This window comes from Alligator mississippiensis, chromosome 9 (assembly GCF_030867095.1).
Source record: "Alligator mississippiensis isolate rAllMis1 chromosome 9, rAllMis1, whole genome shotgun sequence".
Taxonomy (NCBI): Eukaryota; Metazoa; Chordata; order Crocodylia; family Alligatoridae; genus Alligator; species Alligator mississippiensis.
In genome coordinates, this window is record NC_081832.1 from 34,706,216 (window position 1) to 34,771,654 (window position 65,439).

Genomic DNA, 65,439 nt, shown 5'->3' on the forward strand with positions numbered 1-65,439 from the left:
GTTCTTGTAGTAGTAGTAGTAGTAGTAGTAGTAGTAGTAATAGTAGTGATTGTTCTTGTATTAGTATTAGTGGTTGTTCTTGTAGTAGTAGTAGTAGTACTAGTAGTAGTGGTTGTTCATGTAGTAGTTTTAATGGCTCTACTTGTAGTAATAGTAGTGGTTGTCCTTGTAATAGTAGTATTAGTATTAGTAGTAGTGGTTGTTCTTGTATTAGTATTAGTGGTTGTTCTTGTAGCAGTAGTAGTAGTAGTAGTAGTAGTAGTAGTGGTTGTTCTAGTATTAGTAGTAGTGTTTGTTCTTGTAGTAGTAGTAGCACTAGTAGTAGTGGTTGTTCTTGTAGTAGTAGTAGTAGTAGTATTGGTTGTTCATGTAGTAGTCGTAGTAGTAGTAGTAGTAGTAGTGGTAGTAGTAGTGGTTTTTGATCTTGTAGTAGTAGTAGTGGTTGTTCTTGTAATAGTAGTAGTAGGAGAATCAGTGGTTGTTCTTGTAGTAGTAGTAGTTGGTTGTTCTTGTAGTTGTAGTAGTAGTAGTAGTAGTAGTGGTTGTATTTGTATTAGTAGTATTGGTTGTTCTTGTAGTAGTAGTAGTAGTAGTGGTTGTTCTTGTATTAGTAGTAGTAGTAGTACTAGTAGTGGTTGTTCTTGTAGTAGTAGTAGTGGTTGTTCTTGTAGTAGTAGTAGTAGTAGTAGTAGAAGTAGTGGTTGTTCTTGTAGAAGTAGTAGTAGTTGTTTTTGTAGTAGCAGTAGTAGTAGTGGTGGTTGTTATTGTAGTAGTAGTGGTTGTTCTGGTAGTTGTAGTAGTGGTAGTTGTAGTGGTTGTTCATGTAGAAGTAGTAGTGGTTGTTCTTGTAGTCGTAGTAGTGGCTTTTCTTGTAATACTTGTAGTAGTAGTAGTGGTTGTTCTTGTAATAGTAGTAGTGGTTGTTCTTGTAATACTAGTACAAGTAGTAGTGGTTGTTCTTGTCGAAGTGGTAGTGGTTGATCTTGTAGTAGTAGTAGTATTAGTAGTAGTGGTGGTGGTTGTTCTTGTAGTAGTAGAAGTAGTGGTTGTTCTTGTAGTAGTAGTAGTAGGAGAAGCAGTGGTTGTTCTTGTAGTAGTAGTAGGGGTTGTTCTTGTAGTAGTAGTGGTGTTTGTACTTGTAGTATTAGAAGTGGTTGTTCTTGTAATACTACTAGTAGTAGTAGTGGTTGTTCTTGTAATAGTAGTAGTGGGTCTACTGGTAGTAGCAGTAGTAGTAGTGGTCGTTCTTGTATTAGTAGTAGTGTTTGTTCTTGTAGTAGCAGTAGTAGTAGAAGTGGTGGTTGCCCGTGTATTAATAGTAGAGGTTTTTCTTGTAGTAGTAGTAGTAGTAGTGGTGGTTGTTCTTGTAGTAGTAATAGTGGTTATTCTCGTAGTAGTAGTATTAGGAGAAGCCGTGGTTGTTCTTTAAGTAGTAGCTGTGGTTGTTCTTGTAGTAGTAGTGGTTGTTCTTGTAGTAGTAGTAGTAGTAGTAGAAGTGGTTTCTCTTGTAGTAGTAGTATTTGTTGTTGTAGTGGTGGTTGTTCTTGTAGTTGTAGTAGTGGTAGTTGTAGCAGTTGTTCTTGTAGTAGTAGTAGTGGTTTTTCTTGTAATACTACTAGTAGTAGTGTTTGTTCTTGTAGTATAAGGAGTAGTAGGAGAAGCAGTGGTTGTTCTTGTAGCAGTAGTAGGGGTTATTCTTGTAGTAGTAGTTGTGGCTGTACTTTTAGAAGTAGTAGTGGTTGTTCTTGTAGTAGTAGTAGTAGTAGTAGTAGTACTAGTAGTAGTAGTGGTTGTTCTTGTAGTAGTAGTAGTGGTTGTTCTTTTAGTAGTAGTAGTAGTAGTGGTTGTTCTTGTAGTAGTAGTAGTAGTAGTAGGAGAAGTAGTGGTTGTTCTTGTAGAAGTAGTAGTGGTTGTTCTTGTTGTAGTAGTAGTATTAGTAGCAGTTGTTCTTGTAGTAGTAGTAGTGGTTTTTCTTGTAATACTACTAGTAGTAGTGTTTGTTCTTGTAGTATAAGGAGTAGTAGGAGAAGCAGTGGTTGTTCTTGTAGCAGTAGTAGGGGTTATTCTTGTAGTAGTAGTTGTGGCTGTACTTTTAGAAGTAGTAGTGGTTGTTCTTGTAGTAGTAGTAGTAGTAGCAGTAGTAGTAGTAGTAGTAGTAGTACTAATAGTAGTGGTTGTTCTTGTATTAGTATTAGTGGTTGTTCTTGTAGTAGTAGTAGTAGTACTAGTAGTAGTGGTTGTTCATGTAGTAGTTGTAATGGCTCTACTTGTAGTAATAGTAGTGGTTGTCCTTGTAATAGTAGTATTAGTATTAGTAGTAGTGGTTGTTCTTGTATTAGTATTAGTGGTTGTTCTTGTAGCAGTAGTAGTAGTAGTAGTAGTGGTTGTTCTAGTATTAGTAGTAGTGTTTGTTCTTGTAGTAGTAGTAGCAGTAGTAGTAGTGGTTGTTCTTGTAGTAGTAGTAGTAGTAGTATTGGTTGTTCATGTAGTAGTCGTAGTAGTAGTAGTAGTAGTAGTGGTAGTAGTAGTGGTTGTTCTTGTAATAGTAGTAGTAGGAGAATCAGTGGTTGTTCTTGTAGTAGTAGTAGTTGGTTGTTCTTGTAGTTGTAGTAGTAGTAGTAGTAGTAGTGGTTGTATTTGTATTAGTAGTATTGGTTGTTCTTGTAGTAGTAGTAGTAGTAGTGGTTGTTCTTGTATTAGTAGTAGTAGTAGTACTAGTAGTGGTTGTTCTTGTAGTAGTAGTAGTGGTTGTTCTTGTAGTAGTAGTAGTAGTAGTAGTAGAAGTAGTGGTTGTTCTTGTAGAAGTAGTAGTAGTTGTTTTTGTAGTAGCAGTAGTAGTAGTGGTGGTTGTTATGGTAGTAGTAGTGGTTGTTCTGGTAGTTGTAGTAGTGGTAGTTGTAGTGGTTGTTCATGTAGAAGTAGTAGTGGTTGTTCTTGTAATAGTAGTAGTGGTTGTTCTTGTAATACTAGTACAAGTAGTAGTGGTTGTTCTTGTCGAAGTGGTAGTGGTTGATCTTGTAGTAGTAGTAGTATTACTAGTAGTGGTGGTGGTTGTTCTTGTAGTAGTAGAAGTAGTGGTTGTTCTTGTAGTAGTAGTAGTAGGAGAAGCAGTGGTTGTTCTTGTAGTAGTAGTAGGGGTTGTTCTTGTAGTAGTAGTGGTGTTTGTACTTGTAGTATTAGAAGTGGTTGTTCTTGTAATACTAGTAGTAGTAGTAGTGGTTGTTCTTGTAATAGTAGTAGTGGGTCTACTGGTAGTAGCAGTAGTAGTAGTGGTCGTTCTTGTATTAGTAGTAGTGTTTGTTCTTGTAGTAGCAGTAGTAGTAGAAGTGGTGGTTGCCCGTGTATTAATAGTAGAGGTTTTTCTTGTAGTAGTAGTAGTAGTAGTGGTGGTTGTTCTTGTAGTAGTAATAGTGGTTATTCTCGTAGTAGTAGTATTAGGAGAAGCCGTGGTTGTTCTTTAAGTAGTAGCTGTGGTTGTTCTTGTAGTAGTAGTGGTTGTTCTTGTAGTAGTAGTAGTAGTAGTAGAAGTGGTTTCTCTTGTAGTAGTAGTATTTGTTGTTGTAGTGGTGGTTGTTCTTGTAGTTGTAGTAGTGGTAGTTGTAGTGGTTGTTCTTGTAGTAGTAGTAGTGGTTGTTGTTGTAGTAGTAGTAGTGGTGCTGGTTGTTCTTGTAGTAACAGTAGTAGTAGTGGTTTTACTTCTGGAAATAGTAGTGTTTGTTCTTGTAATGGTAGTACTGGTTGTTGTTGTAATACTAGTAATAGTAGTAGTGGTTGTTCCTGTAGTAGTAGTAGTGGTTTCTCTTGTAGTAGTAGTAGTGGTTGTTCTGGTAGTAGTAGTGGTTGTACTTGTAATAGTATTAGTAGCAGTTGTTCTTGTAGTAGTAGTAGTGGTTTTTCTTGTAATACTACTAGTAGTAGTGTTTGTTCTTGTAGTATAAGGAGTAGTAGGAGAAGCAGTGGTTGTTCTTGTAGCAGTAGTAGGGGTTATTCTTGTAGTAGTAGTTGTGGCTGTACTTTTAGAAGTAGTAGTGGTTGTTCTTGTAGTAGTAGTAGTAGTAGTACTAGTAGTAGTAGTGGTTGTTCTTGTAGTAGTAGTAGTGGTTGTTCTTTTAGTAGTAGTAGTAGTAGTGGTTGTTCTTGTAGTAGTAGTAGTAGTAGTAGGAGAAGTAGTGGTTGTTCTTGTAGAAGTAGTAGTGGTTGTTCTTGTAGTAGTAGTAGTAGTAGTAGCGGTTGTTCTTGTAGTAGCAGTAGTAGTAGTGGTGGTTGTTCTTGTAGTAGTAGTGGTTGTTCTTGTAGTTGTAGTAATCGTAGTTGTAGTGGTTGTTCTTGTAGAAGTAGTAGTGGTTGTTCTTGTAGTAGTAGTAGTGGTTTTTCTTGTAATACTTGTAGTAGTAGTAGTGGTTGTTCTTGTAGTAGTAGTAGTGGTTGTTGTTTTAGTAGTAGTAGTGGTTCTACTTGTAGTAGTAGTAGTAGTAGTAGTGGTTGTTCTTGTAGTAGTAGTAGTAGTCGTGGTTGTACTTGTAGTAGTAGTAGTGGTTGTTCTTGTAGTAGTAGTAGTAGTAGTAGTAGTAGTACTAGTAGTAGTAGTGGTTGTTCTTGTAGTAGTAGTGGTGGTTGTTCTTTTAGTAGTAGTAGTATTAGTGGTTGTTCTTGTAGTAGTAGTAGTAGTAGGAGAAGTAGTGGTTGTTCTTGTAGAAGTAGTAGTGGTTGTTCTTGTAGTAGTAGTAGTAGTAGTAGCGGTTGTTCTTGTAGTAGCAGTAGTAGTAGTGGTGGTTGTTCTTGTAGTAGTAGTGGTTGTTCTTGTAGTTGTAGTAGTGGTAGTTCTAGTGGTTGTTCTTGTAGAAGTAGTAGTGGTTGTTCTTGTAATAGTAGTAGTGGGTCTACTGGTAGTAGCAGTAGTAGTAGTGGTCGTTCTTGTATTAGTAGTAGTGTTTGTTCTTGTAGTAGCAGTAGTAGTAGAAGTGGTGGTTGCCCGTGTATTAATAGTAGAGGTTTTTCTTGTAGTAGTAGTAGTAGTAGTGGTGGTTGTTCTTGTAGTAGTAATAGTGGTTATTCTCGTAGTAGTAGTATTAGGAGAAGCCGTGGTTGTTCTTTAAGTAGTAGCTGTGGTTGTTCTTGTAGTAGTAGTAATGGTTGTTCTTGCCGTAGTAGTAGTAGTGGTGGTCGTTCTTGTAGTAGTAGTAGTGGTTGTTCTTGTAGTAGTAGTAGTAGGAGATGGAGTGGTTGATCTTGTAGAAGTAGTAGTGGTTGTTCTTGAAGTAGTAGTAGTAGGAGAAGCAGTGGTTGTTCTTGTAGTAGTAGTAGTGGTAGTTCTTGTAGTAGTAGTGGTAGTGCTTGTTGTTGAAGTAGTAGAAGTAGTGGTTGTTCTTGTATTAGTATTAGTGGTTGTTCTTGTAGTAGTAGTAGTAGTAGTAGTAGTAGTGGTTGTTCTTGTAGTAGTTGTAGTGGTTCTAGTTGTAGTAATCGTAGTGGTTGTCCTTGTAATAGTAGTATTAGTATTAGTAGTAGTGGTTGTTCTTGTAGTAGGAGTAGTAGAAGTAGTAGTAGTAGAAGTAGTAGTAGTAGTAGTAGTAGTAGTAGTGGTTGTTCTAGTATTAGTAGTGGAGGTTGTTCTTGTAGTAGTAGTAGTGGTTGTTCTTGTAATAGTAGTAGTAGGAGAAGCAGTGGTTTTTCTTGTAGTAGTAGTAGTGGTTGTTCTTGTAGTAGTAGTAGTAGATGTAGTGGTTTCTCTTGTAGTAGTAGTATTTGTTGTTGTTGTAGTAGTAGTGGTTGTACGTGTGGTAGTATTATTAGTAGTAGCTGTTGTTCTTGTAGTAGTAGTAGGGGTTGTTCTTGTAATACTAGTAGAAGTAGTGGTGGTTGTTCTTGTAGTAGTAGTAGTGGTTGTTCTTGTAGTAGTAGTCGTAGTAGTGGTGGTGGTTGTTCTTGTAGTAGTAGTAGTAGTGGTTTCACTTCTGGATGTAGTAGTGTTTGTTCTTGTAGTGGTAGTACTGGTTGTTGTTGTAATACTAGTAGTAGTAGTAGTGGTTGTTCTTGTAGTAGTAGTAGTGGTTGTTCTTGTAGTAGTAGTAGTGGTGCTGGTTGTTCTTGTAGTAGCAGTAGTAGTAGTGGTTTTACTTCTGGAAATAGTAGTGTTTGTTCTTGTAATGGTAGTACTGGTTGTTGTTGTAATACTAGTAATAGTAATAGTGGTTGTTCGTGTAGTAGTAGTAGTAGTGGTTTCTCTTGTAGTAGTAGTAGTGGTTGTTCTGGTAGTAGTAGTGGTTGTACTTGTAATAGTATTAGTAGCAGTTGTTCTTGTAGTAGTAGTAGCGGTTTTTCTTGTAATACTACTAGTAGTAGTGGTTGTTCTTGTTGTAGAAGTAGTAGGAGGAGAAGCAGTGGTTGTTCTTGTAGCAGTAGTAGGGGTTATTCTTGTAGTAGTAGTTGAGGCTGTACTTTTAGAAGTAGTAGTGGTTGTTCTTGTAGTAGTAGTAGTAGTAGTAGTAGTACTAGTAGTAGTAGTGGTTGTTCTTGTAGTAGTAGTAGTGGTTGTTCTTTTAGTAGTAGTAGTAGTAGTGGTTGTTCTTGTAGTAGTAGTAGTAGTAGTAGGAGAAGTAGTGGTTGTTCTTGTAGAAGTAGTAGTGGTTGTTCTTGTAGTAGTAGTAGTAGTAGTAGCGGTTGTTCTTGTAGTAGCAGTAGTAGTAGTGGTGGTTGTTCTTGTAGTAGTAGTGGTTGTTCTTGTAGTTGTAGTAGTGGTAGTTGTAGTGGTTGTGCTTGTAGAAGTAGTAGTGGTTGTTCTTGTAGTAGTAGTAGTGGTTTTTTTGTAGTACTTGTAGTAGTAGTAGTGGTTGTTCTTGTAGTAGTAGTAGTGGTTGTTGTTTTAGTAGTAGTAGTGGTTCTACTTGTAGTAGTAGTAGTAGTAGTAGTGGTTGATCTTGTAGTAGTAGTAGTAGTAGTAGCGGTTGTTCTTGTAGTAGTAGTAGTGGTTGTTCTTGTAGAAGTAGTAGTAGTGGTGGTTGTTCTTGTAGTTGTAGTGGTTGTTCTTGTAGTAGTAGTAGTGGTTGTTCTTGTAGTAGTAGTAGTAGTAGTAGTAGAAGTGGTTTCTCTTGTAGTAGTAGTATTTGTTGTTGTAGTGGTGGTTGTTCTTGTAGTTGTAGTAGTGGTAGTTGTAGTGGTTGTTCTTGTAGTAGTAGTAGTGGTTGTTCTTGTAGTAGTAGTAGTGGTGCTGGTTGTTCTTGTAGTAACAGTAGTAGTAGTGGTTTTACTTCTGGAAATAGTAGTGTTTGTTCTTGTAATGGTAGTACTGGTTGTTGTTGTAATACTAGTAATAGTAGTAGTGGTTGTTCCTGTAGTAGTAGTAGTGGTTTCTCTTGTAGTAGTAGTAGTGGTTGTTCTGGTAGTAGTAGTGGTTGTACTTGTAATAGTATTAGTAGCAGTTGTTCTTGTAGTAGTAGTCGTGGTTTTTCTTGTAATACTACTAGTAGTAGTGTTTGTTCTTGTAGTATAAGGAGTAGTAGGAGAAGCAGTGGTTGTTCTTGTAGCAGTAGTAGGGGTTATACTTGTAGTAGTAGTTGTGGCTGTACTTTTAGAAGTAGTAGTGGTTGTTCTTGTAGTAGTAGTAGTAGTAGTAGTAGTACTAGTAGTAGTAGTGGTTGTTCTTGTAGTAGTAGTAGTGGTTGTTCTTTTAGTAGTAGTAGTAGTAGTGGTTGTTCTTGTAGTAGTAGTAGTAGTAGTAGTAGTAGTAGTAGGAGAAGTAGTGGTTGTTCTTGTAGAAGTAGTAGTGGTTGTTCTTGTAGTAGTAGTAGTAGTAGTAGCGGTTGTTCTTGTAGTAGCAGTAGTAGTAGTGTTGGTTGTTCTTGTAGTAGTAGTGGTTGTTCTTGTAGTTGTAGTAATGGTAATTGTAGTGGTTGTTCTTGTAAAAGTAGTAGTGGTTGTTCTTGTAGTAGTAGTAGTGGTTTTTCTTGTAATACTTGTAGTAGTAGTAGTGGTTGTTCTTGTAGTAGTAGTAGTGGTTGTTGTTTTAGTAGTAGTAGTGGTTCTACCTGTAGTAGTAGTAGTAGTAGTAGTGGTTGTTCCTGTAGTAGTATTAGTAGTCGTGGTTGTACTTGTAGTAGTAGTAGTGGTTGTTCTTGTAGTAGTAGTAGTAGTAGTAGTAGTACTAGTAGTATTAGTGGTTGTTCTTGTAGTAGTAGTAGTGGTTGTTCTTTTAGTAGTAGTAGTATTAGTGGTTGTTCTTGTAGTAGTAGTAGTAGTAGTAGTAGGAGACGTAGTGGTTGTTCTTGTAGAAGTAGTAGTGGTTGTTCTTGTAGTAGTAGTAGTAGTAGTAGTAGTAGTAGTAGCGGTTGTTCTTGTAGTAGCAGTAATAGTAGTGGTGGTTGTTCTTGTAGTAGTAGTGGTTGTTCTTGTAGTTGTAGTAGTGGTAGTTGTAGTGGTTGTTCTTGTAGAAGTAGTAGTGGTTGTTCTTGTAGTAGCAGTAGTGGTTTTTCTTGTAATACTTGTAGTAGTAGTAGTGGTTGTTCTTGTAGTAGTAGTAGTGGTTGTTGTTTTAGTAGTAGTAGAGGTTCTACTTGTAGAAGTAGTAGTAGTAGTAGTAGTGGTTGATCTTGTAGTAGTAGTAGTAGTAGTGGCGGTTGTTCTTGTAGTAGTAGTAGTGGTTGTTCTTGTAGAAGTAGTAGTAGTGGTGGTTGTTCTTGTAGTAGTAGTGGTTGTTCTTGTAGTTGTAGTAGTGGTAGTTGTAGTGGTTGTTCTTGTAGTAGTAGTAGTGGTTGTTCTGGTAGTAGTAGTGGTTGTACTTGTAATAGTATTAGTAGCAGTTGTTCTTGTAGTAGTAGTAGTGGTTTTTCTTGTAATACTACTAGTAGTAGTGTTTGTTCTTGTAGTATAAGGAGTAGTAGGAGAAGCAGTGGTTGTTCTTGTAGCAGTAGTAGGGGTTATTCTTGTAGTAGTAGTTGTGGCTGTACTTTTAGAAGTAGTAGTGGTTGTTCTTGTAGTAGTAGTAGTAGTAGTAGTAGTACTAGTAGTAGTAGTGGTTGTTCTTGTAGTAGTAGTAGTGGTTGTTCTTTTAGTAGTAGTAGTAGTAGTGGTTGTTCTTGTAGTAGTAGTAGTAGTAGTAGTAGTAGGAGAAGTAGTGGTTGTTCTTGTAGAAGTAGTAGTGGTTGTTCTTGTAGTAGTAGTAGTAGTAGTAGCGGTTGTTCTTGTAGTAGCAGTAGTAGTAGTGTTGGTTGTTCTTGTAGTAGTAGTGGTTGTTCTTGTAGTTGTAGTAATGGTAGTTGTAGTGGTTGTTCTTGTAAAAGTAGTAGTGGTTGTTCTTGTAGTAGTAGTAGTGGTTTTTCTTGTAATACTTGTAGTAGTAGTAGTGGTTGTTCTTGTAGTAGTAGTAGTGGTTGTTGTTTTAGTAGTAGTAGTGGTTCTACTTGTAGTAGTAGTAGTAGTAGTAGTGGTTGTTCCTGTAGTAGTATTAGTAGTCGTGGTTGTACTTGTAGTAGTAGTAGTGGTTGTTCTTGTAGTAGTAGTAGTAGTAGTAGTAGTAGTAGTAGTAGTACTAGTAGTAGTAGTGGTTGTTCTTGTAGTAGTAGTAGTGGTTGTTCTTTTAGTAGTAGTAGTATTAGTGGTTGTTCTTGTATTAGTAGTAGTAGTAGTAGTAGGAGACGTAGTGGTTGTTCTTGTAGAAGTAGTAGTGGTTGTTCTTGTAGTAGTAGTAGTAGTAGTAGCGGTTGTTCTTGTAGTAGCAGTAATAGTAGTGGTGGTTGTTCTTGTAGTAGTAGTGGTTGTTCTTGTAGTTGTAGTAGTGGTAGTTGTAGTGGTTGTTCTTGTAGAAGTAGTAGTGGTTGTTCTTGTAGTAGTAGTAGTGGTTTTTCTTGTAATACTTGTAGTAGTAGTAGTGGTTGTTCTTGTAGTAGTAGTAGTGGTTGTTGTTTTAGTAGTAGTAGTGGTTCTACTTGTAGAAGTAGTAGTAGTAGTAGTAGTGGTTGATCTTGTAGTAGTAGTAGTAGTAGTAGTGGCGGTTGTTCTTGTAGTAGTATTAGTGGTTGTTCTTGTAGAAGTAGTAGTAGTGGTGGTTGTTCTTGTAGTAGTAGTGGTTGTTCTTGTAGTTGTAGTAGTGGTAGTTGTAGTGGTTGTTCTTGTAGTAGTAGTAGTGGTTGTTCTGGTAGTAGTAGTGGTTGTACTTGTAATAGTATTAGTAGCAGTTGTTCTTGTAGTAGTAGTAGTGGTTTTTCTTGTAATACTACTAGTAGTAGTGTTTGTTCTTGTAGTATAAGGAGTAGTAGGAGAAGCAGTGGTTGTTCTTGTAGCAGTAGTAGGGGTTATTCTTGTAGTAGTAGTTGTGGCTGTACTTTTAGAAGTACAAGTGGTTGTTCTTGTAGTAGTAGTAGTAGTAGTAGTAGTACTAGTAGTAGTAGTGGTTGTTCTTGTAGTAGTAGTAGTGGTTGTTCTTGTAGTAGTAGTAGTAGTAGTGGTTGTTCTTGTAGTAGTAGTAGTAGTAGTAGGAGAAGTAGTGGTTGTTCTTGTAGAAGTAGTAGTGGTTGTTCTTGTAGTAGTAGTAGTAGTAGTAGCGGTTGTTCTTGTAGTAGCAGTAGTAGTAGTGTTGGTTGTTCTTGTAGTAGTAGTGGTTGTTCTTGTAGTTGTAGTAATGGTAGTTGTAGTGGTTGTTCTTGTACAAGTAGTAGTGGTTGTTCTTGTAGTAGTGGTTTTTCTTGTAATACTTGTAGTAGTAGTAGTGGTTGTTCTTGTAGTAGTAGTAGTGGTTGTTGTTTTAGTAGTAGTAGTGGTTCTACTTGTAGTAGTAGTAGTAGTAGTGGTTGTTCTTGTAGTAGTAGTAGTAGTCGTGGTTGTACTTGTAGTAGTAGTAGTGGTTGTTCTTGTAGTAGTAGTAGTAGGAGTAGTAGTACTAGTAGTAGTAGTGGTTGTTCTTGTAGTAGTAGTAGTGGTTGTTCTTTTAGTAGTAGTAGTATTAGTGGTTGTTCTTGTAGTAGTAGTAGTAGTAGTAGGAGAAGTAGTGGTTGTTCTTGTAGAAGTAGTAGTGGTTGATCTTGTAGTAGTAGTAGTCGTAGTAGCGGTTGTTCTTGTAGTAGCAGTAGTAGCAGTGGTGGTTGTTCTTGTAGTAGTAGTGGTTGTTCTTGTAGTTGTAGTAGTGGTAGTTGTAGTGGTTGTTCTTGTAGAAGTAGTAGTGGTTGTTCTTGTAGTAGTAGTAGTGGTTTTTCTTGTAATACTTGTTGTAGTAGTAGTGGTTGTTCTTGTAGTAGTAGTAGTGGTTGTTGTTTTAGTAGTAGTAGTGGTTCTACTTGTAGAAGTAGTAGTAGTAGTAGTAGTGGTTGATCTTGTAGTAGTAGTAGTAGTAGTAGTGGCGGTTGTTCTTGTAGTAGTAGTAGTGGTTGTTCTTTTAGTAGTAGTAGTAGTGGTTGTTCTTGTAGTAGTAGTAGTAGTAGTAGGAGAAGTAGTGGTTGTTCTTGTAGAAGTAGTAGTGGTTGTTCTTGTAGTAGTAGTAGTAGTAGTAGCGGTTGTTCTTGTAGTAGCAGTAGTAGTAGTGGTGGTTGTTCTTGTAGTAGTAGTGGTTGTTCTTGTAGTTGTAGTAGTGGTAGTTGTAGTGGTTGTGCTTGTAGAAGTAGTAGTGGTTGTTCTTGTAGTAGTAGTAGTTGTTTTTTTGTAGTACTTGTAGTAGTAGTAGTGGTTGTTCTTGTAGTAGTAGGAGTGGTTGTTGTTTTAGTAGTAGTAGTGGTTCTACTTGTAGTAGTAGTAGTAGTAGTAGTAGTGGTTGATCTTGTAGTAGTAGTAGTAGTAGTAGCAGTTGTTCTTGTAGTAGTAGTAGTGGTTGTTCTTGTAGAAGTAGTAGTAGTGGTGGTTGTTCTTGTAGTAGTAGTGGTTGTTCTTGTAGTTGTAGTAGTGGTAGTTGTAGTGGTTGTTCTTGTAGTAGTAGTAGTGGTTGTTTTTGTAGTAGTAGTAGTAGTAGTAGAAGTGGTTTCTCTTGTAGTAGTAGTATTTGTTGTTGTAGTGGTGGTTGTTCTTGTAGTTGTAGTAGTGGTAGTTGTAGTGGTTGTTCTTGTAGTAATAGTAGTGGTTGTTCTTGTAGTAGTAGTAGTGGTGCTGGTTGTTCTTGTAGTAACAGTAGTAGTAGTGGTTTTACTTCTGGAAATAGTAGTGTTTGTTCTTGTAATGGTAGTACTGGTTGTTGTTGTAATACTAGTAATAGTAGTAGTGGTTGTTCCTGTAGTAGTAGTAGTGGTTTCTCTTGTAGTAGTAGTAGTGGTTGTTCTGGTAGTAGTAGTGGTTGTACTTGTAATAGTATTAGTAGCAGTTGTTCTTGTAGTAGTAGTAGTGGTTTTTCTTGTAATACTACTAGTAGTAGTGTTTGTTCTTGTAGTATAAGGAGTAGTAGGAGAAGCAGTGGTTGTTCTTGTAGCAGTAGTAGGGGTTATTCTTGTAGTAGTAGTTGTGGCTGTACTTTTAGAAGTAGTAGTGGTTGTTCTTGTAGTAGTAGTAGTAGTAGTAGTAGTACTAGTAGTAGTAGTGGTTGTTCTTGTAGTAGTAGTAGTGTTTGTTCTTTTAGTAGTAGTAGTAGTAGTGGTTGTTCTTGTAGTAGTAGTAGTAGTAGTAGTAGGAGAAGTAGTGGTTGTTCTTGTAGAAGTAGTAGTGGTTGTTCTTGTAGTAGTAGTAGTAGTAGTAGCGGTTGTTCTTGTAGTAGCAGTAGTAGTAGTGTTGGTTGTTCTTGTAGTAGTAGTGGTTGTTCTTGTAGTTGTAGTAATGGTAGTTGTAGTGGTTGTTCTTGTAAAAGTAGTAGTGGTTGTTCTTGTAGTAGTAGTAGTGGTTTTTCTTGTAATACTTGTAGTAGTAGTAGTGGTTGTTCTTGTAGTAGTAGTAGTGGTTGTTGTTTTAGTAGTAGTAGTGGTTCTACTTGTAGTAGTAGTAGTAGTAGTAGTGGTTGTTCTTGTAGTAGTATTAGTAGTCGTGGTTGTACTTGTAGTAGTAGTAGTGGTTGTTCTTGTAGTAGTAGTAGTAGTAGTAGTAGTAGTACTAGTAGTAGTAGTGGTTGTTCTTGTAGTAGTAGTAGTGGTTGTTCTTTTAGTAGTAGTAGTATTAGTGGTTGTTCTTGTAGTAGTAGTAGTAGTAGTAGTAGTAGGAGAAGTAGTGGTTGTTCTTGTAGAAGTAGTAGTGGTTGTTCTTGTAGTAGTAGTAGTAGTAGTAGCGGTTGTTCTTGTAGTAGCAGTAGTAGTAGTGGTGGTTGTTCTTGTAGTAGTAGTGGTTGTTCTTGTAGTTGTAGTAGTGGTAGTTGTAGTGGTTGTTCTTGTAGAAGTAGTAGTGGTTGTTCTTGTAGTAGTAGTAGTGGTTTTTCTTGTAATACTTGTAGTAGTAGTAGTGGTTGTTCTTGTAGTAGTAGTAGTGGTTGTTGTTTTAGTAGTAGTAGTGGTTCTACTTGTAGAAGTAGTAGTAGTAGTAGTAGTGGTTGATCTTGTAGTAGTAGTAGTAGTAGTAGTGGCGGTTGTTCTTGTAGTAGTAGTAGTGGTTGTTCTTGTAGAAGTAGTAGTAGTGGTGGTTGTTCTTGTAGTAGTAGTGGTTGTTCTTGTAGTTGTAGTAGTGGTAGTTGTAGTGGTTGTTCTTGTAGTAGTAGTAGTGGTTGTTCTGGTAGTAGTAGTGGTTGTACTTGTAATAGTATTAGTAGCAGTTGTTCTTGTAGTAGTAGTAGTGGTTTTTCTTGTAATACTACTAGTAGTAGTGTTTGTTCTTGTAGTATAAGGAGTAGTAGGAGAAGCAGTGGTTGTTCTTGTAGCAGTAGTAGGGGTTATTCTTGTAGTAGTAGTTGTGGCTGTACTTTTAGAAGTAGTAGTGGTTGTTCTTGTAGTAGTAGTAGTAGTAGTAGTAGTACTAGTAGTAGTAGTGGTTGTTCTTGTAGTAGTAGTAGTGGTTGTTCTTTTAGTAGTAGTAGTAGTAGTGGTTGTTCTTGTAGTAGTAGTAGTAGTAGGAGAAGTAGTGGTTGTTCTTGTAGAAGTAGTAGTGGTTGTTCTTGTAGAAGTAGTAGTAGTAGTAGCGGTTGTTCTTGTAGTAGCAGTAGTAGTAGTGTTGGTTGTTCTTGTAGTAGTAGTGGTTGTTCTTGTAGTTGTAGTAATGGTAGTTGTAGTGGTTGTTCTTGTAGAAGTAGTAGTGGTTGTTCTTGTAGTAGTGGTTTTTCTTGTAATACTTGTAGTAGTAGTAGTGGTTGTTCTTGTAGTAGTAGTAGTGGTTGTTGTTTTAGTAGTAGTAGTGGTTCTACTTGTAGTAGTAGTAGTAGTAGTAGTGGTTGTTCTTGTAGTAGTAGTAGTAGTCGTGGTTGTACTTGTAGTAGTAGTAGTGGTTGTTCTTGTAGTAGTAGTAGTAGGAGTAGTAGTACTAGTAGTAGTAGTGGTTGTTCTTGTAGTAGTAGTAGTGGTTGTTCTTTTAGTAGTAGTAGTATTAGTGGTTGTTCTTGTAGTAGTAGTAGTAGTAGGAGAAGTAGTGGTTGTTCTTGTAGAAGTAGTAGTGGTTGATCTTGTAGTAGTAGTAGTAGTAGTAGCGGTTGTTCTTGTAGTAGCAGTAGTAGCAGTGGTGGTTGTTCTTGTAGTAGTAGTGGTTGTTCTTGTAGTTGTAGTAGTGGTAGTTGTAGTGGTTGTTCTTGTAGAAGTAGTAGTGGTTGTTCTTGTAGTAGTAGTAGTGGTTTTTCTTGTAATACTTGTAGTAGTAGTAGTGGTTGTTCTTGTAGTAGTAGTAGTGGTTGTTGTTTTAGTAGTAGTAGTGGTTCTACTTGTAGAAGTAGTAGTAGTAGTAGTGGTTGATCTTGTAGTAGTAGTAGTAGTAGTGGCGGTTGTTCTTGTAGTAGTAGTAGTGGTTGTTCTTGTAGAAGTAGTAGTAGTGGTGGTTGTTCTTGTAGTAGTAGTGGTTGTTCTTGTAGTTGTAGTAGTGGTAGTTGTAGTGGTTGTTCTTGTAGTAGTAGTAGTAGTGGTTGTTCTTGTAGTAGTAGTAGTAGTAGTGGTTTCTCTTGTAGTAGTAGTATTTGTTGTTGTAGTGGTGGTTGTTCTTGTAGTAGTAGTGGTTGTTCTTGTAGTTGTAGTAGTGGTAGTTGTAGTGGTTGTTCTTGTAGTAGTAGTAGTGGTTGTTCTTGTAGTAGTAGTAGTGGTGCTGGTTGTTCTTGTAGTAGCAGTAGTAGTAGTGGTTTTACTTCTGGAAATAGTAGTGTTTGTTCTTGTAATGGTAGTACTGGTTGTTGTTGTAATACTAGTAATAGTAGTAGTGGTTGTTCCTGTAGTAGTAGTAGTGGTTTCTCTTGTAGTAGTAGTAGTGGTTGTTCTGGTAGTAGTAGTGGTTGTACTTGTAATAGCATTAGTAGCAGATGTTCTTGTAGTAGTAGTAGTGGTTTTTCTTGTAATACTACTAGTAGTAGTGGTTGTTCTTGTAGTAGAAGTAGTAGTAGGAGAAGCAGTGGTTGTTCTTGTAGCAGTAGTAGGGGTTATTCTTGTAGTAGTAGTTGTGGCTGTACTTTTAGAAGTAGTAGTGGTTGTTCTTGTAGTAGTAGTAGTAGTAGTAGTAGTAGTACTACTACTAATAGTAGTGGTTGTTCTTGTATTAGTATTAGTGGTTGTTCTTGTAGTAGTAGTAGTAGTAGTAGTAGTAGTGGTTGTTCTTGTAGTAGTTGTAATGGCTCTACTTGTAGTAATAGTAGTGGTTGTCCTTGTAATAGTAGTATTAGTATTAGTAGTAGTGGTTGTTCTTATATTAGTATTAGTGGTTGTTCTTGTAGCAGCAGTAGTAGTAGTAATAGTAGTAGTAGTGGTTGTTCTAGTATTAGTAGTAGTGTTTGTTCTTGTAGTAGTAGTAGCAGTAGTAGTAGTGGTTGTTCTTGTAGTAGTAGTAGTAGTAGTATTGGTTGTTCATGTAGTAGTCGTAGTAGTAGTATTAGTAGTGGTAGTAGTAGTGGTTTTTGATCTTGTAGTAGTAGTAGTGGTTGTTCTTGTAATAGTAGTAGTAGGAGAATCAGTGGTTGTTCTTGTAGTAGTAGTAGTTGGTTGTTCTTGTAGTTGTAGTAGTAGTAGTAGTAGTAGTGGTTGTATTTGTATTAGTAGTATTGGTTGTTCTTGTAGTAGTAGTAGTAGTAGTGGTTGTTCTTGTATTAGTAGTAGTAGTAGTACTAGTAGTGGTTGTTCTTGTAGTAGTAGTAGTGGTTGTTCTTGTAGTAGTAGTAGTAGTAGTAGTAGTAGTAGAAGTAGTGGTTGTTCTTGTAGAAGTAGTAGTAATTGTTTTTGTAGTAGCAGTAGTAGTAGTGGTGGTTGTTATTGTAGTAGTAGTCGTTGTTCTGGTAGTTGTAGTAGTGGTAGTTGTAGTGGTTGTTCATGTAGAAGTAGTAGTGGTTGTTCTTGTAGTCGTAGTAGTGGCTTTTCTTGTAATACTTGTAGTAGTAGTAGTGGTTGTTCTTGTAATAGTAGTAGTGGTTGTTCTTGTAATACTAGTACAAGTAGTAGTGGTTGTTCTTGTCGAAGTGGTAGTGGTTGATCTTGTAGTAGTAGTAGTATTAGTAGTAGTGGTGGTGGTTGTTCTTGTAGTAGTAGAAGTAGTGGTTGTTCTTGTAGTAGTAGTAGTAGGAGAAGCAGTGGTTGTTCTTGTAGTAGTAGTAGGGGTTGTTCTTGTAGTAGTAGTGGTGTTTGTACTTGTAGTATTAGAAGTGGTTGTTCTTGTAATACTAGTAGTAGTAGTAGTGGTTGTTCTTGTAATAGTAGTAGTGGGTCTACTGGTAGTAGCAGTAGTAGTAGTGGTCGTTCTTGTATTAGTAGTAGTGTTTGTTCTTGCAGTAGCAGTAGTAGTAGAAGTGGTGGTTGCCCGTGTATTAATAGTAGAGGTTTTTCTTGTAGTAGTAGTAGTAGTAGTGGTGGTTGTTCTTGTAGTAGTAATAGTGGTTATTCTCGTAGTAGTAGTATTAGGAGAAGCCGTGGTTGTTCTTTAAGTAGTAGCTGTGGTTGTTCTTGTAGTAGTAGTAAAGGTTGTTCTTGCAGTAGTAGTAGTAGTGGTGGTCGTTCTTGTAGTAATAGTAGTGGTTGTTCTTGTAGTAGTAGTAGTAGGAGATGGAGTGGTTGATCTTGTAGAAGTAGTAGTGGTTGTTCTTGAAGTAGTAGTAGTAGGAGAAGCAGTGGTTGTTCTTGTAGTAGTAGTAGTGGTAGTTCTTGTAGTAGTAGTGGTAGTGCTTGTTCTTGAAGTAGTAGAAGTAGTGGTTGTTCTTGTATTAGTATTAGTGGTTGTTCTTGTAGTAGTAGTAGTAGTAGTAGTAGTGGTTGTTCTTGTAGTAGTTGTAGTGGTTCTAGTTGTAGTAATCGTAGTGGTTGTCCTTGTAATAGTAGTATTAGTATTAGTAGTAGTGGTTGTTCTTGTAGTAGGAGTAGTAGAAGTAGTAGTAGTAGAAGTAGTAGTAGTAGTAGTAGTAGTGGTTGTTCTAGTATTAGTAGTGGAGGTTGTTCTTGTAGTAGTAGTAGTGGTTGTTCTTGTAATAGTAGTAGTAGGAGAAGCAGTGGTTTTTCTTGTAGTAGTAGTAGTGGTTGTTCTTGTAGTAGTAGTAGTAGATGTAGTGGTTTCTCTTGTAGTAGTAGTATTTGTTGTTGTTGTAGTAGTAGTGGTTGTACGTGTGGTAGTATTATTAGTAGTAGCTGTTGTTCTTGTAGTAGTAGTAGGGGTTGTTCTTGTAATACTAGTAGAAGTAGTGGTGGTTGTTCTTGTAGTAGTAGTAGTGGTTGTTCTTGTAGTAGTAGTCGTAGTAGTGGTGGTGGTTGTTCTTGTAGTAGTAGTAGTAGTGGTTTCACTTCTGGATGTAGTAGTGTTTGTTCTTGTAGTGGTAGTACTGGTTGTTGTTGTAATACTAGTAGTAGTAGTAGTGGTTGTTCTTGTAGTAGTAGTAGTGGTTGTTCTTGTAGTAGTAGTAGTGGTGCTGGTTGTTCTTGTAGTAGCAGTAGTAGTAGTGGTTTTACTTCTGGAAATAGTAGTGTTTGTTCTAGTAATGGTAGTACTGGTTGTTGTTGTAATACTAGTAATAGTAATAGTGGTTGTTCGTGTAGTAGTAGTAGTAGTGGTTTCTCTTGTAGTAGTAGTAGTGGTTGTTCTGGTAGTAGTAGTGGTTGTACTTGTAATAGTATTAGTAGCAGTTGTTCTTGTAGTAGTAGTAGTGGTTTTTCTTGTAATACTACTAATAGTAGTGGTTGTTCTTGTAGTAGAAGTAGGAGGAGGAGAAGCAGTGGTTGTTCTTGTAGCAGTAGTAGGGGTTATTCTTGTAGTAGTAGTTGTGGCTGTACTTTTAGAAGTAGTAGTGGTTGTTCTTGTAGTAGTAGTAGTAGTAGTAGTAGTACTAGTAGTAGTAGTGGTTGTTCTTGTAGTAGTAGTAGTGGTTGTTCTTTTAGTAGTAGTAGTAGTAGTGGTTGTTCTTGTAGTAGTAGTAGTAGGAGAAGTAGTGGTTGTTCTTGTAGAAGTAGTAGTGGTTGTTCTTGTAGTAGTAGTAGTAGTAGTAGCGGTTGTTCTTGTAGTAGCAGTAGTAGTAGTGGTGGTTGTTCTTGTAGTAGTAGTGGTTGTTCTTGTAGTTGTAGTAGTGGTAGTTGTAGTGGTTGTTCTTGTAGAAGTAGTAGTGGTTGTTCTTGTAGTAGTAGTAGTGGTTTTTTTTGTAGTACTTGTAGTAGTAGTAGTGGTTGTTCTTGTAGTAGTAGTAGTGGTTGTTGTTTTAGTAGTAGTAGTGGTTCTACTTGTAGTAGTAGTAGTAGTAGTGGTTGATCTTGTAGTAGTAGTAGTAGTAGTAGCGGTTGTTCTTGTAGTAGTAGTAGTGGTTGTTCTTGTAGAAGTAGTAGTAGTGGTGGTTGTTCTTGTAGTAGTAGTGGTTGTTCTTGTAGTTGTAGTAGTGGTAGTTGTAGTGGTTGTTCTTGTAGTAGTAGTAGTGGTTGTTCTTGTAGTAGTAGTAGTAGTAGTAGAAGTGGTTTCTCTTGTAGTAGTAGTATTTGTTGTTGTAGTGGTGGTTGTTCTTGTAGTTGTATTAGTGGTAGTTGTAGTGGTTGTTCTTGTAGTAGTAGTAGTGGTTGTTCTTGTAGTAGTAGTAGTGGTGCTGGTTGTTCTTGTAGTAACAGTAGTAGTAGTGGTTTTACTTCTGGAAATAGTAGTGTTTGTTCTTGTAATGGTAGTACTGGTTGTTGTTGTAATACTAGTAATAGTAGTAGTGGTTGTTCCTGTAGTAGCAGTAGTGGTTTCTCTTGTAGTAGTAGTAGTGGTTGTTCTGGTAGTAGTAGTGGTTGTACTTGTAATAGTATTAGTAGCAGTTGTTCTTGTAGTAGTAGTAGTGGTTTTTCTTGTAATACTACTAGTAGTAGTGTTTGTTCTTGTAGTATAAGGAGTAGTAGGAGAAGCAGTGGTTGTTCTTGTAGCAGTAGTAGGGGTTATTCTTGTAGTAGTAGTTGTGGCTGTACTTTTAGAAGTAGTAGTGGTTGTTCTTGTAGTAGTAGTAGTAGTAGTAGTAGTAGTACTAGTAGTAGTAGTGGTTGTTCTTGTAGTAGTAGTAGTGGTTGTTCTTTTAGTAGTAGTAGTGGTTGTTCTTGTAGTAGTAGTAGTAGTAGTAGTAGGAGAAGTAGTGGTTGTTCTTGTAGAAGTAGTAGTGGTTGTTCTTGTAGTAGTAGTAGTAGTAGTAGCGGTTGTTCTTGTAGTAGCAGTAGTAGTAGTGGTGGTTGTTCTTGTAGTAGTAGTGGTTGTTCTTGTAGTTGTAGTAATGGTAGTTGTAGTGGTTGTTCTTGTAGAAGTAGTAGTGGTTGTTCTTGTAGTAGTAGTAGTGGTTTTTCTTGTAATACTTGTAGTAGTAGTAGTGGTTGTTCTTGTAGTACTAGTAGTGGTTGTTGTTTTAGTAGTAGTAGTGGTTCTACTTGTAGTAGTAGTAGTAGTAGTAGTGGTTGTTCTTGTAGTAGTAGTAGTAGTCGTGGTTGTACTTGTAGTAGTAGTAGTGGTTGTTCTTGTAGTAGTAGTAGTAGTAGTAGTAGTACTAGTAGTAGTAGTGGTTGTTCTTGTAGTAGTAGTAGTGGTTGTTCTTTTAGTAATAGTAGTATTAGTGGTTGTTCTTGTAGTAGTAGTAGTAGTAGTAGTAGTAGGAGAAGTAGTGGTTGTTCTTGTAGAAGTAGTAGTGGTTGTTCTTGTAGTAGTAGTAGTAGTAGTAGCGGTTGTTCTTGTAGTAGCAGTAGTAGTAGTGGTGGTTGTTCTTGTAGTTGTAGTAGTGGTAGTTGTAGTGGTTGTTCTTGTAGAAGTAGTAGTGGTTGTTCTTGTAGTAGTAGTAGTGGTTTTTCTTGTAATACTTGTAGTAGTAGTAGTGGTTGTTCTTGTAGTAGTAGTAGTGGTTGTTGTTTTAGTAGTAGTAGTGGTTCTACTTGTAGAAGTAGTAGTAGTAGTAGTAGTGGTTGATCTTGTAGTAGTAGTAGTAGTAGTGGCGGTTGTTCTTGTAGTAGTAGTAGTTGTTGTTCTTGTAGAAGTAGTAGTAGTGGTGGTTGTTCTTGTAGTAGTAGTGGTTGTTCTTGTAGTTGTAGTAGTGGTAGTTGTAGTGGTTGTTCTTGTAGTAGTAGTAGTAGTAGTAGAAGTGGTTTCTCTTGTAGTAGTAGTATTTGTTGTTGTAGTGGTGGTTGTTCTTGTAGTTGTAGTAGTGGTAGTTGTAGTGGTTGTTCTTGTAGTAGTAGTAGTGGTTGTTCTTGTAGTAGTAGTAGTGGTGCTGGTTGTTCTTGTAGTAACAGTAGTAGTAGTGGTTTTACTTCTGGAAATAGTAGTGTTTGTTCTTGTAATGGTAGTACTGGTTGTTGTTGTAATACTAGTAATAGTAGTAGTGGTTGTTCCTGTAGTAGCAGTAGTGGTTTCTCTTGTAGTAGTAGTAGTGGTTGTTCTGGTAGTAGTAGTGGTTGTACTTGTAATAGTATTAGTAGCAGTTGTTCTTGTAGTAGTAGTCGTGGTTTTTCTTGTAATGCTACTAGTAGTAGTGTTTGTTCTTGTAGTATAAGGAGTAGTAGGAGAAGCAGTGGTTGTTCTTGTAGCAGTAGTAGGGGTTATTCTTGTAGTAGTAGTTGTGGCTGTACTTTTAGAAGTAGTAGTGGTTGTTCTTGTAGTAGTAGTAGTAGTAGTAGTACTAGTAGTAGTAGTGGTTGTTCTTGTAGTAGTAGTAGTGGTTGTTCTTTTAGTAGAAGTAGTAGTAGTGGTTGTTCTTGTAGTAGTAGTAGTAGTAGTAGTAGGAGAAGTAGTGGTTGTACTTGTAGAAGTAGTAGTGGTTGTTCTTGTAGCAGTAGTAGTAGTAGTAGCGTTTGTTCTTGTAGTAGCAGTAGTAGTAGTGGTGGTTGTTCTTGTAGTAGTAGTGGTTGTTCTTGTAGTTGTAGTAATGGTAGTTGTAGTGGTTGTTCTTGTAGAAGTAGTAGTGGTTGTTCTTGTAGTAGTAGTAGTGGTTTTTCTTGTAATACTTGTAGTAGTAGTAGTGGTTGTTCTTGTAGTAGTAGTAGTGGTTGTTGTTTTAGTAGTAGTAGTGGTTCTACTTGTAGTAGTAGTAGTAGTAGTAGTAGTGGTTGTTCTTGTAGTAGTAGTAGTAGTCGTGGTTGTACTTGTAGTAGTAGTAGTGGTTGTTCTTGTAGTAGTAGTAGTAGTAGTAGTACTAGTAGTAGTAGTGGTTGTTCTTGTAGTAGTAGTAGTGGTTGTTCTTTTAGTAGTAGTAGTATTAGTGGTTGTTCTTGTAGTAGTAGTAGTAGTAGTAGTAGGAGAAGTAGTGGTTGTTCTTGTAGAAGTAGTAGTGGTTGTTCTTGTAGTAGTAGTAGTAGTAGTAGCGGTTGTTCTTGTAGTAGCAGTAGTAGTAGTGGTGGTTGTTCTTGTAGTAGTAGTGGTTGTTCCTGTAGTTGTAGTAGTGGTAGTTGTAGTGGTTGTTCTTGTAGAAGTAGTAGTGGTTGTTCTTGTAGTAGTAGTAGTGGTTTTTCTTGTAATACTTGTAGTAGTAGTAGTGGTTGTTCTTGTAGTAGTAGTAGTGGTTGTTGTTTTAGTAGTAGTAGTGGTTCTACTTGTAGAAGTAGTAGTAGTAGTAGTGGTTGATCTTGTAGTAGTAGTAGTAGTAGTAGTGGCGGTTGTTCTTGTAGTAGTAGTAGTGGTTGTTCTTGTAGAAGTAGTAGTAGTGGTGGTTGTTCTTGTAGTAGTAGTGGTTGTTCTTGTAGTTGTAGTAGTGGTAGTTTTAGTGGTTGTTCTTGTAGTAGTAGTAGTAGTGGTTGTTCTTGTAGTAGTAGTAGTAGTAGTAGTAGTAGTGGTTTCTCTTGTAGTAGTAGTATTTGTTGTTGTAGTGGTGGTTGTTCTTGTAGTTGTAGTAGTGGTAGTTGTAGTGGTTGTTCTTGTAGTAGTAGTGGTTGTACTTGTAATAGTATTAGTAGCAGTTGTTCTTGTAGTAGTAGTAGTGGTTTTTCTTGTAATACTACTAGTAGTAGTGTTTGTTCTTGTAGTATAAGGAGTAGTAGGAGAAGCAGTGGTTGTTCTTGTAGCAGTAGTAGGGGTTATTCTTGTAGTAGTAGTTGTGGCTGTACTTTTAGAAGTAGTAGTGGTTGTTCTTGTAGTAGTAGTAGTAGTAGTAGTACTAGTAGTAGTAGTGGTTGTTCTTGTAGTAGTAGTAGTGGTTGTTCTTTTAGTAGTAGTAGTAGTAGTGGTTGTTCTTGTAGTAGTAGTAGTAGTAGTAGTAGGAGAAGTAGTGGTTGTTCTTGTAGAAGTAGTAGTGGTTGTTCTTGTAGAAGTAGTAGTAGTAGTAGCGGTTGTTCTTGTAGTAGCAGTAGTAGTAGTGTTGGTTGTTCTTGTAGTAGTAGTGGTTGTTCTTGTAGTTGTAGTAATGGTAGTTGTAGTGGTTGTTCTTGTAGAAGTAGTAGTGGTTGTTCTTGTAGTAGTGGTTTTTCTTGTAATACTTGTAGTAGTAGTAGTGGTTGTTCTTGTAGTAGTAGTAGTGGTTGTTGTTTTAGTAGTAGTAGTGGTTCTACTTGTAGTAGTAGTAGTAGTAGTAGTGGTTGTTCTTGTAGTAGTAGTAGTAGTCGTGGTTGTACTTGTAGTAGTAGTAGTGGTTGTTCTTGTAGTAGTAGTAGTAGGAGTAGTAGTACTAGTAGTAGTAGTGGTTGTTCTTGTAGTAGTAGTAGTGGTTGTTCTTTTAGTAGTAGTAGTATTAGTGGTTGTTCTTGTAGTAGTAGTAGTAGTAGGAGAAGTAGTGGTTGTTCTTGTAGAAGTAGTAGTGGTTGATCTTGTAGTAGTAGTAGTAGTAGTAGCGGTTGTTCTTGTAGTAGCAGTAGTAGCAGTGGTGGTTGTTCTTGTAGTAGTAGTGGTTGTTCTTGTAGTTGTAGTAGTGGTAGTTGTAGTGGTTGTTCTTGTAGAAGTAGTAGTGGTTGTTCTTGTAGTAGTAGTAGTGGTTTTTCTTGTAATACTTGTAGTAGTAGTAGTGGTTGTTCTTGTAGTAGTAGTAGTGGTTGTTGTTTTAGTAGTAGTAGTGGTTCTACTTGTAGAAGTAGTAGTAGTAGTAGTGGTTGATCTTGTAGTAGTAGTAGTAGTAGTGGCGGTTGTTCTTGTAGTAGTAGTAGTGGTTGTTCTTGTAGAAGTAGTAGTAGTGGTGGTTGTTCTTGTAGTAGTAGTGGTTGTTCTTGTAGTTGTAGTAGTGGTAGTTGTAGTGGTTGTTCTTGTAGTAGTAGTAGTAGTGGTTGTTCTTGTAGTAGTAGTAGTAGTAGTGGTTTCTCTTGTAGTAGTAGTATTTGTTGTTGTAGTGGTGGTTGTTCTTGTAGTAGTAGTGGTTGTTCTTGTAGTTGTAGTAGTGGTAGTTGTAGTGGTTGTTCTTGTAGTAGTAGTAGTGGTTGTTCTTGTAGTAGTAGTAGTGGTGCTGGTTGTTCTTGTAGTAGCAGTAGTAGTAGTGGTTTTACTTCTGGAAATAGTAGTGTTTGTTCTTGTAATGGTAGTACTGGTTGTTGTTGTAATACTAGTAATAGTAGTAGTGGTTGTTCCTGTAGTAGTAGTAGTGGTTTCTCTTGTAGTAGTAGTAGTGGTTGTTCTGGTAGTAGTAGTGGTTGTACTTGTAATAGCATTAGTAGCAGATGTTCTTGTAGTAGTAGTAGTGGTTTTTCTTGTAATACTACTAGTAGTAGTGGTTGTTCTTGTAGTAGAAGTAGTAGTAGGAGAAGCAGTGGTTGTTCTTGTAGCAGTAGTAGGGGTTATTCTTGTAGTAGTAGTTGTGGCTGTACTTTTAGAAGTAGTAGTGGTTGTTCTTGTAGTAGTAGTAGTAGTAGTAGTAGTAGTACTACTACTAATAGTAGTGGTTGTTCTTGTATTAGTATTAGTGGTTGTTCTTGTAGTAGTAGTAGTAGTAGTAGTAGTAGTGGTTGTTCTTGTAGTAGTTGTAATGGCTCTACTTGTAGTAATAGTAGTGGTTGTCCTTGTAATAGTAGTATTAGTATTAGTAGTAGTGGTTGTTCTTATATTAGTATTAGTGGTTGTTCTTGTAGCAGCAGTAGTAGTAGTAATAGTAGTAGTAGTGGTTGTTCTAGTATTAGTAGTAGTGTTTGTTCTTGTAGTAGTAGTAGCAGTAGTAGTAGTGGTTGTTCTTGTAGTAGTAGTAGTAGTAGTATTGGTTGTTCATGTAGTAGTCGTAGTAGTAGTATTAGTAGTGGTAGTAGTAGTGGTTTTTGATCTTGTAGTAGTAGTAGTGGTTGTTCTTGTAATAGTAGTAGTAGGAGAATCAGTGGTTGTTCTTGTAGTAGTAGTAGTTGGTTGTTCTTGTAGTTGTAGTAGTAGTAGTAGTAGTACTGGTTGTATTTGTATTAGTAGTATTGGTTGTTCTTGTAGTAGTAGTAGTAGTAGTGGTTGTTCTTGTATTAGTAGTAGTAGTAGTACTAGTAGTGGTTGTTCTTGTAGTAGTAGTAGTGGTTGTTCTTGTAGTAGTAGTAGTAGTAGTAGTAGTAGTAGAAGTAGTGGTTGTTCTTGTAGAAGTAGTAGTAATTGTTTTTGTAGTAGCAGTAGTAGTAGTGGTGGTTGTTATTGTAGTAGTAGTCGTTGTTCTGGTAGTTGTAGTAGTGGTAGTTGTAGTGGTTGTTCATGTAGAAGTAGTAGTGGTTGTTCTTGTAGTCGTAGTAGTGGCTTTTCTTGTAATACTTGTAGTAGTAGTAGTGGTTGTTCTTGTAATAGTAGTAGTGGTTGTTCTTGTAATACTAGTACAAGTAGTAGTGGTTGTTCTTGTCGAAGTGGTAGTGGTTGATCTTGTAGTAGTAGTAGTATTAGTAGTAGTGGTGGTGGTTGTTCTTGTAGTAGTAGAAGTAGTGGTTGTTCTTGTAGTAGTAGTAGTAGGAGAAGCAGTGGTTGTTCTTGTAGTAGTAGTAGGGGTTGTTCTTGTAGTAGTAGTGGTGTTTGTACTTGTAGTATTAGAAGTGGTTGTTCTTGTAATACTAGTAGTAGTAGTAGTGGTTGTTCTTGTAATAGTAGTAGTGGGTCTACTGGTAGTAGCAGTAGTAGTAGTGGTCGTTCTTGTATTAGTAGTAGTGTTTGTTCTTGCAGTAGCAGTAGTAGTAGAAGTGGTGGTTGCCCGTGTATTAATAGTAGAGGTTTTTCTTGTAGTAGTAGTAGTAGTAGTGGTGGTTGTTCTTGTAGTAGTAATAGTGGTTATTCTCGTAGTAGTAGTATTAGGAGAAGCCGTGGTTGTTCTTTAAGTAGTAGCTGTGGTTGTTCTTGTAGTAGTAGTAAAGGTTGTTCTTGCAGTAGTAGTAGTAGTGGTGGTCGTTCTTGTAGTAATAGTAGTGGTTGTTCTTGTAGTAGTAGTAGTAGGAGATGGAGTGGTTGATCTTGTAGAAGTAGTAGTGGTTGTTCTTGAAGTAGTAGTAGTAGGAGAAGCAGTGGTTGTTCTTGTAGTAGTAGTAGTGGTAGTTCTTGTAGTAGTAGTGGTAGTGCTTGTTCTTGAAGTAGTAGAAGTAGTGGTTGTTCTTGTATTAGTATTAGTGGTTGTTCTTGTAGTAGTAGTAGTAGTAGTAGTAGTGGTTGTTCTTGTAGTAGTTGTAGTGGTTCTAGTTGTAGTAATCGTAGTGGTTGTCCTTGTAATAGTAGTATTAGTATTAGTAGTAGTGGTTGTTCTTGTAGTAGGAGTAGTAGAAGTAGTAGTAGTAGAAGTAGTAGTAGTAGTAGTAGTAGTGGTTGTTCTAGTATTAGTAGTGGAGGTTGTTCTTGTAGTAGTAGTAGTGGTTGTTCTTGTAATAGTAGTAGTAGGAGAAGCAGTGGTTTTTCTTGTAGTAGTAGTAGTGGTTGTTCTTGTAGTAGTAGTAGTAGATGTAGTGGTTTCTCTTGTAGTAGTAGTATTTGTTGTTGTTGTAGTAGTAGTGGTTGTACGTGTGGTAGTATTATTAGTAGTAGCTGTTGTTCTTGTAGTAGTAGTAGGGGTTGTTCTTGTAATACTAGTAGAAGTAGTGGTGGTTGTTCTTGTAGTAGTAGTAGTGGTTGTTCTTGTAGTAGTAGTCGTAGTAGTGGTGGTGGTTGTTCTTGTAGTAGTAGTAGTAGTGGTTTCACTTCTGGATGTAGTAGTGTTTGTTCTTGTAGTGGTAGTACTGGTTGTTGTTGTAATACTAGTAGTAGTAGTAGTGGTTGTTCTTGTAGTAGTAGTAGTGGTTGTTCTTGTAGTAGTAGTAGTGGTGCTGGTTGTTCTTGTAGTAGCAGTAGTAGTAGTGGTTTTACTTCTGGAAATAGTAGTGTTTGTTCTAGTAATGGTAGTACTGGTTGTTGTTGTAATACTAGTAATAGTAATAGTGGTTGTTCGTGTAGTAGTAGTAGTAGTGGTTTCTCTTGTAGTAGTAGTAGTGGTTGTTCTGGTAGTAGTAGTGGTTGTACTTGTAATAGTATTAGTAGCAGTTGTTCTTGTAGTAGTAGTAGTGGTTTTTCTTGTAATACTACTAATAGTAGTGGTTGTTCTTGTAGTAGAAGTAGGAGGAGGAGAAGCAGTGGTTGTTCTTGTAGCAGTAGTAGGGGTTATTCTTGTAGTAGTAGTTGTGGCTGTACTTTTAGAAGTAGTAGTGGTTGTTCTTGTAGTAGTAGTAGTAGTAGTAGTAGTAGTACTAGTAGTAGTAGTGGTTGTTCTTGTAGTAGTAGTAGTGGTTGTTCTTTTAGTAGTAGTAGTAGTAGTGGTTGTTCTTGTAGTAGTAGTAGTAGGAGAAGTAGTGGTTGTTCTTGTAGAAGTAGTAGTGGTTGTTCTTGTAGTAGTAGTAGTAGTAGTAGCGGTTGTTCTTGTAGTAGCAGTAGTAGTAGTGGTGGTTGTTCTTGTAGTAGTAGTGGTTGTTCTTGTAGTTGTAGTAGTGGTAGTTGTAGTGGTTGTTCTTGTAGAAGTAGTAGTGGTTGTTCTTGTAGTAGTAGTAGTGGTTTTTTTTGTAGTACTTGTAGTAGTAGTAGTGGTTGTTCTTGTAGTAGTAGTAGTGGTTGTTGTTTTAGTAGTAGTAGTGGTTCTACTTGTAGTAGTAGTAGTAGTAGTGGTTGATCTTGTAGTAGTAGTAGTAGTAGTAGCGGTTGTTCTTGTAGTAGTAGTAGTGGTTGTTCTTGTAGAAGTAGTAGTAGTGGTGGTTGTTCTTGTAGTAGTAGTGGTTGTTCTTGTAGTTGTAGTAGTGGTAGTTGTAGTGGTTGTTCTTGTAGTAGTAGTAGTGGTTGTTCTTGTAGTAGTAGTAGTAGTAGTAGAAGTGGTTTCTCTTGTAGTAGTAGTATTTGTTGTTGTAGTGGTGGTTGTTCTTGTAGTTGTATTAGTGGTAGTTGTAGTGGTTGTTCTTGTAGTAGTAGTAGTGGTTGTTCTTGTAGTAGTAGTAGTGGTGCTGGTTGTTCTTGTAGTAACAGTAGTAGTAGTGGTTTTACTTCTGGAAATAGTAGTGTTTGTTCTTGTAATGGTAGTACTGGTTGTTGTTGTAATACTAGTAATAGTAGTAGTGGTTGTTCCTGTAGTAGCAGTAGTGGTTTCTCTTGTAGTAGTAGTAGTGGTTGTTCTGGTAGTAGTAGTGGTTGTACTTGTAATAGTATTAGTAGCAGTTGTTCTTGTAGTAGTAGTAGTGGTTTTTCTTGTAATACTACTAGTAGTAGTGTTTGTTCTTGTAGTATAAGGAGTAGTAGGAGAAGCAGTGGTTGTTCTTGTAGCAGTAGTAGGGGTTATTCTTGTAGTAGTAGTTGTGGCTGTACTTTTAGAAGTAGTAGTGGTTGTTCTTGTAGTAGTAGTAGTAGTAGTAGTAGTAGTACTAGTAGTAGTAGTGGTTGTTCTTGTAGTAGTAGTAGTGGTTGTTCTTTTAGTAGTAGTAGTGGTTGTTCTTGTAGTAGTAGTAGTAGTAGTAGTAGGAGAAGTAGTGGTTGTTCTTGTAGAAGTAGTAGTGGTTGTTCTTGTAGTAGTAGTAGTAGTAGTAGCGGTTGTTCTTGTAGTAGCAGTAGTAGTAGTGGTGGTTGTTCTTGTAGTAGTAGTGGTTGTTCTTGTAGTTGTAGTAATGGTAGTTGTAGTGGTTGTTCTTGTAGAAGTAGTAGTGGTTGTTCTTGTAGTAGTAGTAGTGGTTTTTCTTGTAATACTTGTAGTAGTAGTAGTGGTTGTTCTTGTAGTACTAGTAGTGGTTGTTGTTTTAGTAGTAGTAGTGGTTCTACTTGTAGTAGTAGTAGTAGTAGTAGTGGTTGTTCTTGTAGTAGTAGTAGTAGTCGTGGTTGTACTTGTAGTAGTAGTAGTGGTTGTTCTTGTAGTAGTAGTAGTAGTAGTAGTACTAGTAGTAGTAGTGGTTGTTCTTGTAGTAGTAGTAGTGGTTGTTCTTTTAGTAATAGTAGTATTAGTGGTTGTTCTTGTAGTAGTAGTAGTAGTAGTAGTAGGAGAAGTAGTGGTTGTTCTTGTAGAAGTAGTAGTGGTTGTTCTTGTAGTAGTAGTAGTAGTAGTAGCGGTTGTTCTTGTAGTAGCAGTAGTAGTAGTGGTGGTTGTTCTTGTAGTTGTAGTAGTGGTAGTTGTAGTGGTTGTTCTTGTAGAAGTAGTAGTGGTTGTTCTTGTAGTAGTAGTAGTGGTTTTTCTTGTAATACTTGTAGTAGTAGTAGTGGTTGTTCTTGTAGTAGTAGTAGTGGTTGTTGTTTTAGTAGTAGTAGTGGTTCTACTTGTAGAAGTAGTAGTAGTAGTAGTAGTGGTTGATCTTGTAGTAGTAGTAGTAGTAGTGGCGGTTGTTCTTGTAGTAGTAGTAGTTGTTGTTCTTGTAGAAGTAGTAGTAGTGGTGGTTGTTCTTGTAGTAGTAGTGGTTGTTCTTGTAGTTGTAGTAGTGGTAGTTGTAGTGGTTGTTCTTGTAGTAGTAGTAGTAGTAGTAGAAGTGGTTTCTCTTGTAGTAGTAGTATTTGTTGTTGTAGTGGTGGTTGTTCTTGTAGTTGTAGTAGTGGTAGTTGTAGTGGTTGTTCTTGTAGTAGTAGTAGTGGTTGTTCTTGTAGTAGTAGTAGTGGTGCTGGTTGTTCTTGTAGTAACAGTAGTAGTAGTGGTTTTACTTCTGGAAATAGTAGTGTTTGTTCTTGTAATGGTAGTACTGGTTGTTGTTGTAATACTAGTAATAGTAGTAGTGGTTGTTCCTGTAGTAGCAGTAGTGGTTTCTCTTGTAGTAGTAGTAGTGGTTGTTCTGGTAGTAGTAGTGGTTGTACTTGTAATAGTATTAGTAGCAGTTGTTCTTGTAGTAGTAGTCGTGGTTTTTCTTGTAATGCTACTAGTAGTAGTGTTTGTTCTTGTAGTATAAGGAGTAGTAGGAGAAGCAGTGGTTGTTCTTGTAGCAGTAGTAGGGGTTATTCTTGTAGTAGTAGTTGTGGCTGTACTTTTAGAAGTAGTAGTGGTTGTTCTTGTAGTAGTAGTAGTAGTAGTAGTACTAGTAGTAGTAGTGGTTGTTCTTGTAGTAGTAGTAGTGGTTGTTCTTTTAGTAGAAGTAGTAGTAGTGGTTGTTCTTGTAGTAGTAGTAGTAGTAGTAGTAGGAGAAGTAGTGGTTGTACTTGTAGAAGTAGTAGTGGTTGTTCTTGTAGCAGTAGTAGTAGTAGTAGCGTTTGTTCTTGTAGTAGCAGTAGTAGTAGTGGTGGTTGTTCTTGTAGTAGTAGTGGTTGTTCTTGTAGTTGTAGTAATGGTAGTTGTAGTGGTTGTTCTTGTAGAAGTAGTAGTGGTTGTTCTTGTAGTAGTAGTAGTGGTTTTTCTTGTAATACTTGTAGTAGTAGTAGTGGTTGTTCTTGTAGTAGTAGTAGTGGTTGTTGTTTTAGTAGTAGTAGTGGTTCTACTTGTAGTAGTAGTAGTAGTAGTAGTAGTGGTTGTTCTTGTAGTAGTAGTAGTAGTCGTGGTTGTACTTGTAGTAGTAGTAGTGGTTGTTCTTGTAGTAGTAGTAGTAGTAGTAGTACTAGTAGTAGTAGTGGTTGTTCTTGTAGTAGTAGTAGTGGTTGTTCTTTTAGTAGTAGTAGTATTAGTGGTTGTTCTTGTAGTAGTAGTAGTAGTAGTAGTAGGAGAAGTAGTGGTTGTTCTTGTAGAAGTAGTAGTGGTTGTTCTTGTAGTAGTAGTAGTAGTAGTAGCGGTTGTTCTTGTAGTAGCAGTAGTAGTAGTGGTGGTTGTTCTTGTAGTAGTAGTGGTTGTTCCTGTAGTTGTAGTAGTGGTAGTTGTAGTGGTTGTTCTTGTAGAAGTAGTAGTGGTTGTTCTTGTAGTAGTAGTAGTGGTTTTTCTTGTAATACTTGTAGTAGTAGTAGTGGTTGTTCTTGTAGTAGTAGTAGTGGTTGTTGTTTTAGTAGTAGTAGTGGTTCTACTTGTAGAAGTAGTAGTAGTAGTAGTGGTTGATCTTGTAGTAGTAGTAGTAGTAGTAGTGGCGGTTGTTCTTGTAGTAGTAGTAGTGGTTGTTCTTGTAGAAGTAGTAGTAGTGGTGGTTGTTCTTGTAGTAGTAGTGGTTGTTCTTGTAGTTGTAGTAGTGGTAGTTTTAGTGGTTGTTCTTGTAGTAGTAGTAGTAGTGGTTGTTCTTGTAGTAGTAGTAGTAGTAGTAGTAGTAGTGGTTTCTCTTGTAGTAGTAGTATTTGTTGTTGTAGTGGTGGTTGTTCTTGTAGTTGTAGTAGTGGTAGTTGTAGTGGTTGTTCTTGTAGTAGTAGTAGTGGTTGTTCTTGTAGTAGTAGTAGTGGTGCTGGTTGTTCTTGTAGTAACAGTAGTAGCAGGGGTTTTACTTCTGGAAATAGTAGTGTTTGTTCTTGTAATGGTAGTACTGGTTGTTGTTGTAATACTAGTAATAGTAGTAGTGGTTGTTCCTGTAGTAGCAGTAGTGGTTTCTCTTGTAGTAGTAGTAGTGGTTGTTCTGGTAGTAGTAGTGGTTGTACTTGTAATAGTATTAGTAGCAGTTGTTCTTGTAGTAGTAGTAGTGGTTTTTCTTGTAATACTACTAGTAGTAGTGTTTGTTCTTGTAGTATAAGGAGTAGTAGGAGAAGCAGTGGTTGTTCTTGTAGCAGTAGTAGGGGTTATTCTTGTAGTAGTAGTTGTGGCTGTACTTTTAGAAGTATTAGTGGTTGTTCTTGTAGTAGTAGTAGTAGTAGTAGTACTAGTAGTAGTAGTGGTTGTTCTTGTAGTAGTAGTAGTGGTTGTTCTTTTAGTAGTAGTAGTAGTAGTGGTTGTTCTTGTAGTAGTAGTAGTAGTAGTAGGAGAAGTAGTGGTTGTTCTTGTAGAAGTAGTAGTGGTTGTTCTTGTAGTAGTAGTAGTAGTAGTAGCGGTTGTTCTTGTAGTAGCAGTAGTACTAGTGGTGGTTGTTCTTGTAGTAGTAGTGGTTGTTCTTGTAGTTGTAGTAATGGTAGTTGTAGTGGTTGTTCTTGTAGAAGTAGTAGTGGTTGTTCTTGTAGTAGTAGTAGTGGTTTTTCTTGTAATACTTGTAGTAGTAGTAGTGGTTGTTCTTGTAGTAGTAGTAGTGGTTGTTGTTTTAGTAGTAGTAGTGGTTCTACTTGTAGTAGTAGTAGTAGTAGTAGTGGTTGTTCTTGTAGTAGTAGTAGTAGTCGTGGTTGTACTTGTAGTAGTAGTAGTGGTTGTTCTTGTAGTAGTAGTAGTAGTAGTAGTACTAGTAGTAGTAGTGGTTGTTGTTGTAGTAGTAGTAGTGGTTGTTCTTTTAGTAGTAGTAGTATTAGTGGTTGTTCTTGTAGTAGTAGTAGTAGTAGTAGGAGAAGTAGTGGTTGTTCTTGTAGAAGTAGTAGTGGTTGTTCTTGTAGTAGTAGTAGTAGTAGCGGTTGTTCTTGTAGTAGCAGTAGTAGTAGTGGTGGTTGTTCTTGTAGTAGTAGTGGTTGTTCTTGTAGTTGTAGTAGTGGTAGTTGTAGTGGTTGTTCTTGTAGAAGTAGTAGTGGTTGTTCTTGTAGTAGTAGTAGTGGTTTTTCTTGTAATACTTGTAGTAGTAGTAGTGGTTGTTCTTGTAGTAGTAGTAGTGGTTGTTGTTTTAGTAGTAGTAGTGGTTCTACTTGTAGAAGTAGTAGTAGTAGTAGTAGTGGTTGATCTTGTAGTAGTAGTAGTAGTAGTGGCGGTTGTTCTTGTAGTAGTAGTAGTGGTTGTTCTTGTAGAAGTAGTAGTAGTGGTGGTTGTTCTTGTAGTAGTAGTGGTTGTTCTTGTAGTTGTAGTAGTGGTAGTTGTAGTGGTTGTTCTTGTAGTAGTAGTAGTAGTGGTTGTTCTTGTAGTAGTAGTAGTAGTAGTAGTAGTGGTTTCTCTTGTAGTAGTAGTATTTGTTGTTGTAGTGGTGGTTGTTCTTGTAGTAGTAGTGGTTGTTCTTGTAGTTGTAGTAGTGGCAGTTGTAGTGGTTGTTCTTGTAGTAGTAGTAGTGGTTGTTCTTGTAGTAGTAGTAGTGGTGCTGGTTGTTCTTGTAGTAGCAGTAGTAGTAGTGGTTTTACTTCTGGAAATAGTAGTGTTTGTTCTTGTAATGGTAGTACTGGTTGTTGTTGTAATACTAGTAATAGTAGTAGTGGTTGTTCCTGTAGTAGTAGTAGTGGTTTCTCTTGTAGTAGTAGTAGTGGTTGTTCTGGTAGTAGTAGTGGTTGTACTTGTAATAGCATTAGTAGCAGATGTTCTTGTAGTAGTAGTAGTGGTTTTTCTTGTAATACTACTAGTAGTAGTGGTTGTTCTTGTAGTAGAAGTAGTAGTAGGAGAAGCAGTGGTTGTTCTTGTAGCAGTAGTAGGGGTTATTCTTGTAGTAGTAGTTGTGGCTGTACTTTTAGAAGTAGTAGTGGTTGTTCTTGTAGTAGTAGTAGTAGTAGTAGTAGTAGTACTACTAATAGTAGTGGTTGTTCTTGTATTAGTATTAGTGGTTGTTCTTGTAGTAGTAGTAGTAGTAGTAGTAGTGGTTGTTCTTGTAGTAGTTGTAATGGCTCTACTTGTAGTAATAGTAGTGGTTGTCCTTGTAATAGTAGTATTAGTATTAGTAGTAGTGGTTGTTCTTGTATTAGTATTAGTGGTTGTTCTTGTAGCAGTAGTAGTAGTAGTAGTAGTAGTGGTGGTTGTTCTAGTATTAGTAGTAGTGTTTGTTCTTGTAGTAGTAGTAGCAGTAGTAGTAGTGGTTGTTCTTGTAGTAGTAGTAGTAGTAGTATTGGTTGTTCATGTAGTAGTCGTAGTAGTAGTATTAGTAGTGGTAGTAGTAGTGGTTTTTGATCTTGTAGTAGTAGTAGTGGTTGTTCTTGTAATAGTAGTAGTAGGAGAATCAGTGGTTGTTCTTGTAGTAGTAGTAGTTGGTTGTTCTTGTAGTTGTAGTAGTAGTAGTAGTAGTAGTGGTTGTATTTGTATTAGTAGTATTGGTTGTTCTTGTAGTAGTAGTAGTAGTAGTGGTTGTTCTTGTATTAGTAGTAGTAGTAGTACTAGTAGTGGTTGTTCTTGTAGTAGTAGTAGTGGTTGTTCTTGTAGTAGTAGTAGTAGTAGTAGTAGTAGTAGAAGTAGTGGTTGTTCTTGTAGAAGTAGTAGTAGTTGTTTTTGTAGTAGCAGTAGTAGTAGTGGTGGTTGTTATTGTAGTAGTAGTCGTTGTTCTGGTAGTTGTAGTAGTGGTAGTTGTAGTGGTTGTTCATGTAGAAGTAGTAGTGGTTGTTCTTGTAGTCGTAGTAGTGGCTTTTCTTGTAATACTTGTAGTAGTAGTAGTGGTTGTTCTTGTAATAGTAGTAGTGGTTGTTCTTGTAATACTAGTACAAGTAGTAGTGGTTGTTCTTGTCGAAGTGGTAGTGGTTGATCTTGTAGTAGTAGTAGTATTATTAGTAGTGGTGGTGGTTGTTCTTGTAGTAGTAGAAGTAGTGGTTGTTCTTGTAGTAGTAGTAGTAGGAGAAGCAGTGGTTGTTCTTGTAGTAGTAGTAGGGGTTGTTCTTGTAGTAGTAGTGGTGTTTGTACTTGTAGTATTAGAAGTGGTTGTTCTTGTAATACTAGTAGTAGTAGTAGTGGTTGTTCTTGTAATAGTAGTAGTGGGTCTACTGGTAGTAGCAGTAGTAGTAGTGGTCGTTCTTGTATTAGTAGTAGTGTTTGTTCTTGTAGTAGCAGTAGTAGTAGAAGTGGTGGTTGCCCGTGTATTAATAGTAGAGGTTTTTCTTGTAGTAGTAGTAGTAGTAGTGGTGGTTGTTCTTGTAGTAGTAATAGTGGTTATTCTCGTAGTAGTAGTATTAGGAGAAGCCGTGGTTGTTCTTTAAGTAGTAGCTGTGGTTGTTCTTGTAGTAGTAGTAAAGGTTGTTCTTGCAGTAGTAGTAGTAGTGGTGGTCGTTCTTGTAGTAGTAGTAGTGGTTGTTCTTGTAGTAGTAGTAGTAGGAGATGGAGTGGTTGATCTTGTAGAAGTAGTAGTGGTTGTTCTTGAAGTAGTAGTAGTAGGAGAAGCAGTGGTTGTTCTTGTAGTAGTAGTAGTGGTAGTTCTTGTAGTAGTAGTGGTAGTGCTTGTTCTTGAAGTAGTAGAAGTAGTGGTTGTTCTTGTATTAGTATTAGTGGTTGTTCTTGTAGTAGTAGTAGTAGTAGTAGTAGTAGTGGTTGTTCTTGTAGTAGTTGTAGTGGTTCTAGTTGTAGTAATCGTAGTGGTTGTCCTTGTAATAGTAGTATTAGTATTAGTAGTAGTGGTTGTTCTTGTAGTAGGAGTAGTAGAAGTAGTAGTAGTAGAAGTAGTAGTAGTAGTAGTAGTAGTGGTTGTTCTAGTATTAGTAGTGGAGGTTGTTCTTGTAGTAGTAGTAGTGGTTGTTCTTGTAATAGTAGTAGTAGGAGAAGCAGTGGTTTTTCTTGTAGTAGTAGTAGTGGTTGTTCTTGTAGTAGTAGTAGTAGATGTAGTGGTTTCTCTTGTAGTAGTAGTATTTGTTGTTGTTGTAGTAGTAGTGGTTGTACGTGTGGTAGTATTATTAGTAGTAGCTGTTGTTCTTGTAGTAGTAGTAGGGGTTGTTCTTGTAATACTAGTAGAAGTAGTGGTGGTTGTTCTTGTAGTAGTAGTAGTGGTTGTTCTTGTAGTAGTAGTCGTAGTAGTGGTGGTGGTTGTTCTTGTAGTAGTAGTAGTGGTTTCACTTCTGGATGTAGTAGTGTTTGTTGTTGTAGTGGTAGTACTGGTTGTTGTTGTAATACTAGTAGTAGTAGTAGTGGTTGTTCTTGTAGTAGTAGTAGTGGTTGTTCTTGTAGTAGTAGTAGTGGTGCTGGTTGTTCTTGTAGTAGCAGTAGTAGTAGTGGTTTTACTTCTGGAAATAGTAGTGTTTGTTCTTGTAATGGTAGTACTGGTTGTTGTTGTAATACTAGTAATAGTAATAGTGGTTGTTCGTGTAGTAGTAGTAGTAGTGGTTTCTCTTGTAGTAGTAGTAGTGGTTGTTCTGGTAGTAGTAGTGGTTGTACTTGTAATAGTATTAGTAGCAGTTGTTCTTGTAGTAGTAGTAGTGGTTTTTCTTGTAATACTACTAATAGTAGTGGTTGTTCTTGTAGTAGTAGTAGTAGTAGTAGTAGGAGAAGTAGTGGTTGTTCTTGTAGAAGTAGTAGTGGTTGTTCTTGTAGTAGTAGTAGTAGTAGTAGCGGTTGTTCTTGTAGTAGCAGTAGTAGTAGTGGTGGTTGTTCTTGTAGTAGTAGTGGTTGTTCTTGTAGTTGTAGTAATGGTAGTTGTAGTGGTTGTTCTTGTAGAAGTAGTAGTGGTTGTTCTTGTAGTAGTAGTAGTGGTTTTTCTTGTAATACTTGTAGTAGTAGTAGTGGTTGTTCTTGTAGTACTAGTAGTGGTTGTTGTTTTAGTAGTAGTAGTGGTTCTACTTGTAGTAGTAGTAGTAGTAGTAGTGGTTGTTCTTGTAGTAGTAGTAGTAGTCGTGGTTGTACTTGTAGTAGTAGTAGTGGTTGTTCTTGTAGTAGTAGTAGTAGTAGTAGTAGTACTAGTAGTAGTAGTGGTTGTTCTTGTAGTAGTAGTAGTGGTTGTTCTTTTAGTAGTAGTAGTATTAGTGGTTGTTCTTGTAGTAGTAGTAGTAGTAGTAGTAGTAGGAGAAGTAGTGGTTGTTCTTGTAGAAGTAGTAGTGGTTGTTCTTGTAGTAGTAGTAGTAGTAGTAGCGGTTGTTCTTGTAGTAGCAGTAGTAGTAGTGGTGGTTGTTCTTGTAGTTGTAGTAGTGGTAGTTGTAGTGGTTGTTCTTGTAGAAGTAGTAGTGGTTGTTCTTGTAGTAGTAGTAGTGGTTTTTCTTGTAATACTTGTAGTAGTAGTAGTGGTTGTTCTTGTAGTAGTAGTAGTGGTTGTTGTTTTAGTAGTAGTAGTGGTTCTACTTGTAGAAGTAGTAGTAGTAGTAGTAGTGGTTGATCTTGTAGTAGTAGTAGTAGTAGTAGTGGCGGTTGTTCTTGTAGTAGTAGTAGTTGTTGTTCTTGTAGAAGTAGTAGTAGTGGTGGTTGTTCTTGTAGTAGTAGTGGTTGTTCTTGTAGTTGTAGTAGTGGTAGTTGTAGTGGTTGTTCTTGTAGTAGTAGTAGTAGTAGTAGAAGTGGTTTCTCTTGTAGTAGTAGTATTTGTTGTTGTAGTGGTGGTTGTTCTTGTAGTTGTAGTAGTGGTAGTTGTAGTGGTTGTTCTTGTAGTAGTAGTAGTGGTTGTTCTTGTAGTAGTAGTAGTGGTGCTGGTTGTTCTTGTAGTAACAGTAGTAGTAGTGGTTTTACTTCTGGAAATAGTAGTGTTTGTTCTTGTAATGGTAGTACTGGTTGTTGTTGTAATACTAGTAATAGTAGTAGTGGTTGTTCCTGTAGTAGCAGTAGTGGTTTCTCTTGTAGTAGTAGTAGTGGTTGTTCTTTTAGAAGTAGTAGTGGTTGTTCTTGTAGTAGTAGTAGTAGTAGTAGTACTAGTAGTAGTAGTGGTTGTTCTTGTAGTAGTAGTAGTGGTTGTTCTTTTAGTAGAAGTAGTAGTAGTGGTTGTTCTTGTAGTAGTAGTAGTAGTAGTAGTAGGAGAAGTAGTGGTTGTACTTGTAGAAGTAGTAGTGGTTGTTCTTGTAGCAGTAGTAGTAGTAGTAGCGTTTGTTCTTGTAGTAGCAGTAGTAGTAGTGGTGGTTGTTCTTGTAGTAGTAGTGGTTGTTCTTGTAGTTGTAGTAATGGTAGTTGTAGTGGTTGTTCTTGTAGAAGTAGTAGTGGTTGTTCTTGTAGTAGTAGTAGTGGTTTTTCTTGTAATACTTGTAGTAGTAGTAGTGGTTGTTCTTGTAGTAGTAGTAGTGGTTGTTGTTTTAGTAGTAGTAGTGGTTCTACTTGTAGTAGTAGTAGTAGTAGTAGTAGTGGTTGTTCTTGTAGTAGTAGTAGTAGTCGTGGTTGTACTTGTAGTAGTAGTAGTGGTTGTTCTTGTAGTAGTAGTAGTAGTAGTACTAGTAGTAGTAGTGGTTGTTCTTGTAGTAGTAGTAGTGGTTGTTCTTTTAGTAGTAGTAGTATTAGTGGTTGTTCTTGTAGTAGTAGTAGTAGTAGTAGTAGGAGAAGTAGTGGTTGTTCTTGTAGAAGTAGTAGTGGTTGTTCTTGTAGTAGTAGTAGTAGTAGTAGCGGTTGTTCTTGTAGTAGCAGTAGTAGTAGTGGTGGTTGTTCTTGTAGTAGTAGTGGTTGTTCCTGTAGTTGTAGTAGTGGTAGTTGTAGTGGTTGTTCTTGTAGAAGTAGTAGTGGTTGTTCTTGTAGTAGTAGTAGTGGTTTTTCTTGTAATACTTGTAGTAGTAGTAGTGGTTGTTCTTGTAGTAGTAGTAGTGGTTGTTGTTTTAGTAGTAGTAGTGGTTCTACTTGTAGAAGTAGTAGTAGTAGTAGTGGTTGATCTTGTAGTAGTAGTAGTAGTAGTAGTGGCGGTTGTTCTTGTAGTAGTAGTAGTGGTTGTTCTTGTAGAAGTAGTAGTAGTGGTGGTTGTTCTTGTAGTAGTAGTGGTTGTTCTTGTAGTTGTAGTAGTGGTAGTTTTAGTGGTTGTTCTTGTAGTAGTAGTAGTAGTGGTTGTTCTTGTAGTAGTAGTAGTAGTAGTAGTAGTAGTGGTTTCTCTTGTAGTAGTAGTATTTGTTGTTGTAGTGGTGGTTGTTCTTGTAGTTGTAGTAGTGGTAGTTGTAGTGGTTGTTCTTGTAGTAGTAGTAGTGGTTGTTCTTGTAGTAGTAGTAGTGGTGCTGGTTGTTCTTGTAGTAACAGTAGTAGCAGGGGTTTTACTTCTGGAAATAGTAGTGTTTGTTCTTGTAATGGTAGTACTGGTTGTTGTTGTAATACTAGTAATAGTAGTAGTGGTTGTTCCTGTAGTAGCAGTAGTGGTTTCTCTTGTAGTAGTAGTAGTGGTTGTTCTGGTAGTAGTAGTGGTTGTACTTGTAATAGTATTAGTAGCAGTTGTTCTTGTAGTAGTAGTAGTGGTTTTTCTTGTAATACTACTAGTAGTAGTGTTTGTTCTTGTAGTATAAGGAGTAGTAGGAGAAGCAGTGGTTGTTCTTGTAGCAGTAGTAGGGGTTATTCTTGTAGTAGTAGTTGTGGCTGTACTTTTAGAAGTATTAGTGGTTGTTCTTGTAGTAGTAGTAGTAGTAGTAGTACTAGTAGTAGTAGTGGTTGTTCTTGTAGTAGTAGTAGTGGTTGTTCTTTTAGTAGTAGTAGTAGTAGTGGTTGTTCTTGTAGTAGTAGTAGTAGTAGTAGGAGAAGTAGTGGTTGTTCTTGTAGAAGTAGTAGTGGTTGTTCTTGTAGTAGTAGTAGTAGTAGTAGCGGTTGTTCTTGTAGTAGCAGTAGTACTAGTGGTGGTTGTTCTTGTAGTAGTAGTGGTTGTTCTTGTAGTTGTAGTAATGGTAGTTGTAGTGGTTGTTCTTGTAGAAGTAGTAGTGGTTGTTCTTGTAGTAGTAGTAGTGGTTTTTCTTGTAATACTTGTAGTAGTAGTAGTGGTTGTTCTTGTAGTAGTAGTAGTGGTTGTTGTTTTAGTAGTAGTAGTGGTTCTACTTGTAGTAGTAGTAGTAGTAGTAGTGGTTGTTCTTGTAGTAGTAGTAGTAGTCGTGGTTGTACTTGTAGTAGTAGTAGTGGTTGTTCTTGTAGTAGTAGTAGTAGTAGTAGTACTAGTAGTAGTAGTGGTTGTTGTTGTAGTAGTAGTAGTGGTTGTTCTTTTAGTAGTAGTAGTATAAGTGGTTGTTCTTGTAGTAGTAGTAGTAGTAGTAGGAGAAGTAGTGGTTGTTCTTGTAGAAGTAGTAGTGGTTGTTCTTGTAGTAGTAGTAGTAGTAGCGGTTGTTCTTGTAGTAGCAGTAGTAGTAGTGGTGGTTGTTCTTGTAGTAGTAGTGGTTGTTCTTGTAGTTGTAGTAGTGGTAGTTGTAGTGGTTGTTCTTGTAGAAGTAGTAGTGGTTGTTCTTGTAGTAGTAGTAGTGGTTTTTCTTGTAATACTTGTAGTAGTAGTAGTGGTTGTTCTTGTAGTAGTAGTAGTGGTTGTTGTTTTAGTAGTAGTAGTGGTTCTACTTGTAGAAGTAGTAGTAGTAGTAGTAGTGGTTGATCTTGTAGTAGTAGTAGTAGTAGTGGCGGTTGTTCTTGTAGTAGTAGTAGTGGTTGTTCTTGTAGAAGTAGTAGTAGTGGTGGTTGTTCTTGTAGTAGTAGTGGTTGTTCTTGTAGTTGTAGTAGTGGTAGTTGTAGTGGTTGTTCTTGTAGTAGTAGTAGTAGTGGTTGTTCTTGTAGTAGTAGTAGTAGTAGTAGTAGTGGTTTCTCTTGTAGTAGTAGTATTTGTTGTTGTAGTGGTGGTTGTTCTTGTAGTAGTAGTGGTTGTTCTTGTAGTTGTAGTAGTGGCAGTTGTAGTGGTTGTTCTTGTAGTAGTAGTAGTGGTTGTTCTTGTAGTAGTAGTAGTGGTGCTGGTTGTTCTTGTAGTAACAGTAGTAGTAGTGGTTTTACTTCTGGAAATAGTAGTGTTTGTTCTTGTAATGGTAGTACTGGTTGTTGTTGTAATACTAGTAATAGTAGTAGTGGTTGTTCCTGTAGTAGCAGTAGTGGTTTCTCTTGTAGTAGTAGTAGTGGTTGTTCTTTTAGAAGTAGTAGTGGTTGTTCTTGTAGTAGTAGTAGTAGTAGTAGTACTAGTAGTAGTAGTGGTTGTTCTTGTAGTAGTAGTAGTGGTTGTTCTTTTAGTAGAAGTAGTAGTAGTGGTTGTTCTTGTAGTAGTAGTAGTAGTAGTAGTAGGAGAAGTAGTGGTTGTACTTGTAGAAGTAGTAGTGGTTGTTCTTGTAGCAGTAGTAGTAGTAGTAGCGTTTGTTCTTGTAGTAGCAGTAGTAGTAGTGGTGGTTGTTCTTGTAGTAGTAGTGGTTGTTCTTGTAGTTGTAGTAATGGTAGTTGTAGTGGTTGTTCTTGTAGAAGTAGTAGTGGTTGTTCTTGTAGTAGTAGTAGTGGTTTTTCTTGTAATACTTGTAGTAGTAGTAGTGGTTGTTCTTGTAGTAGTAGTAGTGGTTGTTGTTTTAGTAGTAGTAGTGGTTCTACTTGTAGTAGTAGTAGTAGTAGTAGTAGTGGTTGTTCTTGTAGTAGTAGTAGTAGTCGTGGTTGTACTTGTAGTAGTAGTAGTGGTTGTTCTTGTAGTAGTAGTAGTAGTAGTACTAGTAGTAGTAGTGGTTGTTCTTGTAGTAGTAGTAGTGGTTGTTCTTTTAGTAGTAGTAGTATTAGTGGTTGTTCTTGTAGTAGTAGTAGTAGTAGTAGTAGGAGAAGTAGTGGTTGTTCTTGTAGAAGTAGTAGTGGTTGTTCTTGTAGTAGTAGTAGTAGTAGTAGCGGTTGTTCTTGTAGTAGCAGTAGTAGTAGTGGTGGTTGTTCTTGTAGTAGTAGTGGTTGTTCCTGTAGTTGTAGTAGTGGTAGTTGTAGTGGTTGTTCTTGTAGAAGTAGTAGTGGTTGTTCTTGTAGTAGTAGTAGTGGTTTTTCTTGTAATACTTGTAGTAGTAGTAGTGGTTGTTCTTGTAGTAGTAGTAGTGGTTGTTGTTTTAGTAGTAGTAGTGGTTCTACTTGTAGAAGTAGTAGTAGTAGTAGTGGTTGATCTTGTAGTAGTAGTAGTAGTAGTAGTGGCGGTTGTTCTTGTAGTAGTAGTAGTGGTTGTTCTTGTAGAAGTAGTAGTAGTGGTGGTTGTTCTTGTAGTAGTAGTGGTTGTTCTTGTAGTTGTAGTAGTGGTAGTTTTAGTGGTTGTTCTTGTAGTAGTAGTAGTAGTGGTTGTTCTTGTAGTAGTAGTAGTAGTAGTAGTAGTAGTGGTTTCTCTTGTAGTAGTAGTATTTGTTGTTGTAGTGGTGGTTGTTCTTGTAGTTGTAGTAGTGGTAGTTGTAGTGGTTGTTCTTGTAGTAGTAGTAGTGGTTGTTCTTGTAGTAGTAGTAGTGGTGCTGGTTGTTCTTGTAGTAACAGTAGTAGCAGGGGTTTTACTTCTGGAAATAGTAGTGTTTGTTCTTGTAATGGTAGTACTGGTTGTTGTTGTAATACTAGTAATAGTAGTAGTGGTTGTTCCTGTAGTAGCAGTAGTGGTTTCTCTTGTAGTAGTAGTAGTGGTTGTTCTGGTAGTAGTAGTGGTTGTACTTGTAATAGTATTAGTAGCAGTTGTTCTTGTAGTAGTAGTAGTGGTTTTTCTTGTAATACTACTAGTAGTAGTGTTTGTTCTTGTAGTATAAGGAGTAGTAGGAGAAGCAGTGGTTGTTCTTGTAGCAGTAGTAGGGGTTATTCTTGTAGTAGTAGTTGTGGCTGTACTTTTAGAAGTATTAGTGGTTGTTCTTGTAGTAGTAGTAGTAGTAGTAGTACTAGTAGTAGTAGTGGTTGTTCTTGTAGTAGTAGTAGTGGTTGTTCTTTTAGTAGTAGTAGTAGTAGTGGTTGTTCTTGTAGTAGTAGTAGTAGTAGTAGGAGAAGTAGTGGTTGTTCTTGTAGAAGTAGTAGTGGTTGTTCTTGTAGTAGTAGTAGTAGTAGTAGCGGTTGTTCTTGTAGTAGCAGTAGTACTAGTGGTGGTTGTTCTTGTAGTAGTAGTGGTTGTTCTTGTAGTTGTAGTAATGGTAGTTGTAGTGGTTGTTCTTGTAGAAGTAGTAGTGGTTGTTCTTGTAGTAGTAGTAGTGGTTTTTCTTGTAATACTTGTAGTAGTAGTAGTGGTTGTTCTTGTAGTAGTAGTAGTGGTTGTTGTTTTAGTAGTAGTAGTGGTTCTACTTGTAGTAGTAGTAGTAGTAGTAGTGGTTGTTCTTGTAGTAGTAGTAGTAGTCGTGGTTGTACTTGTAGTAGTAGTAGTGGTTGTTCTTGTAGTAGTAGTAGTAGTAGTAGTACTAGTAGTAGTAGTGGTTGTTGTTGTAGTAGTAGTAGTGGTTGTTCTTTTAGTAGTAGTAGTATAAGTGGTTGTTCTTGTAGTAGTAGTAGTAGTAGTAGGAGAAGTAGTGGTTGTTCTTGTAGAAGTAGTAGTGGTTGTTCTTGTAGTAGTAGTAGTAGTAGCGGTTGTTCTTGTAGTAGCAGTAGTAGTAGTGGTGGTTGTTCTTGTAGTAGTAGTGGTTGTTCTTGTAGTTGTAGTAGTGGTAGTTGTAGTGGTTGTTCTTGTAGAAGTAGTAGTGGTTGTTCTTGTAGTAGTAGTAGTGGTTTTTCTTGTAATACTTGTAGTAGTAGTAGTGGTTGTTCTTGTAGTAGTAGTAGTGGTTGTTGTTTTAGTAGTAGTAGTGGTTCTACTTGTAGAAGTAGTAGTAGTAGTAGTAGTGGTTGATCTTGTAGTAGTAGTAGTAGTAGTGGCGGTTGTTCTTGTAGTAGTAGTAGTGGTTGTTCTTGTAGAAGTAGTAGTAGTGGTGGTTGTTCTTGTAGTAGTAGTGGTTGTTCTTGTAGTTGTAGTAGTGGTAGTTGTAGTGGTTGTTCTTGTAGTAGTAGTAGTAGTGGTTGTTCTTGTAGTAGTAGTAGTAGTAGTAGTAGTGGTTTCTCTTGTAGTAGTAGTATTTGTTGTTGTAGTGGTGGTTGTTCTTGTAGTAGTAGTGGTTGTTCTTGTAGTTGTAGTAGTGGCAGTTGTAGTGGTTGTTCTTGTAGTAGTAGTAGTGGTTGTTCTTGTAGTAGTAGTAGTGGTGCTGGTTGTTCTTGTAGTAGCAGTAGTAGTAGTGGTTTTACTTCTGGAAATAGTAGTGTTTGTTCTTGTAATGGTAGTACTGGTTGTTGTTGTAATACTAGTAATAGTAGTAGTGGTTGTTCCTGTAGTAGTAGTAGTGGTTTCTCTTGTAGTAGTAGTAGTGGTTGTTCTGGTAGTAGTAGTGGTTGTACTTGTAATAGCATTAGTAGCAGATGTTCTTGTAGTAGTAGTAGTGGTTTTTCTTGTAATACTACTAGTAGTAGTGGTTGTTCTTGTAGTAGAAGTAGTAGTAGGAGAAGCAGTGGTTGTTCTTGTAGCAGTAGTAGGGGTTATTCTTGTAGTAGTAGTTGTGGCTGTACTTTTAGAAGTAGTAGTGGTTGTTCTTGTAGTAGTAGTAGTAGTAGTAGTAGTAGTAGTAGTACTACTACTAATAGTAGTGGTTGTTCTTGTATTAGTATTAGTGGTTGTTCTTGTAGTAGTAGTAGTAGTAGTAGTAGTGGTTGTTCTTGTAGTAGTTGTAATGGCTCTACTTGTAGTAATAGTAGTGGTTGTCCTTGTAATAGTAGTATTAGTATTAGTAGTAGTGGTTGTTCTTGTATTAGTATTAGTGGTTGTTCTTGTAGCAGTAGTAGTAGTAGTAGTAGTAGTGGTGGTTGTTCTAGTATTAGTAGTAGTGTTTGTTCTTGTAGTAGTAGTAGCAGTAGTAGTAGTGGTTGTTCTTGTAGTAGTAGTAGTAGTAGTATTGGTTGTTCATGTAGTAGTCGTAGTAGTAGTATTAGTAGTGGTAGTAGTAGTGGTTTTTGATCTTCTAGTAGTAGTAGTGGTTGTTCTTGTAATAGTAGTAGTAGGAGAATCAGTGGTTGTTCTTGTAGTAGTAGTAGTTGGTTGTTCTTGTAGTTGTAGTAGTAGTAGTAGTAGTAGTGGTTGTATTTGTATTAGTAGTATTGGTTGTTCTTGTAGTAGTAGTAGTAGTAGTGGTTGTTCTTGTATTAGTAGTAGTAGTAGTACTAGTAGTGGTTGTTCTTGTAGTAGTAGTAGTGGTTGTTCTTGTAGTAGTAGTAGTAGTAGTAGTAGTAGTAGAAGTAGTGGTTGTTCTTGTAGAAGTAGTAGTAGTTGTTTTTGTAGTAGCAGTAGTAGTAGTGGTGGTTGTTATTGTAGTAGTAGTCGTTGTTCTGGTAGTTGTAGTAGTGGTAGTTGTAGTGGTTGTTCATGTAGAAGTAGTAGTGGTTGTTCTTGTAGTCGTAGTAGTGGCTTTTCTTGTAATACTTGTAGTAGTAGTAGTGGTTGTTCTTGTAATAGTAGTAGTGGTTGTTCTTGTAATACTAGTACAAGTAGTAGTGGTTGTTCTTGTCGAAGTGGTAGTGGTTGATCTTGTAGTAGTAGTAGTATTAGTAGTAGTGGTGGTGGTTGTTCTTGTAGTAGTAGAAGTAGTGGTTGTTCTTGTAGTAGTAGTAGTAGGAGAAGCAGTGGTTGTTCTTGTAGTAGTAGTAGGGGTTGTTCTTGTAGTAGTAGTGGTGTTTGTACTTGTAGTATTAGAAGTGGTTGTTCTTGTAATACTACTAGTAGTAGTAGTGGTTGTTCTTGTAATAGTAGTAGTGGGTCTACTGGTAGTAGCAGTAGTAGTAGTGGTCGTTCTTGTATTAGTAGTAGTGTTTGTTCTTGTAGTAGCAGTAGTAGTAGAAGTGGTGGTTGCCCGTGTATTAATAGTAGAGGTTTTTCTTGTAGTAGTAGTAGTAGTAGTGGTGGTTGTTCTTGTAGTAGTAATAGTGGTTATTCTCGTAGTAGTAGTATTAGGAGAAGCCGTGGTTGTTCTTTAAGTAGTAGCTGTGGTTGTTCTTGTAGTAGTAGTAAAGGTTGTTCTTGCAGTAGTAGTAGTAGTGGTGGTCGTTCTTGTAGTAGTAGTAGTGGTTGTTCTTGTAGTAGTAGTAGTAGGAGATGGAGTGGTTGATCTTGTAGAAGTAGTAGTGGTTGTTCTTGAAGTAGTAGTAGTAGGAGAAGCAGTGGTTGTTCTTGTAGTAGTAGTAGTGGTAGTTCTTGTAGTAGTAGTGGTAGTGCTTGTTCTTGAAGTAGTAGAAGTAGTGGTTGTTCTTGTATTAGTATTAGTGGTTGTTCTTGTAGTAGTAGTAGTAGTAGTAGTAGTAGTGGTTGTTCTTGTAGTAGTTGTAGTGGTTCTAGTTGTAGTAATCGTAGTGGTTGTCCTTGTAATAGTAGTATTAGTATTAGTAGTAGTGGTTGTTCTTGTAGTAGGAGTAGTAGAAGTAGTAGTAGTAGAAGTAGTAGTAGTAGTAGTAGTAGTGGTTGTTCTAGTATTAGTAGTGGAGGTTGTTCTTGTAGTAGTAGTAGTGGTTGTTCTTGTAATAGTAGTAGTAGGAGAAGCAGTGGTTTTTCTTGTAGTAGTAGTAGTGGTTGTTCTTGTAGTAGTAGTAGTAGATGTAGTGGTTTCTCTTGTAGTAGTAGTATTTGTTGTTGTTGTAGTAGTAGTGGTTGTACGTGTGGTAGTATTATTAGTAGTAGCTGTTGTTCTTGTAGTAGTAGTAGGGGTTGTTCTTGTAATACTAGTAGAAGTAGTGGTGGTTGTTCTTGTAGTAGTAGTAGTGGTTGTTCTTGTAGTAGTAGTCGTAGTAGTGGTGGTGGTTGTTCTTGTAGTAGTAGTAGTGGTTTCACTTCTGGATGTAGTAGTGTTTGTTGTTGTAGTGGTAGTACTGGTTGTTGTTGTAATACTAGTAGTAGTAGTAGTGGTTGTTCTTGTAGTAGTAGTAGTGGTTGTTCTTGTAGTAGTAGTAGTGGTGCTGGTTGTTCTTGTAGTAGCAGTAGTAGTAGTGGTTTTACTTCTGGAAATAGTAGTGTTTGTTCTTGTAATGGTAGTACTGGTTGTTGTTGTAATACTAGTAATAGTAATAGTGGTTGTTCGTGTAGTAGTAGTAGTAGTGGTTTCTCTTGTAGTAGTAGTAGTGGTTGTTCTGGTAGTAGTAGTGGTTGTACTTGTAATAGTATTAGTAGCAGTTGTTCTTGTAGTAGTAGTAGTGGTTTTTCTTGTAATACTACTAATAGTAGTGGTTGTTCTTGTAGTAGAAGTAGTAGGAGGAGAAGCAGTGGTTGTTCTTGTAGCAGTAGTAGGGGTTATTCTTGTAGTAGTAGTTGTGGCTGTACTTTTAGAAGTAGTAGTGGTTGTTCTTGTAGTAGTAGTAGTAGTAGTAGTAGTAGTAGTAGTACTAGTAGTAGTAGTGGTTGTTCTTGTAGTAGTAGTAGTGGTTGTTCTTTTAGTAGTAGTAGTAGTAGTGGTTGTTCTTGTAGTAGTAGTAGTAGGAGAAGTAGTGGTTGTTCTTGTAGAAGTAGTAGTGGTTGTTCTTGTAGTAGTAGTAGTAGTAGCGGTTGTTCTTGTAGTAGCAGTAGTAGTAGTGGTGGTTGTTCTTGTAGTAGTAGTGGTTGTTCTTGTAGTTGTAGTAGTGGTAGTTGTAGTCGTTGTTCTTGTAGAAGTAGTAGTGGTTGTTCTTGTAGTAGTAGTAGTGTTTTTTTTTGTAGTACTTGTAGTAGTAGTAGTGGTTGTTCTTGTAGTAGTAGTAGTGGTTGTTGTTTTAGTAGTAGTAGTGGTTCTAATTGTAGTAGTAGTAGTAGTAGTAGTAGTGGTTGATCTTGTAGTAGTAGTAGTAGTAGTAGCGGTTGTTCTTGTAGTAGTAGTAGTGGTTGTTCTTGTAGAAGTAGTAGTAGTGGTGGTTGTTCTTGTAGTAGTAGTGGTTGTTCTTGTAGTTGTAGTAGTGGTAGTTGTAGTGGTTGTTCTTGTAGTAGTAGTAGTGGTTGTTCTTGTAGTAGTAGTAGTAGTAGTAGAAGTGGTTTCTCTTGTAGTAGTAGTATTTGTTGTTGTAGTGGTGGTTGTTCTTGTAGTTGTAGTAGTGGTAGTTGTAGTGGTTGTTCTTGTAGTAGTAGTAGTGGTTGTTCTTGTAGTAGTAGTAGTGGTGCTGGTTGTTCTTGTAGTAACAGTAGTAGTAGTGGTTTTACTTCTGGAAATAGTAGTGTTTGTTCTTGTAATGGTAGTACTGGTTGTTGTTGTAATACTAGTAATAGTAGTAGTGGTTGTTCCTGTAGTAGCAGTAGTGGTTTCTCTTGTAGTAGTAGTAGTGGTTGTTCTGGTAGTAGTAGTGGTTGTACTTGTAATAGTATTAGTAGCAGTTGTTCTTGTAGTAGTAGTAGTGGTTTTTCTTGTAATACTACTAGTAGTAGTGTTTGTTCTTGTAGTATAAGGAGTAGTAGGAGAAGCAGTGGTTGTTCTTGTAGCAGTAGTAGGGGTTATTCTTGTAGTAGTAGTTGTGGCTGTACTTTTAGAAGTAGTAGTGGTTGTTCTTGTAGTAGTAGTAGTAGTAGTAGTAGTACTACTAGTTGTAGTGGTTGTTCTTGTAGTAGTAGTAGTGGTTGTTCTTTTAGTAGTAGTAGTGGTTGTTCTTGTAGTAGTAGTAGTAGTAGGAGAAGTAGTGGTTGTTCTTGTAGAAGTAGTAGTGGTTGTTCTTGTAGTAGTAGTAGTAGTAGTGTTGGTTGTTCTTGTAGTAGTAGTGCTTGTTCTTGTAGTTGTAGTAATGGTAGTTGTAGTGGTTGTTCTTGTAGAAGTAGTAGTGGTTGTTCTTGTAGTAGTAGTAGTGGTTTTTCTTGTAATACTTGTAGTAGTAGTAGTGGTTGTTCTTGTAGTACTAGTAGTGGTTGTTGTTTTAGTAGTAGTAGTGGTTCTACTTGTAGTAGTAGTAGTAGTAGTAGTGGTTGTTCTTGTAGTAGTAGTAGTAGTCGTGGTTGTACTTGTAGTAGTAGTAGTGGTTGTTCTTGTAGTAGTAGTAGTAGTAGTAGTAGTACTAGTAGTAGTAGTGGTTGTTCTTGCAGTAGTAGTAGTGGTTGTTCTTTTAGTAGTAGTAGTATTAGTGGTTGTTCTTGTAGTAGTAGCAGTAGTAGTAGTAGTAGTAGGAGAAGTAGTGGTTGTTCTTTTAGAAGTAGTAGTGGTTGTTCTTGTAGTAGTAGTAGTAGTAGTAGCGGTTGTTCTTGTAGTAGCAGTAGTAGTAGTGGTGGTTGTTCTTGTAGTAGTAGTGGTTGTTCTTGTAGTTGTAGTAGTGGTAGTTGTAGTGGTTGTTCTTGTAGAAGTAGTAGTGGTTGTTCTTGTAGTAGTAGTAGTGGTTGTTGTTTTAGTAGTAGTAGTGGTTCTACTTGTAGAAGTAGTAGTAGTAGTAGTAGTGGTTGATCTTGTAGTAGTAGTAGTAGTAGTAGTGGCGGTTGTTCTTGTAGTAGTAGTAGTTGTTGTTCTTGTAGAAGTAGTAGTAGTGGTGGTTGTTCTTGTAGTAGTAGTGGTTGTTCTTGTAGTTGTAGTAGTGGTAGTTGTAGTGGTTGTTCTTGTAGTAGTAGTAGTAGTAGTAGAAGTGGTTTCTCTTGTAGTAGTAGTATTTGTTGTTGTAGTGGTGGTTGTTCTTGTAGTTGTAGTAGTGGTAGTTGTAGTGGTTGTTCTTGTAGTAGTAGTAGTGGTTGTTCTTGTAGTAGTAGTAGTGGTGCTGGTTGTTCTTGTAGTAACAGTAGTAGTAGTGGTTTTACTTCTGGAAATAGTAGTGTTTGTTCTTGTAATGGTAGTACTGGTTGTTGTTGTAATACTAGTAATAGTAGTAGTGGTTGTTCGTGTAGTAGCAGTAGTGGTTTCTCTTGTAGTAGTAGTAGTGGTTGTTCTGGTAGTAGTAGTGGTTGTACTTGTAATAGTATTAGTAGCAGTTGTTCTTGTAGTAGTAGTCGTGGTTTTTCTTGTAATACTACTAGTAGTAGTGTTTGTTCTTGTAGTATAAGGAGTAGTAGGAGAAGCAGTGGTTGTTCTTGTAGCAGTAGTAGGGGTTATTCTTGTAGTAGTAGTTGTGGCTGTACTTTTAGAAGTAGTAGTGGTTGTTCTTGTAGTAGTAGTAGTAGTAGTAGTAGTACTAGTAGTAGTAGTGGTTGTTCTTGTAGTAGTAGTAGTGGTTGTTCTTTTAGTAGAAGTAGTAGTAGTGGTTGTTCTTGTAGTAGTAGTAGTAGTAGTAGTAGGAGAAGTAGTGGTTGTACTTGTAGAAGTAGTAGTGGTTGTTCTTGTAGCAGTAGTAGTAGTAGTAGCGGTTGTTCTTGTAGTAGCAGTAGTAGTAGTGGTGGTTGTTCTTGTAGTAGTAGTGGTTGTTCTTGTAGTTGTAGTAATGGTAGTTGTAGTGGTTGTTCTTGTAGAAGTAGTAGTGGTTGTTCTTGTAGTAGTGGTTTTTCTTGTAATACTTGTAGTAGTAGTAGTGGTTGTTCTTGTAGTAGTAGTAGTGGTTGTTGTTTTAGTAGTAGTAGTGGTTCTACTTGTAGTAGTAGTAGTAGTAGTAGTGGTTGCTCTTGTAGTAGTAGTAGTAGTCGTGGTTGTACTTGTAGTAGTAGTAGTGGTTGTTCTTGTAGTAGTAGTAGTAGGAGTAGTAGTACTAGTAGTAGTAGTGGTTGTTCTTGTAGTAGTAGTAGTGGTTGTTCTTTTAGTAGTAGTAGTATTAGTGGTTGTTCTTGTAGTAGTAGTAGTAGTAGTAGGAGAAGTAGTGGTTGTTCTTGTAGAAGTAGTAGTGGTTGTTCTTGTAGTAGTAGTAGTAGTAGTAGCGGTTGTTCTTGTAGTAGCAGTAGTAGTAGTGGTGGTTGTTCTTGTAGTAGTAGTGGTTGTTCCTGTAGTTGTAGTAGTGGTAGTTGTAGTGGTTGTTCTTGTAGTAGTAGTAGTGGTTTTTCTTGTAATACTTGTAGTAGTAGTAGTGGTTGTTCTTGTAGTAGTAGTAGTGGTTGTTGTTTTAGTAGTAGTAGTGGTTCTACTTGTAGAAGTAGTAGTAGTAGTAGTGGTTGATCTTGTAGTAGTAGTAGTAGTAGTAGTGGCGGTTGTTCTTGTAGTAGTAGTAGTGGTTGTTCTTGTAGAAGTAGTAGTAGTGGTGGTTGTTCTTGTAGCAGTAGTGGTTGTTCTTGTAGTTGTAGTAGTGGTAGTTTTAGTGGTTGTTCTTGTAGTAGTAGTAGTAGTGGTTGTTCTTGTAGTAGTAGTAGTAGTAGTAGTAGTGGTTTCTCTTGTAGTAGTAGTATTTGTTGTTGTAGTGGTGGTTGTTCTTGTAGTTGTAGTAGTGGTAGTTGTAGTGGTTGTTCTTGTAGTAGTAGTAGTGGTTGTTCTTGTAGTAGTAGTAGTGGTGCTGGTTGTTCTTGTAGTAACAGTAGTAGCAGGGGTTTTACTTCTGGAAATAGTAGTGTTTGTTCTTGTAATGGTAGTACTGGTTGTTGTTGTAATACTAGTAATAGTAGTAGTGGTTGTTCCTGTAGTAGCAGTAGTGGTTTCTCTTGTAGTAGTAGTAGTGGTTGTTCTGGTTGTAGTAGTGGTTGTACTTTTAATAGTATTAGTAGCAGTTGTTCTTGTAGTAGTAGTAGTGGTTTTTCTTGTAATACTACTAGTAGTAGTGTTTGTTCTTGTAGTATAAGGAGTAGTAGGAGAAGCAGTGGTTGTTCTTGTAGCAGTAGTAGGGGTTATTCTTGTAGTAGTAGTTGAAGCTGTACTTTTAGAAGTAGTAGTGGTTGTTCTTGTAGTAGTAGTAGTAGTAGTAGTACTACTAGTTGTAGTGGTTGTTCTTGTAGTAGTAGTAGTGGTTGTTCTTTTAGTAGTAGTAGTGGTTGTTCTTGTAGTAGTAGTAGTAGTAGGAGAAGTAGTGGTTGTTCTTGTAGAAGTAGTAGTGGTTGTTCTTGTAGTAGTAGTAGTAGTAGTAGCGGTTGTTCTTGTAGTAGCAGTAGTAGTAGTGTTGGTTGTTCTTGTAGTAGTAGTGCTTGTTCTTGTAGTTGTAGTAATGGTAGTTGTAGTGGTTGTTCTTGTAGAAGTAGTAGTGGTTGTTCTTGTAGTAGTAGTAGTGGTTTTTCTTGTAATACTTGTAGTAGTAGTAGTGGTTGTTCTTGTAGTACTAGTAGTGGTTGTTGTTTTAGTAGTAGTAGTGGTTCTACTTGTAGTAGTAGTAGTAGTAGTAGTGGTTGTTCTTGTAGTAGTAGTAGTAGTCGTGGTTGTACTTGTAGTAGTAGTAGTGGTTGTTCTTGTAGTAGTAGTAGTAGTAGTAGTACTAGTAGTAGTAGTGGTTGTTCTTGCAGTAGTAGTAGTGGTTGTTCTTTTAGTAGTAGTAGTATTAGTGGTTGTTCTTGTAGTAGTAGCAGTAGTAGTAGTAGTAGTAGGAGAAGTAGTGGTTGTTCTTTTAGAAGTAGTAGTGGTTGTTCTTGTAGTAGTAGTAGTAGTAGTAGCGGTTGTTCTTGTAGTAGCAGTAGTAGTAGTGGTGGTTGTTCTTGTAGTAGTAGTGGTTGTTCTTGTAGTTGTAGTAGTGGTAGTTGTAGTGGTTGTTCTTGTAGAAGTAGTAGTGGTTGTTCTTGTAGTAGTAGTAGTGGTTGTTGTTTTAGTAGTAGTAGTGGTTCTACTTGTAGAAGTAGTAGTAGTAGTAGTAGTGGTTGATCTTGTAGTAGTAGTAGTAGTAGTAGTGGCGGTTGTTCTTGTAGTAGTAGTAGTTGTTGTTCTTGTAGAAGTAGTAGTAGTGGTGGTTGTTCTTGTAGTAGTAGTGGTTGTTCTTGTAGTTGTAGTAGTGGTAGTTGTAGTGGTTGTTCTTGTAGTAGTAGTAGTAGTAGTAGAAGTGGTTTCTCTTGTAGTAGTAGTATTTGTTGTTGTAGTGGTGGTTGTTCTTGTAGTTGTAGTAGTGGTAGTTGTAGTGGTTGTTCTTGTAGTAGTAGTAGTGGTTGTTCTTGTAGTAGTAGTAGTGGTGCTGGTTGTTCTTGTAGTAACAGTAGTAGTAGTGGTTTTACTTCTGGAAATAGTAGTGTTTGTTCTTGTAATGGTAGTACTGGTTGTTGTTGTAATACTAGTAATAGTAGTAGTGGTTGTTCCTGTAGTAGCAGTAGTGGTTTCTCTTGTAGTAGTAGTAGTGGTTGTTCTGGTAGTAGTAGTGGTTGTACTTGTAATAGTATTAGTAGCAGTTGTTCTTGTAGTAGTAGTCGTGGTTTTTCTTGTAATACTACTAGTAGTAGTGTTTGTTCTTGTAGTATAAGGAGTAGTAGGAGAAGCAGTGGTTGTTCTTGTAGCAGTAGTAGGGGTTATTCTTGTAGTAGTAGTTGTGGCTGTACTTTTAGAAGTAGTAGTGGTTGTTCTTGTAGTAGTAGTAGTAGTAGTAGTAGTACTAGTAGTAGTAGTGGTTGTTCTTGTAGTAGTAGTAGTGGTTGTTCTTTTAGTAGAAGTAGTAGTAGTGGTTGTTCTTGTAGTAGTAGTAGTAGTAGTAGTAGGAGAAGTAGTGGTTGTACTTGTAGAAGTAGTAGTGGTTGTTCTTGTAGCAGTAGTAGTAGTAGTAGCGGTTGTTCTTGTAGTAGCAGTAGTAGTAGTGGTGGTTGTTCTTGTAGTAGTAGTGGTTGTTCTTGTAGTTGTAGTAATGGTAGTTGTAGTGGTTGTTCTTGTAGAAGTAGTAGTGGTTGTTCTTGTAGTAGTGGTTTTTCTTGTAATACTTGTAGTAGTAGTAGTGGTTGTTCTTGTAGTAGTAGTAGTGGTTGTTGTTTTAGTAGTAGTAGTGGTTCTACTTGTAGTAGTAGTAGTAGTAGTAGTGGTTGCTCTTGTAGTAGTAGTAGTAGTCGTGGTTGTACTTGTAGTAGTAGTAGTGGTTGTTCTTGTAGTAGTAGTAGTAGGAGTAGTAGTACTAGTAGTAGTAGTGGTTGTTCTTGTAGTAGTAGTAGTGGTTGTTCTTTTAGTAGTAGTAGTATTAGTGGTTGTTCTTGTAGTAGTAGTAGTAGTAGTAGGAGAAGTAGTGGTTGTTCTTGTAGAAGTAGTAGTGGTTGTTCTTGTAGTAGTAGTAGTAGTAGTAGCGGTTGTTCTTGTAGTAGCAGTAGTAGTAGTGGTGGTTGTTCTTGTAGTAGTAGTGGTTGTTCCTGTAGTTGTAGTAGTGGTAGTTGTAGTGGTTGTTCTTGTAGTAGTAGTAGTGGTTTTTCTTGTAATACTTGTAGTAGTAGTAGTGGTTGTTCTTGTAGTAGTAGTAGTGGTTGTTGTTTTAGTAGTAGTAGTGGTTCTACTTGTAGAAGTAGTAGTAGTAGTAGTGGTTGATCTTGTAGTAGTAGTAGTAGTAGTAGTAGTGGCGGTTGTTCTTGTAGTAGTAGTAGTGGTTGTTCTTGTAGAAGTAGTAGTAGTGGTGGTTGTTCTTGTAGCAGTAGTGGTTGTTCTTGTAGTTGTAGTAGTGGTAGTTTTAGTGGTTGTTCTTGTAGTAGTAGTAGTAGTGGTTGTTCTTGTAGTAGTAGTAGTAGTAGTAGTAGTGGTTTCTCTTGTAGTAGTAGTATTTGTTGTTGTAGTGGTGGTTGTTCTTGTAGTTGTAGTAGTGGTAGTTGTAGTGGTTGTTCTTGTAGTAGTAGTAGTGGTTGTTCTTGTAGTAGTAGTAGTGGTGCTGGTTGTTCTTGTAGTAACAGTAGTAGCAGGGGTTTTACTTCTGGAAATAGTAGTGTTTGTTCTTGTAATGGTAGTACTGGTTGTTGTTGTAATACTAGTAATAGTAGTAGTGGTTGTTCCTGTAGTAGCAGTAGTGGTTTCTCTTGTAGTAGTAGTAGTGGTTGTTCTGGTTGTAGTAGTGGTTGTACTTTTAATAGTATTAGTAGCAGTTGTTCTTGTAGTAGTAGTAGTGGTTTTTCTTGTAATACTACTAGTAGTAGTGTTTGTTCTTGTAGTATAAGGAGTAGTAGGAGAAGCAGTGGTTGTTCTTGTAGCAGTAGTAGGGGTTATTCTTGTAGTAGTAGTTGTGGCTGTACTTTTAGAAGTATTAGTGGTTGTTCTTGTAGTAGTAGTAGTAGTAGTAGTAGTACTAGTAGTAGTAGTGGTTGTTCTTGTAGTAGTAGTAGTGGTTGTTCTTTTAGTAGTAGTAGTAGTAGTGGTTGTTCTTGTAGTAGTAGTAGTAGTCGTGGTTGTACTTGTAGTAGTAGTGGTTGTTCTTGTAGTAGTAGTAGTAGTAGTAGTAGTACTAGTAGTAGTAGTGGTTGTTCTTGTAGTAGTAGTAGTGGTTGTTCTTTTAGTAGTAGTAGTATTAGTGGTTGTTCTTGTAGTAGTAGTAGTAGTAGGAGAAGTAGTGGTTGTTCTTGTAGAAGTAGTAGTGGTTGTTCTTGTAGTAGTAGTAGTAGTAGCGGTTGTTCTTGTAGTAGCAGTAGTAGTAGTGGTGGTTGTTCTTGTAGTAGTAGTGGTTGTTCTTGTAGTTGTAGTAGTGGTAGTTGTAGTGGTTGTTCTTGTAGAAGTAGTAGTGGTTGTTCTTGTAGTAGTAGTAGTGGTTTTTCTTGTAATACTTGTAGTAGTAGTAGTGGTTGTTCTTGTAGTAGTAGTAGTGGTTGTTGTTTTAGTAGTAGTAGTGGTTCTACTTGTAGAAGTAGTAGTAGTAGTAGTAGTGGTTGATCTTGTAGTAGTAGTAGTAGTAGTGGCGGTTGTTCTTGTAGTAGTAGTAGTGGTTGTTCTTGTAGAAGTAGTAGTAGTGGTGGTTGTTCTTGTAGTAGTAGTGGTTGTTCTTGTAGTTGTAGTAGTGGTAGTTGTAGTGGTTGTTCTTGTAGTAGAAGTAGTAGTGGTTGTTCTTGTAGTAGTAGTAGTAGTAGTAGTAGTAGTGGTTTCTCTTGTAGTAGTAGTATTTGTTGTTGTACTGGTGGTTGTTCTTGTAGTAGTAGTGGTTGTTCTTGTAGTTGTAGTAGTGGTAGTTGTAGTGGTTGTTCTTGTAGTAGTAGTAGTGGTTGTTCTTGTAGTAGTAGTAGTGGTGCTGGTTGTTCTTGTAGTAGCAGTAGTAGTAGTGGTTTTACTTCTGGAAATAGTAGTGTTTGTTCTTGTAATGGTAGTACTGGTTGTTGTTGTAATACTAGTAATAGTAGTAGTGGTTGTTCCTGTAGTAGTAGTAGTGGTTTCTCTTGTAGTAGTAGTAGTGGTTGTTCTGGTAGTAGTAGTGGTTGTACTTGTAATAGCATTAGTAGCAGATGTTCTTGTAGTAGTAGTAGTGGTTTTTCTTGTAATACTACTAGTAGTAGTGGTTGTTCTTGTAGTAGAAGTAGTAGTAGGAGAAGCAGTGGTTGTTCTTGTAGCAGTAGTAGGGGTTATTCTTGTAGTAGTAGTTGTGGCTGTACTTTTAGAAGTAGTAGTGGTTGTTCTTGTAGTAGTAGTAGTAGTAGTAGTAGTACTACTACTAATAGTAGTGGTTGTTCTTGTATTAGTATTAGTGGTTGTTCTTCTAGTAGTAGTAGTAGTAGTAGTAGTGGTTGTTCTTGTAGTAGTTGTAATGGCTCTACTTGTAGTAATAGTAGTGGTTGTCCTTGTAATAGTAGTATTAGTATTAGTAGTAGTGGTTGCTCTTGTATTAGTATTAGTGCTTGTTCTTGTAGCAGTAGTAGTAGTAGTAGTAGTAGTAGTAGTAGTGGTGGTTGTTCTAGTATTAGTAGTAGTGTTTGTTCTTGTAGTAGTAGTAGCAGTAGTAGTAGTGGTTGTTCTTGTAGTAGTAGTAGTAGTAGTATTGGTTGTTCATGTAGTAGTCGTAGTAGTAGTATTAGTAGTGGTAGTAGTAGTGGTTTTTGATCTTGTAGTAGTAGTAGTGGTTGTTCTTGTAATAGTAGTAGTAGGAGAATCAGTGGTTGTTCTTGTAGTAGTAGTAGTTGGTTGTAGTTGTAGTAGTAGTAGTAGTAGTAGTGGTTGTAGTTGTAGTAGTAGTAGTAGTAGTGGTTGTATTTGTATTAGTAGTATTGGTTGTTCTTGTAGTAGTAGTAGTAGTAGTGGTTGTTCTTGTATTAGTAGTAGTAGTAGTACTAGTAGTGGTTGTTCTTGTAGTAGTAGTAGTGGTTGTTCTTGTAGTATAAGGAGTAGTAGGAGAAGCAGTGGTTGTTCTTGTAGCAGTAGTAGGGGTTATTCTTGTAGTAGTAGTTGTGGCTGTACTTTTAGAAGTATTAGTGGTTGTTCTTGTAGTAGTAGTAGTAGTAGTAGTACTAGTAGTAGTAGTGGTTGTTCTTGTAGTAGTAGTAGTGGTTGTTCTTTTAGTAGTAGTAGTAGTAGTGGTTGTTCTTGTAGTAGTAGTAGTAGTAGGAGAAGTAGTGGTTGTTCTTGTAGAAGTAGTAGTGGTTGTTCTTGTAGTAGTAGTAGTAGTAGTAGCGGTTGTTCTTGTAGTAGCAGTAGTACTAGTGGTGGTTGTTCTTGTAGTAGTAGTGGTTGTTCTTGTAGTTGTAGTAATGGTAGTTGTAGTGGTTGTTCTTGTAGAAGTAGTCGTGGTTGTTCTTGTAGTAGTAGTAGTGGTTTTTCTTGTAATACTTGTAGTAGTAGTAGTGGTTGTTCTTGTAGTAGTAGTAGTGGTTGTTGTTTTAGTAGAAGTAGTGGTTCTACTTGTAGTAGTAGTAGTAGTAGTGGTTGTTCTTGTAGTAGTAGTAGTAGTCGTGGTTGTACTTGTAGTAGTAGTAGTGGTTGTTCTTGTAGTAGTAGTAGTAGTAGTAGTAGTAGTAGTAGTAGTGGTTGTTCTTGTAGTAGTAGTAGTGGTTGTTCTTTTAGTAGTAGTAGTATTAGTGGTTGTTCTTGTAGTAGTAGTAGTAGTAGTAGGAGAAGTAGTGGTTGTTCTTGTAGAAGTAGTAGTGGTTGTTCTTGTAGTAGTAGTAGTAGTAGCGGTTGTTCTTGTAGTAGCAGTAGTAGTAGTGGTGGTTGTTCTTGTAGTAGTAGTGGTTGTTCTTGTAGTTGTAGTAGTGGTAGTTGTAGTGGTTGTTCTTGTAGAAGTAGTAGTGGTTGTTCTTGTAGTAGTAGTAGTGGTTTTTCTTGTAATTCTTGTAGTAGTAGTAGTGGTTGTTCTTGTAGTAGTAGTAGTGGTTGTTGTTTTAGTAGTAGTAGTGGTTCTACTTGTAGAAGTAGTAGTAGTAGTAGTGGTGGTTGATCTTGTAGTAGTAGTAGTAGTAGTGGCGGTTGTTCTTGTAGTAGTAGTAGTGGTTGTTCTTGTAGAAGTAGTAGTAGTGGTGGTTGTTCTTGTAGTAGTAGTGGTTGTTCTTGTAGTTGTAGTAGTGGTAGTTGTAGTGGTTGTTCTTGTAGTAGTAGTAGTAGTGGTTGTTCTTGTAGTAGTAGTAGTAGTAGTAGTGGTTTCTCTTGTAGTAGTAGTATTTGTTGTTGTAGTGGTGGTTGTTCTTGTAGTAGTAGTGGTTGTTCTTGTAGTTGTAGTAGTGGTAGTTGTAGTGGTTGTTCTTGTAGTAGTAGTAGTGGTTGTTCTTGTAGTAGTAGTAGTAGTGCTGGTTGTTCTTGTAGTAGCAGTAGTAGTAGTGGTTTTACTTCTGGAAATAGTAGTGTTTGTTCTTGTAATGGTAGTACTGGTTGTTGTTGTAATACTAGTAATAGTAGTAGTGGTTGTTCCTGTAGTAGTAGTAGTGGTTTCTATTGTAGTAGTAGTAGTGGTTGTTCTGGTAGTAGTAGTGGTTGTACTTGTAATAGCATTAGTAGCAGATGTTCTTGTAGTAGTAGTAGTGGTTTTTCTTGTAATACTACTAGTAGTAGTGGTTGTTCTTGTAGTAGAAGTAGTAGTAGGAGAAGCAGTGGTTGTTCTTGTAGCAGTAGTAGGGGTTATTCTTGTAGTAGTAGTTGTGGCTGTACTTTTAGAAGTAGTAGTGGTTGTTCTTGTAGTAGTAGTAGTAGTAGTAGTAGTAGTAGTACTACTACTAATAGTAGTGGTTGTTCTTGTATTAGTATTAGTGGTTGTTCTTGTAGTAGTAGTAGTAGTAGTAGTAGTGGTTGTTCTTGTAGTAGTTGTAATGGCTCTACTTGTAGTAATAGTAGTGGTTGTCCTTGTAATAGTAGTATTAGTATTAGTAGTAGTGGTTGTTCTTGTATTAGTATTAGTGGTTGTTCTTGTAGCAGTAGTAGTAGTAGTAGTAGTAGTAGTGGTGGTTGTTCTAGTATTAGTAGTAGTGTTTGTTCTTGTAGTAGTAGTAGCAGTAGTAGTAGTGGTTGTTCTTGTAGTAGTAGTAGTAGTAGTATTGGTTGTTCATGTAGTAGTCGTAGTAGTAGTATTAGTAGTGGTAGTAGTAGTGGTTTTTGATCTTGTAGTAGTAGTAGTGGTTGTTCTTGTAATAGTAGTAGTAGGAGAATCAGTGGTTGTTCTTGTAGTAGTAGTAGTTGGTTGTTCTTGTAGTTGTAGTAGTAGTAGTAGTAGTAGTGGTTGTATTTGTATTAGTAGTATTGGTTGTTCTTGTAGTAGTAGTAGTAGTAGTGGTTGTTCTTGTATTAGTAGTAGTAGTAGTACTAGTAGTGGTTGTTCTTGTAGTAGTAGTAGTGGTTGTTCTTGTAGTAGTAGTAGTAGTAGTAGTAGTAGTAGAAGTAGTGGTTGTTCTTGTAGAAGTAGTAGTAGTTGTTTTTGTAGTAGCAGTAGTAGTAGTGGTGGTTGTTATTGTAGTAGTAGTCGTTGTTCTGGTAGTTGTAGTAGTGGTAGTTGTAGTGGTTGTTCATGTAGAAGTAGTAGTGGTTGTTCTTGTAGTCGTAGTAGTGGCTTTTCTTGTAATACTTGTAGTAGTAGTAGTGGTTGTTCTTGTAATAGTAGTAGTGGTTGTTCTTGTAATACTAGTACAAGTAGTAGTGGTTGTTCTTGTCGAAGTGGTAGTGGTTGATCTTGTAGTAGTAGTAGTATTAGTAGTAGTGGTGGTGGTTGTTCTTGTAGTAGTAGAAGTAGTGGTTGTTCTTGTAGTAGTAGTAGTAGGAGAAGCAGTGGTTGTTCTTGTAGTAGTAGTAGGGGTTGTTCTTGTAGTAGTAGTGGTGTTTGTACTTGTAGTATTAGAAGTGGTTGTTCTTGTAATACTAGTAGTAGTAGTAGTGGTTGTTCTTGTAATAGTAGTAGTGGGTCTACTGGTAGTAGCAGTAGTAGTAGTGGTCGTTCTTGTATTAGTAGTAGTGTTTGTTCTTGTAGTAGCAGTAGTAGTAGAAGTGGTGGTTGCCCGTGTATTAATAGTAGAGGTTTTTCTTGTAGTAGTAGTAGTAGTAGTGGTGGTTGTTCTTGTAGTAGTAATAGTGGTTATTCTCGTAGTAGTAGTATTAGGAGAAGCCGTGGTTGTTCTTTAAGTAGTAGCTGTGGTTGTTCTTGTAGTAGTAGTAAAGGTTGTTCTTGCAGTAGTAGTAGTAGGGGTGGTCGTTCTTGTAGTAGTAGTAGTGGTTGTTCTTGTAGTAGTAGTAGTAGGAGATGGAGTGGTTGATCTTGTAGAAGTAGTAGTGGTTGTTCTTGAAGTAGTAGTAGTAGGAGAAGCAGTGGTTGTTCTTGTAGTAGTAGTAGTGGTAGTTCTTGTAGTAGTAGTGGTAGTGCTTGTTCTTGAAGTAGTAGAAGTAGTGGTTGTTCTTGTATTAGTATTAGTGGTTGTTCTTGTAGTAGTAGTAGTAGTAGTAGTAGTGGTTGTTCTTGTAGTAGTTGTAGTGGTTCTAGTTGTAGTAATCGTAGTGGTTGTCCTTGTAATAGTAGTATTAGTATTAGTAGTAGTGGTTGTTCTTGTAGTAGGAGTAGTAGAAGTAGTAGTAGTAGAAGTAGTAGTAGTAGTAGTAGTAGTGGTTGTTCTAGTATTAGTAGTGGAGGTTGTTCTTGTAGTAGTAGTAGTGGTTGTTCTTGTAATAGTAGTAGTAGGAGAAGCAGTGGTTTTTCTTGTAGTAGTAGTAGTGGTTGTTCTTGTAGTAGTAGTAGTAGATGTAGTGGTTTCTCTTGTAGTAGTAGTATTTGTTGTTGTTGTAGTAGTAGTGGTTGTACGTGTGGTAGTATTATTAGTAGTAGCTGTTGTTCTTGTAGTAGTAGTAGGGGTTGTTCTTGTAATACTAGTAGAAGTAGTGGTGGTTGTTCTTGAAGTAGTAGTAGTGGTTGTTCTTGTAGTAGTAGTCGTAGTAGTGGTGGTGGTTGTTCTTGTAGTAGTAGTAGTAGTGGTTTCACTTCTGGATGTAGTAGTGTTTGTTCTTGTAGTGGTAGTACTGGTTGTTGTTGTAATACTAGTAGTAGTAGTAGTGGTTGTTCTTGTAGTAGTAGTAGTGGTTGTTCTGGTAGTAGTAGTAGTGGTGCTGGTTGTTCTTGTAGTAGCAGTAGTAGTAGTGGTTTTACTTCTGGAAATAGTAGTGTTTGTTCTTGTAATGGTAGTACTGGTTGTTGTTGTAATACTAGTAATAGTAATAGTGGTTGTTCGTGTAGTAGTAGTAGTAGTGGTTTCTCTTGTAGTAGTAGTAGTGGTTGTTCTGGTAGTAGTAGTGGTTGTACTTGTAATAGTATTAGTAGCAGTTGTTCTTGTAGTAGTAGTAGTGGTTTTTCTTGTAATACTACTAGTAGTAGTGGTTGTTCTTGTAGTAGAAGTAGTAGGAGGAGAAGCAGTGGTTGTTCTTGTAGCAGTAGTAGGGGTTATTCTTGTAGTAGTAGTTGTGGCTGTACTTTTAGAAGTAGTAGTGGTTGTTCTTGTAGTAGTAGTAGTGGTTGTTCTTTTAGTAGTAGTAGTAGTAGTGGTTGTTCTTGTAGTAGTAGTAGTAGTAGGAGAAGTAGTGGTTGTTCTTGTAGAAGTAGTAGTGGTTGTTCTTGTAGTAGTAGTAGTAGTAGTAGTAGCGGTTGTTCTTGTAGTAGCAGTAGTAGTAGTGGTGATTGTTCTTGTAGTAGTAGTAGTAGTAGTAGCGGTTGTTCTTGTAGTAGTAGTAGTGGTTGTTCTTGTAGAAGTAGTAGTAGTGGTGGTTGTTCTTGTAGTAGTAGTGGTTGTTCTTGTAGTTGTAGTAGTGGTAGTTGTAGTGGTTGTTCTTGTAGTAGTAGTAGTGGTTGTTCTTGTAGTAGTAGTAGTAGTAGTAGAAGTGGTTTCTCTTGTAGTAGTAGTATTTGTTGTTGTAGTGGTGGTTGTTCTTGTAGTAGTGGTAGTTGTAGTGGTTGTTCTTGTAGTAGTAGTAGTGGTTGTTCTTGTAGTAGTAGTAGTGGTGCTGGTTGTTCTTGTAGTAACAGTAGTAGTAGTGGTTTTACTTCTGGAAATAGTAGTGTTTGTTCTTGTAATGGTAGTACTGGTTGTTGTTGTAATACTAGTAATAGTAGTAGTGGTTGTTCCTGTAGTAGCAGTAGTGGTTTCTCTTGTAGTAGTAGTAGTGGTTGTTCTGGTAGTAGTAGTGGTTGTACTTGTAATAGTATTAGTAGCAGTTGTTCTTGTAGTAGTAGTAGTGGTTTTTCTTGTAATACTACTAGTAGTAGTGTTTGTTCTTGTAGTATAAGGAGTAGTAGGAGAAGCAGTGGTTGTTCTTGTAGCAGTAGTAGGGGTTATTCTTGTAGTAGTAGTTGTGGCTGTACTTTTAGAAGTAGTAGTGGTTGTTCTTGTAGTAGTAGTAGTAGTAGTAGTAGTACTAGTAGTAGTAGTGGTTGTTCTTGTAGTAGTAGTAGTGGTTGTTCTTTTAGTAGTAGTAGTAGTAGTGGTTGTTCTTGTAGTAGTAGTAGTAGTAGTAGTAGTAGTAGGAGAAGTAGTGGTTGTTCTTGTAGAAGTAGTAGTGGTTGTTCTTGTAGTAGTAGTAGTAGTAGTAGTAGCGGTTGTTCTTGTAGTAGCAGTAGTAGTAGTGGTGTTTGTTCTTGTAGTAGTAGTGGTTGTTCTTGTAGTTGTAGTAATGGTAGTTGTAGTGGTTGTTCTTGTAGAAGTAGTAGTGGTTGTTCTTGTAGTAGTAGTAGTGGTTTTTCTTGTAATACTTGTAGTAGTAGTAGTGGTTGTTCTTGTAGTAGTAGTAGTGGTTGTTGTTTTAGTAGTAGTAGTGGTTCTACTTGTAGTAGTAGTAGTAGTAGTAGTGGTTGATCTTGTAGTAGTAGTAGTAGTCGTGGTTGTACTTGTAGTAGTAGTAGTGGTTGTTCTTGTAGTAGTAGTAGTAGTAGTAGTACTAGTAGTAGTAGTGGTTGTTCTTGTAGTAGTAGTAGTGGTTGTTCTTTTAGTAGTAGTAGTATTAGTGGTTGTTCTTGTAGTAGTAGTAGTAGTAGTAGTAGGAGGAGAAGTAGTGGTTGTTCTTGTAGAAGTAGTAGTGGTTGTTCTTGTAGTAGTAGTAGTAGTAGTAGCGGTTGTTCTTGTAGTAGCAGTAGTAGTGGTGGTGGTTGTTCTTGTAGTAGTAGTGGTTGTTCTTGTAGTTGTAGTAGTGGTAGTTGTAGTGGTTGTTCTTGTAGAAGTAGTAGTGGTTGTTCTTGTAGTAGTAGTAGTGGTTTTTCTTGTAATACTTGTAGTAGTAGTAGTGGTTGTTCTTGTAGTAGTAGTAGTGGTTGTTGTTTTAGTAGTAGTAGTGGTTCTACTTGTAGAAGTAGTAGTAGTAGTAGTAGTGGTTGATCTTGTAGTAGTAGTAGTAGTAGTAGTGGCGGTTGTTCTTGTAGTAGTAGTAGTGGTTGTTCTTGTAGAAGTAGTAGTAGTGGTGGTTGTTCTTGTAGTAGTAGTGGTTGTTCTTGTAATTGTAGTAGTGGTAGTTGTAGTGGTTGTTCTTGTAGTAGTAGTAGTAGTAGTAGAAGTGGTTTCTCTTGTAGTAGTAGTATTTGTTGTTGTAGTGGTGGTTGTTCTTGTAGTTGTAGTAGTGGTAGTTGTAGTGGTTGTTCTTGTAGTAGTAGTAGTGGTTGTTCTTGTAGTAGTAGTAGTGGTGCTGGTTGTTCTTGTAGTAACAGTAGTAGTAGTGGTTTTACTTCTGGAAATAGTAGTGTTTGTTCTTGTAATGGTAGTACTGGTTGTTGTTGTAATACTAGTAATAGTAGTAGTGGTTTTTCCTGTAGTAGCAGTAGTGGTTTCTCTTGTAGTAGTAGTAGTGGTTGTTCTGGTAGTAGTAGTGGTTGTACTTGTAATAGTATTAGTAGCAGTTGTTCTTGTAGTAGTAGTAGTGGTTTTTCTTGTAATACTACTAGTAGTAGTGTTTGTTCTTGTAGTATAAGGAGTAGTAGGAGAAGCAGTGGTTGTTCTTGTAGCAGTAGTAGGGGTTATTCTTGTAGTAGTAGTTGTGGCTGTAGTTTTAGAAGTAGTAGTGGTTGTTCTTGTAGTAGTAGTAGCAGTAGTAGTAGTACTAGTAGTAGTAGTGGTTGTTCTTGTAGTAGTAGTAGTGGTTGTTCTTTTAGTAGTAGTAGTAGTAGTGGTTGTTCTTGTAGTAGTAGTAGTAGTAGTAGGAGAAGTAGTGGTTGTTCCTGTAGAAATAGTAGTGGTTGTTCTTGTAGCAGTAGTAGTAGTAGTAGCGGTTGTTCTTGTAGTAGCAGTAGTAGTAGTGGTGGTTGTTCTTGTAGTAGTAGTGGTTGTTCTTGTAGTTGTAGTAATGGTAGTTGTAGTGGTTGTTCTTGTAGAAGTAGTAGTGGTTGTTCTTGTAGTAGTAGTAGTGGTTTTTCTTGTAATACTTGTAGTAGTAGTAGTGGTTGTTCTTGTAGTAGTAGTAGTGGTTGTTGTTTTAGTAGTAGTAGTGGTTCTACTTGTAGTAGTAGTAGTAGTAGTAGTGGTTGTTCTTGTAGTAGTAGTAGTAGTCGTGGTTGTACTTGTAGTAGTAGTAGTGGTTGTTCTTGTAGTAGTAGTAGTAGTAGTAGTAGTACTAGTAGTAGTAGTGGTTGTTCTTGTAGTAGTAGTAGTGGTTGTTCTTTTAGTAGTAGTAGTATTAGTGGTTGTTCTTGTAGTAGTAGTAGTAGTAGGAGAAGTAGTGGTTGTTCTTGTAGAAGTAGTAGTGGTTGTTCTTGTAGTAGTAGTAGTAGTAGTAGCGGTTGTTCTTGTAGTAGCAGTAGTAGTAGTGGTGGTTGTTCTTGTAGTAGTAGTGGTTGTTCTTGTAGTTGTAGTAGTGGTAGTTGTAGTGGTTGTTCTTGTAGAAGTAGTAGTGGTTGTTCTTGTAGTAGTAGTAGTGGTTTTTCTTGTAATACTTGTAGTAGTAGTAGTGGTTGTTCTTGTAGTAGTAGTAGTGGTTGTTGTTTTAGTAGTAGTAGTGGTTCTACTTGTAGAAGTTGTAGTAGTAGTAGTGGTTGATCTTGTAGTAGTAGTAGTAGTAGTGGCGGTTGTTCTTGTAGTAGTAGTAGTGGTTGTTCTTGTAGAAGTAGTAGTAGTGGTGGTTGTTCTTGTAGTAGTAGTGGTTGTTCTTGTAGTAGTAGTAGTGGTTGTTCTTTTAGTAGTAGTAGTAGTAGTGGTTGTTCTTGTAGTAGTAGTAGTAGTAGTAGTAGTAGGAGAAGTAGTGGTTGTTCTTGTAGAAGTAGTAGTGGTTGTTCTTGTAGTAGTAGTAGTAGTAGTAGCGGTTGTTCTTGTAGTAGCAGTAGTAGTAGTGGTGTTTGTTCTTGTAGTAGTAGTGGTTGTTCTTGTAGTTGTAGTAATGGTAGTTGTAGTGGTTGTTCTTGTAGAAGTAGTAGTGGTTGTTCTTGTAGTAGTAGTAGTGTTTTTTCTTGTAATACTTGTAGTAGTAGTAGTGGTTGTTCTTGTAGTAGTAGTAGTGGTTGTTGTTTTAGTAGTAGTAGTGGTTCTACTTGTAGTAGTAGTAGTAGTAGTAGTAGTGGTTGTTCTTGTAGTAGTAGTAGTAGTCGTGGTTGTACTTGTAGTAGTAGTAGTGGTTGTTCTTGTAGTAGTAGTAGTAGTACTAGTAGTAGTAGTAGTAGTGGTTGTTCTTGTAGTAGTAGTAGTGGTTGTTCTTTTAGTAGTAGTAGTATTAGTGGTTGTTCTTGTAGTAGTAGTAGTAGTAGTAGTAGTAGGTGAAGTAGTGGTTGTTCTTGTAGAAGTAGTAGTGGTTGTTCTTGTAGTAGTAGTAGTAGTAGTAGCGGTTGTTCTTGTAGTAGCAGTAGTAGTAGTGGTGGTTGTTCTTGTAGTAGTAGTGGTTGTTCTTGTAGTTGTAGTAGTGGTAGTTGTAGTGGTTGTTCTTGTAGAAGTAGTAGTGGTTGTTCTTGTAGTAGTAGTAGTGGTTTTTCTTGTAATACTTGTAGTAGTAGTAGTGGTTGTTCTTGTAGTAGTAGTAGTGGTTGTTGTTTTAGTAGTAGTAGTGGTTCTACTTGTAGAAGTAGTAGTAGTAGTGGTTGATCTTGCAGTAGTAGTAGTAGTAGTAGTGGCGGTTGTTCTTGTAGTAGTAGTAGTGGTTGTTCTTGTAGAAGTAGTAGTAGTGGTGGTTGTTCTTGTAGTAGTAGTGGTTGTTCTTGTAATTGTAGTAGTGGTAGTTGTAGTG